At 48.3% G+C, this 72089-nt stretch overlaps 1 non-coding gene and 2 pseudogenes across 1 annotated transcript; all 3 read left to right on the top strand.

Annotated features, from left to right (window-relative positions):
- Positions 1 to 8087: 8087 nt before the first annotated feature.
- Trnak-cuu lies at positions 8088 to 8160 on the top strand. The gene has a single exon. It is a non-coding gene; the product is annotated as a tRNA-Lys (tRNA).
- Positions 8161 to 18363: 10203 nt separating this feature from the next.
- Positions 18364 to 20985, top strand: LOC122319614 (annotated as a pseudogene).
- Positions 20986 to 26176: 5191 nt separating this feature from the next.
- LOC122319613 lies at positions 26177 to 49072 on the top strand (annotated as a pseudogene).
- The last annotated feature ends 23017 nt before the right edge of the window (positions 49073 to 72089 follow it).

Below are 72089 nucleotides of genomic sequence, written 5' to 3'. Positions count from 1 at the left end.
GATATTTTTTCATTTTTGTATTAGTCTTGTAAATTTCTATTTATTCGCCAGAGTGCCGCGGCTCTCTGCATCTTTGCTAGCATTTTTATGCTGGATTTCTTTTTCAGGGCCGGCCACCATACTACGACCCCATACAGTAGTATTGGCCTGAGGATGGCCGTATATATCCAGTTTACTATATAGAGTGTCATGCCCCATTTGAAACCGATTGCTTTCTTGCACGTGAACAGTTCTATTGATGTATTTTTGTATCTGTCTGTGAGGTTCAAGTTCCAGTTTAATTTCCTGTCAACTATTACGCCTAGGTATCTTCCGCTGCTACTGAAGGAAAGTCTTTGATTGTTGAGGATAGGTGGGACTAAGTCTAGTATATTATACTTCCTAGTGAAGAGAACCAGCTCGGTTTTTGAGTTCGGTTCATACTCTCGTATAAGTAGAGCATGCGCGGTGGGGCGCTTGCAGTTGCTGATCTCGGCGGAAATTGTCACGAAACGCTAGGCCGGACGTCGTCGACGGCCTCCAGAGTACGATGGCGCTCAGTCAGGAACGCATCCATCTCATCCCAAGTTGGAATTTCGGCCTTGTGGATTGATTGCTCCCACAAGAATAGTGTGGTTTTAGAAAGTTTTGACACCATAAACACCAAAAGGCAATCCAAAGCCTCGACTGGAATGGAGAACGTCTTCAAGGCTGTCAAACAGCTTTGAATTGGGCTCTGTAAGTCTCTTAAGGCGGTCCCGGACTCTTGGTGGAAAGTTGGGAGGCTGTGTAAAATCTTCAAGTGGCGTCTATTTTCAAAGCGATCCGTAACGCCTCGCCACGCTGAACTAAACCCTTCATTCGTCACCGGTGCTTTCGACACAATCACGTGTGTATCGCCACTCGTCTTGGCAAGCAGGTGAAACAACCTTTCCACCGGTGTCAGACGGGAATTCTGGATATATATCGCGGTGAAAAGGTCTCGAAATGTGGGCCACCGAAGATAATCACCACCGAAAACTTTGGTATTCACTGGCGGTAGACGGCACCCTGTCGTCGAAGCTGTGGGAACACTGGCGGAAGCCTATGTGGACTGGACTGCCGCCTTTTCTATTATCTCTTGAACAACACCTCCTGGCAACACACCTCGAATAGACGGAATACCAGTAGCTGTATTTGGATTCCAGCGCTGTGAAGGTGTCGGGATCCTCGGCGGACACGGAAAGGAGATCGGAAAAGCTATCATAGCCCTTCCTCACATTTTCCCATAAGGCCTTGAGATGGACTCGGCACATTTGCCGCGAAAATCTCTCAGGTTCCAAGGCGCCCGGAGTGTGGAGGTTAGCTTAGAATAAGCTAACTCGGTCCGTCGTGGCAATAAACCTTTTTAGGGCGACATCTACCGCACTTTGCGCCATTTTTGCGACCGATCGAGTCAACCTTAATGAGGGACCGAGGGAGGTATTGACGATTTCGTCACTTTTTGCCCGTTGAATGGTAGTCTTTGGCTTTAGCTGAGACGGCCGCGGAGATGCGGATTGGGACCTGTTCAAGCGGATCAAAGGGATCGTATGCGGCTTCTTGTCGCCTCCCGTGGGTATTCTCAGAATCGACTTCTGCTGATCAGGGCTTGTCACCTGACTTGGGCAACGGGAGCCTTGTAAGAAGCGGCCAGACGGTCACACGAAGGCTCTTGGCGCGACAAGCTTGTCGTCGCCGAAAGAAGAGACGCGGCCGCTGAAGCCGGTTGAAATAACTGCGTTATTTAAGAACGGCGGAAAGAGACAAAAAAAAGGGTTCAGAAAACGCTTGCTTGCAAATAACTTGATTCCAACAAACCAGCGGGCAAGAAAATATACTCGCCGGCGGCGAACGACGATGGCACGGCCTGTGTGGCACACGAAGAAATGTGCGCCGCGGCTCCGGAGCGGATCCGAATCTGGCGAAAGTTGCGCGGGCGGATGGTGCCCTTTGCGGAATGGACATCAGAATTTGAAACGTGAGTGTAGGCAAGAAGATCCGAGATCTCGATGTCGTCGGACATGAATATGTGAAAACAAACATTAATATTTCGTTGCTCGGACGTTGAACTTTCTTATATTCTGTTCGGTCAGAAAACCAAATTAGGTCCACGAAGGGCTGATCTTGTCCCGTAATTCGAAAATAATTAATTAATAATTCAGAAAATAGTAATCGCAAAAATTAAACTAAATAATTGCGATGCCGGAACGGTGGAATTAAAACCTTGGCTATTATGCCGTCAGTAAGCAGTGTGTGCGTAAGGGACGGAAGATAGAGGGAGAACAAACAACAACAACATCGCGGCCTCTGCAGCGGTTAACTCGAAACTGGAAAACAATGGATTTGTAATAATTGTGAGGAGTCTTAAAACTCCCCACAAATCCGGGTGCAGGAGATCGGCGTAGCAACAGCGAAGACGGCTGAAATGCGAGAGGAGTCAAGGGCGGTCAGGTCAAACGGGAAATAATGGACCTTGGACCCCGGAAAAGCGGAGAGACCGTGAATTAACGGTACCGCGCTGGACCTTGGACTCAAACCCGCCAAGGGCATAGAGGTCATACGGTAACGGTGCGGACTTTGGACAGGCACAAAGAGGACGCACCGTGAACTAACGGGACATGTTAGGACCTTGGACCCGAGCGAGCCGTGTGCAAAAGGGGAAATAACGGGATTCCCGCAGCCGATATAAGGGACGGCGCCGGCGCAGCTCGGGACAGTCAATGAGAAGTGCGCGGAGAGCCTTACAGCCACACAGTCGATCGGGAAAAGTACGCGGAGTACACAGACATTCAATAAGAAAGTACGCGGAGTACCACACGGGCAAACAGCCGATCCGAAACAGTGCGTGGAGAGCTACACAGTGACGCTCACAAGTACAATTGCGTCGAAGCGAGCATCCAAATAGGATCCCCGCAAGGAAGGACCAGCGAAGGAGAAGCAAACACCAGGACCTGGCGTGGTCAGAAAGGGACGGTGGAGTCAGTGGTCGCAAAGGTGGTTCGGGGAGCAGCTCCAGCTGATCTTACGGACGAAACACCCTGCCCCATAACATCCTAAGCCCCGGTCAAGCCCGCAGGTTGGTCCTTTGTCAAGGGCGACGAGTGCCTGGCTTACGCAAGAAGGGACGGTGGAGTCAGTGGTCGCAAAGGTGGTTCGGGGAGAAGCTCTAGCTGATCTTTCGGACGATACATCCTACCCCATAACATCCTAAGTCCAGTCGAGCCGGCACGGATACGCCGTCGAGGGCGACGCGGGACCAGCTAAGAAGGACGACGAAGGAGAGACGACGCGCGTCCGAAGGCGAGGATCACAGGATTCTCTTTATCAAGTCACTGAATAAAGGTGGTTTAAATCTAAAACTCTGTCTTCTCTTGGTCGGGCAATCACACAAATCATAAATTTGGTGGGACGAACAAACAAACTCTCTGAGCTAGCCGTTGCATTTCGTAGCGAGCAGAAATAAGAAAATCAGTTCGTTACATAATGTTGTTGTTTTTATCTCGCTTTTAGTTTGTATTTATATTATTTCGTTATTTAATAATTTATTATATTTCTTGTAATTTATTAAATATATTAATTCGTAAATTAATAATTTATTAACAGAAAATTAGTTCCTGAAAAGGCAGATAATATACGTATACGGAATATGGGCATGTATGCAAATGTATGGGCACAGTAAAGCATCGAGAAGTGAACTGTATTTTATGTCTGTAAAAAGACAGAAAAGAGGCGAAAGAATGGCACACACCAAGATGAGAAGAAAATATCGCAAACGCGGCGGACTGTCCGGCGAACAAGGAAATTCCCGAAGACAGTGCACACAAGTTGGCCGATATTAATTATGCCTTTTTCTCACCCCACAATTTCACTTTTTACTTTGGAAATTCGCGGAGTTAGAATTGCGTTGACATATAATTGTGTACATATGTATGTACATACGGGATGTATGGGATGACTATGTATGTAACTATGTGTAATGTATGATCATATGTGGATATGTATGTATGAACATACATACTTATATGACCGTTTGCTCGTTGATGTACGGATAAAGAATGGAACAAAGCGAAAACGGATTGAAAAGGAAAATGTCGATCGATGAGGAAAACTCAGTTTCTCACCTGCCTTTGTGTCGGAAAATTCACGGATGTGGAATTGACACGGAAAATAGTCTTACAACACTGCGACCAAAATTGAATGTGCGGAGCACTGCTGAACACCGGCAGTGAGAAAATTTAAGAAGGCCCGTACTTATCTTGGTGGAACAAATAGCCGGGAACTGCTGGCAGAAAAATATCCTGGTTTGAAGGACCAATGCTTGGGGGGCTCGTCCTCCAAGATATGTTGAGCTGATTGTCGAAGTTGGGACAAATTCCCACGGCGCAAGCGAACAAGTCGAAAATGGACCACGAAGAAGAAGAATAGCAAGCGGGGGCGTCGTGGGCATGTATTGTTTATTCGGGTGCATACATGAGACTAATTATAGCTTACAAAAATAAAATTTTCATTAAGTACGTTAGCAGCTGTGATAGCACTGGAGGCGCTCCGCTTACGTAAGCGAGTTGATATAATATTTCGAATTTTTATTATTTCCAACTTCTTATAATAGAAAAATAACTTATCAGTTCGACAACCTCGTCTATCTACATTCCTAAATTCTGATCTACCTGCCTGCAGATGGTCTTTTAATGCTGGCATATATGCTAGGAAATTACAGTTCTTCAGAATCAGCATCAAAAATTACGTCGAGAGACTTTTGGCCCTCACCTGGAGCTACTGTAATTCACGTCATTCCTACAGTATCTGTTAATACGTGTAAAGTATTTACAAACAAAGTTTCTTGTCCTCCAGGATTTAGTTCTTTGGCTTCTGTATTCTGATCAGAATTACGCGCATGTCCGTAAGCCATTCTTGGAAAGCCATGCTAGGAAATGCCAGTTCTTCAGAATCAGCATCAATAATTACGTCGAAAGACTTTTGGCCCTCGCCTGGAGATACTGTAATTCACGTCATTCCTACAGTATCTGTTAAAACGTGTAAAGTATTTACAAACAAAGTTTCTTGTCCTCCAGGATTTAGTTCTTTGGCTTCTGTATTCTGATCAGAATTACGCGCATGTCCGTAAGCCATTCTTCGTTTGAGGTGGAGCTGAATTACCTCAGCTTCATTGAAAGCTCATGAAAGAGACGTCTCGATATTGCTTTCTAGAATAGGAAGGCGAGGTGAAATCAGTCGTTCTTCCAAGGGAGTAAGGCCCCTCAAAGAACTATGAATTTCTGGGAAATATAAGCCATTTGAAATAGCCCCGTTGGGCTCTCGGCTGGCTTTAATGTTACTGTGGGAAGTTTTTCAAAACTTGAAAAGATTACCAGTGAAAGCAATGTTCTTTCAAATAAGACCTTACTTATTTGCTTGAGGAATCACAATCCTTTGCAACAAAAGCAAATCTGATCTAGGCTAAGCTTAACATTCCTTATTGTAGCTATGTGAGCTTCTATTTCAATAGGTCTGATATTTTCTGAACTGTATCAGGTCAGCTATATCCTGACTTCGAAGTGCATTCCGAAGATTTTCAGATCGACGTTGAGATCGGCTGCTTGCTTAATTTCGGGAAGAGCAGGATCCAAGCGGCTTTTCCTATGGTCAGCAGTATTTTGAACCTGATCCACAGCTCGATTCTCGCTATTTTGTCGCCTTTCAGAACGAAGTCAAGTATCGGCTGCTTGCTCAGTTGCGCGTAAAGCGGGATCCAAACGTCTTTCCCTATGCTAAACAGTGCTTTGGACCTGCTCCATAGATCGATTCTCGCCGAATCGCCGTCTTACAGAACGGCGCCGAGTATCGGCTGCTTGCTCAACTGCGCGAAGAGCAGGATCCAAGCGTCGACCGCACGAACAGGGCCATTCAAGCGTCTCGACCTTCGAGACAATGTATTGACGCCCTGCTCTGCATCCCTGACTAAAGAATCTTCCCTGCGCCTACGCTGAGATTTTGTATTTGCCACTCTCTCCACCTCTGCATACTTTTCGTTTTCCCCACGTTGGGCGCCAGATGTAACGAACTGATTTTCTTGTTTCTGCTCGCTACGAATTGCAACGCTACAAATCCCAATACCGAGGGATAGTGAAGCAGCGAAAACACAAGTGCGTCAAGCGAGAATCCCGCAAGTACAGACCAGCGAAGGACGAGCGAACACCAGGATCTAGCGTGGTCAGAAAGGGACGGTGGAGTCAGTGGTCGCAATGTTGGTTCGGAGAAGAGCGCTAGCTTATCTCACGGACGATGGACGGTGGAGTCAGTGGTCGGCAAAGGTGGTTCGGGGAGGAGCACTACCTTGTCTCTCAAACGATACACCCTGTCGCCATAACATCCTAAGCCCCAGGCGAGCCGGTACGGGTCCGCCAGCGGAAGCGACGCAGGACGGCAAAGGAAGGACGGCGAAGGAGCAACGACGCGCATCCGACGGCGAGGGTCACCGAATTCTTTTCAGCAAGTGACGCTAAATAAAGGTGGTTTAAATCTGAGGCTCTGTCTTCTTCTTGGTCGGGCAATCACAGAAATCATAAATTTGGTGGGACGAACAAACAAACTCTCTGAGCTAGCCGTTGCAATTCGTAGCGAGCAGAAACAAGAAAATCAGTTCGTTACACCTATTTCTCAACATTTGCGTTCTTGCTCGTTGAGAAGCAGTGGGTCTATTAAGACGAGGCATTTCTAAAAACGATGAAGACTACTACTACTATTTAAAAGATTTTATTTATTGCGCTCAAAATAATTCTTAATGGAAATTATAATATGATAATAATAAGTAATCAGTCAAAAGTAAGTATTAGTTAAAAAATATCAATCAATATTAATAAATAAATATAAAGGTCTTTACAAAGACATGCGCTTCTAACACTATTAAAATTATATGCAGATATAAAAATTATTTTTTTAAAGTTTATAGAATAGATTAAGATTAAGGGGGGAGATACCTACGCGAACCTAGAAAAAGACTAGGTGTTTTCCATTGGAGGCTATATTTATATTTAGTGGCATCTCTTAGCGTAACGAACAGTTCTCTCATAATCGTGACACCCGTATTGTAAAACCGGACTTCACTTTTAAACATTTTATCTCCCGATTAAATGAAAAACAATTTCGACACTTTTTGATACTGCACAACAATTGCTTTGAACACAACAAGGAAATGTCGAATACTGGTAAAGATGCGCTATGACAGTAGCTTTCAGCAGAGTATTTACTTTTGTGTGTGTGACTATGAATAGTTGGCTAGCGTCATCTATCATAAAACGCTACAAATTAAATCCAACACCTTATAGAACGGCTGTTAAGACAATTGATCAGTAATAAGTCCACCCTAAATTTTGATGTGCAATTCCCTTTGGTTGCCAAGTATAGTGTGATACGCACTTGCCGGCCGCGGCTAGCTCTAGTACAGTTGGGTAAGTTTTTAGTTTTCATTTATCAATGATTCAATAAAGGGCACAAGCTCAAAAATCGAAACTATTATATTTAATTTAATTAAAATGTTTTCAGACGCCAAATACCCGGTTTTTTATGTTAACATAAATATTGAATATTCGGCCTCTCGATAACTTGTGCTTAGTGTTAATCAATTAATTTCCTTATGAGTTACCCAGGCCCATATAGGGAAACCAAATAGCAAAGTGATAGTGAAGAAAAACTCGTCTCAGGGAACCACAGACATTATCTAGCAAAAAACACATACACAATGATTGTGTCCCAAATTGAATTGTTAGTTCATTGCAGCATTCAAACAGCATTGGCTAATCAAGAACAGAGGCTTAAGACCGAGTTAGCGGATCAAATTAATCCCGTCGAACCGCCAGAGGTAGAAACTTACCAGAGAATTAGTGAACGACAAGTGAGCGTCGAAGCGGGTATCCAAGGAGGATCCCTGAAAGTGAAGGACAAGCGATCACAAGGAACTAGCATGGTCAGCAAGGGACGGTGGAGTCTTTGGTCGGCAAAGGTGGTTCGGGGGGGGAGCGCTAGCTTATCTCATTACATCCTAAGCCTTGAACGAGCCCGCAGGTGGTCTATTGGCAGAGGCGACGATTGCCCGGCTAGCTCAGTCGGTAGAGCATGAGACTCTTAATCTCAGGGTCGTGGGCTCGGGCCCCACGTTGGGCGCCAGATGTAACGAACTGATTTCTTAGGTGATGGACACCCAAAGGAAACAACTCGAGTCGGACCGCCACCAGCGGGATTTTCCAAAAGTGGAACAAAGTGTGCAGAAGGTGCCAAGAGGACACCATGGGACCGTCGAGGCATGAAACGAACGGGCGAGGGTGCACCCGGTGCGGCGGGGGTTCGTGTTAAGCTCAGCACAAGCCTGCCATAGATGCGAAAGCTAGGATCACTGGATGCGGGAGTGCCGGAACCGACCGATCAGTTTTTGTTGGACGTGCGAGAGGACCGGCCCAAAGTCCGCAGTGTGCTGCCTGAGATCGGGAAACGACACCGGGTTCAGCCTCAGAGGGGCAACCAGGGTTCGCAAGGTGCTGCCCTTCAAAATAATGGGAAAACTGACGGCGGAAGAAAGGCAAGTGTCAAGGCAGCGCTCATAGACGGAGTGGAAATTAAGGCCACGATGGACACCGGGGCCACAGCTAGTTTCATTAGCGAAGAGTTGGCGGTCAGGTTGCGGGCGGCGAGAGAGGTCGTACCCACGATGGACGGTATGACGAGATCACATCTCTGCTCGAAGTGGACATAGGACTTGGAGAGCGGACCGTACAAATGCAACTGATAATCCTCCATAACATTATCGACGCTCTAGTGCTGGGCTGGGATTTCCTAACGAAAGTTGGAGCCAGGATGGAGTGCGCGGGACTGAGCGTAACGATACCAGTTGGACAGGCGCTTCGGAGCAGTCCACGCAAGAAGCCGTCAGTGGCAATCGGGGAGAGGGCGACGGACTTCGCGGAGGAGGATGTAGACGGCTTTCTGAAGTCGGAGTTAGCTGAGTTGGGAACAGTGCCAGAGTGTATCAACAATGTTGCACAAAATCACAATGAAAGACGATCAACCAGTCAAACTGCGCTACTCCCCGAAAAACCCGAAGATGCAGGTGGAGATCAACGCCAAGGTCGACAGGAGGAGCCGGTACAGCTCACCAATGGAGTGGAGGTTGTGTGTGGATTTCCGCCAAATAAACGCAAGGTCCGTGAAGAACGCGTAGCCAATGTCAAAGATCAATTACATTCTGGATCAATTAAGGGAGGCGAAGTACAGAAGCAGCGTGGACTTGAGGGACGTGTACTGGCAGATTCCGCTGGAAGCGGCATGTCGGCAATATACAGCATTTACGGGAAAGGGCCTATTTCAATGGAAAATGATGCCATTCGGAGAGCACTCCGCGTCGGCAACGTTCCAACGGGCGTTGGACCAAGTTATAGGACCCGAGATGATGCCACACGCCTTCGCGTATCAGGACAATATCACTAGGACGGACACTGCGAGACCACATGCGCAACTTGAGAGGATTTTCCGGAGGCTAAGGCGGCAAACCTGAAAGTAAATGCGAATAAGTGCAAGTTCTTTAGGAAGAAGCTACCATACTTTGGTCACCACGTGACAAATCAAGGTATCGGAACGGATCCGGAGAAGGTAGCGGCAATAGCACAGCTGAAGCCTGCGGGAACCGTGAAGGAGCTGCGACAGTACCTGGGAGCGACGTCGTGATACAGGCGCTTTGTACCTGATTTTGCGACGCTGGTACAACCGCTGAATGTTCTCCTCAAAAAACAAGCAAGGCCATCAAAACAAGGCTGGTCGCCGACCCGATCCTGGCATGCCCCGATTTCGCAAAAACATTTCTGTTGCAGACGGACGCCAGCGACTATGGGCTGGGGGCTATCCTCACACAGCAGTCTGAGCAAGGCGAGCGGTCTATATACTACTCCACCGTGTGCCCGGATTTTGTGGAACCCTTGCCAAGGTCGAAGCACGGAAATTCGATGCTGCTGGTCCTGATGGACAGGTTCTCCAAATGGACCGAGATCGTCCCGATGCGGAGGGCGCTGCGAAAGGCTGTGCAAGAGCGAATAGTGGCCAGAAACGGGGTGCCCAAAGTCATGATCACGGACAACGGAGTCCAATTTACGAGCAGGGCATTCAAGAGGTTTTTGGAGGAGCTGGGTGTGCGACACCAGCTCACGGTTCCATATACTCCACAATAAAGCCCGACAGAAAGGGTCAACAGGACAGTAAAAACAATGATCGCGCAGTTCACAGGGGCCGATGAGGGGACAAGGGACGAGAACTATCCGGAGCTGGAGCTGGCAGTGAACACGAGTGTGGCGGAGACCACCGGGTACTCGTCGGCATTTATCACGCAGGGAAGGGAACCAAGGCTGCGGAACGTGTTGTTTGATGAACAGATGGCCGGAACTGGCAGGTGTACACAGACACCAGCGGAAATCGCGGAAAAGCTGAGGGAGATCTTCGAAATGGTGCGGAGGAATATGGAGAAGGCAGCGCAGGATCAGGCGCGCCACTATAATCTCCGAAGAAGGCCGTGGAAAACCAAGGTGGGTGACACAAGGAGCACCACCTGTCGAAGGCAGCCGAAGGCTTCGCGGTAAAATTGGCACAAAGGTTCGCGCCAACGCCAACACAACTTAGGCGAAGTACCGAATAATGCCAACAGGTTCGACATTTTGGCAGACACTTTTGAAGACCTGCCCGTTGAAGCTGATGGAAGCGACAAAAATAAGCCAAAGCCACCACCAATATTTGTACGTGAGAAAAGCTCAAGTACATTTGTATACAATGTAATAAAGCTAATAGGTGACGCAAATTTCCACATAATTTCCTTAGTTGGGGAAAAATTCATGAAACTAAAGTTCAGACTAAGTCTGAACAACGTTTTAGAGCCTAAACAAAGTATTTGGACGAAGGAGAAAAAAGCTATTACACATACCAGCTAAAAAGCTGCAAGGGTCTGCAAGTCATACTAAAGGGCATAGAGCCTGATGTAACATCAGACGAAATAAAGCTTTAACTAGACAGCCGAAACCACTCTTGCAAAGATGCCGAAAAGAAACGATGTGCATTCAATCTACAAACTCCAATTTTTACTACATCGTAGAATCACTGTAGAAGAACCTCACAAACGTAACAATCTGGTACAATGTATGAACTGCCAAGAATACGGCCATACAAAGTCTTACTGTACGCTGCGCCCAGTGTGCGTAATCTGTGGCGAGCTCCACGACAAAGCCAGCTGCAGTGCACCCAAAGAAGACTCAAGCAGAAAAAAGTGTGGCAACTGTGGAGGCAATCACACAGCCAACTACAGAGGCTGACCAGTATACAAAGATCTCAAAAGCCGCAATAACCAGCGCGTAGCCACTGTACGCTCACAAAACGCACCGATCACAAAAATACCTCCCAAAAACAATCCAGAAGTTTTCTTCTCTACCGCAGCCAGATCCTCACTTGGTACAGGATTCGTTACCAAAAACGCGTCATATGCAAGCGCTCTAAGATCAGGTCTAGAACCCTCAGCCTCCAATGCGCCATGTTCACAAGCCAAATATGTGGACTTCAATTCGGTACAAGACAAAAAGCCAATGGAACAACAACAAAGCAATTTCGAAGCAATGATACTTACCTTGTAGCAGAGCATGACGGAGTGAATGGCGTTTATGCGGACATCCATGCAAGATCTAATGCGCAATCAAAACATGTTGATACAATTGCTTGTATCACAATAATCAAAATAATCATCTTCATGGCCTCGCTAAGAATCTCTACGTGGAACGCCAATGGCGTTTCACAGCACAAACTTGAGCTAGCTCAATTCCTACTCGAAAAGCACATCGACGTAATGCTACTTTCGGAAACACACCTCACAGACAAATATAACTTCAACCAATCACCCTGATGGTAAGGCCCACGGCGGGACCGGGATTTTGATAAGAAGCCGTCTTAAGCATCACTGTCATATTGAGACTGCCAAAAACTATCTACAAGCAACATCATTAAAAATTCATTTGGATAATGGTAACCAGTGTAACGAACTGATTTTGTTTGTCTGCTCGCTACGAAATACGTGCGGCTAGCTCAGTAGAGTTTGTGCGTTCGTCCCACCAAATTTATAGAATAACGTGATCACCCGGTTACCAGTAATAACACTCGCAATTTCGTTCTCGGGTCTTTATTTGAGCTCGGTTTACAATGTACTTCAATTGTCCGGACGCCTCTGCTCTCTCGTCGTAGCGTCGGACCTTCGCCTGGTATTGCCGCTGACGCGCGATAAGGAAGGTCGAGGGCTTAGGGAAGCGTCACCGTTCCCAGACTAGGGTGAAGAATTGGTGGGCTCTCAAAGGCGTACGCCTCGCTAGACACAACCTCTTGTCCCTTGCTCTGTCCCGGCCGGTCCCGCCAGACGCTTGTTCAGTTCCTTCCGACGCACCGCGCTATCGCCCGGATACGTCGCAGTAGCAAGACGCCCAGTGAAAGACGAACGTTCCACCCTACCTTTTCTCTTCTGGCAGTGCGGTCGGACCTGGATGTCCTGCTCGGCGGCCTGGCTCCACTGTCTTACCGCTTTCGTCGTCCTGGGTGGCGCGGACCTTCGTTGTTGGGAGCTCGTCGCGTGGGCTGAGAATTATTGTCGTACGCAGACTTACGGAAGCTCACGGCTGTGATCCCCAAGGCAAATGCCTGTGGAACAGCAACGCGTCAACCCCACGTCTGGTTCGGACTGGTGGCGCCGGTACCACGCCTGCTTGGATTGCACGGACACACCAGGCTATCGCCTGGTTCAAGCACGCGATCTCCTACACAGTCCACCGGGTCTACACCACAATGCCTGCCGCTTCCTCGGGTGCCCGCTTAGGTCTGGCCTCTCCTGTTGTGTGCCTCCTGGCTACTCGTGCTTCGTCGTTTGGACCTCAGCTACCTGCGTCTCAATTCGGAGACTTCTCTCGTCCCGAACGTCTTGACGTAGCGATCTTGCTCCTTGGTGACTATCACGGTCGTAGCTCCTCTGCTGACTTCGTTCTAACGTTGTTGACTCGTACACTTGCTTTCCTTGACTGTCCATCCCGCTTCCAGCGCTCAGCCTGTTTATATACCCCTCCTCTAACGGTTTATCCCTTTGATCTCCAGTCTCCGGATCCAAAGTCCATGATTTTACCGTTGGCCCGGTCCAAAGTTCGATTTGTCCCGTTATGTGCCTTTGAGCCTGCTGACTCTCCACACTCTCTTTTCAGCAAGTCCGGAGTCTCCATCCTCTCTCTCTCCACTTCTCGAGTCTCCAAACTCTCTTCCTCTAGAGTCTCCAAACTCTCTTTCTCCAGCCCAGAGTCTCCAAACTCTCTCTCTCCGGGCTTCGCAGAGAGCCGCTGTTTACTGCCCACCTCGTTTTACTTTATCTGAAAACCAATTTATGGAATTCTTGAACTCACTTGGAGAACATTTTATAGCAGCTGGGGACTATAATGCCAAGCCCACACACTGGGGGTCCCGACTCGTGAATCCAAAAGGAAAACAGCTTTACAACGCCATTATAAAAGCGACCACGTTTCTCCACACCTACATACTGGCCTACTGACCCCAAAAAACTACCTGATCTAATTGATTTCGCAGTCACCAAAAACATTCCCCGTAATTTGATAAGCGCCGAGAGCCTCTCAGACCTATCATCTGACCACTCGCCCCTCCTAATAAATCTGCTCCGACACCCAGAACCAGCAAACCTCTCTTATAAGTTGACTTCAGAATAAACCAACTGGCTCAAATACAAAAAATACATAAGCTCACACATTGAGCTTAACCCACCTCTTGAAGCTGAAGCTGACATTGATAGTTTTGTTAACTCACTGGAGTCAATCTTCGTTGCTGCAGCTCACTGCTCAACGCCGCAAACAGTAAGCAAAATTACAAATCACAAAAAGACCAACCTGCAAATCGAAATACTTGTTCTCGAAAAACGACGCCTACGGCGAGAACGGCAGTCCTCCAGATTACCGTCGGCAAAACAAAAGTTAAAAGACGCCACACGCAAACTTACAAAAGCTTTAAAGCAAGAAGAAGAGCTTGCCCAACGTACTTATATTGAAAAATTATCAACATCCAGTACAAAAAACTCACTGTGGAAAGCTCACCCAACTCTTGGCTCACCCACAGTACCAGTGGTTCCTATTAGAAACCACGCAGGTGGTTGGGCCCGTAGCGACAAAAATAGATCCAGCACATTTGCCAATCATCTACAAAAAGTCTTCCAACCGAATTCTGCAACAAACACGTTCGAAATTCCGCCCGCAACAGACGACTCCCAGCATCATCATGCACCAGTTGTGTTTCGCTCAAACGAAATCTCAAAAATCATCAAAGAACATCTGAACCCAAAAAAATCTGCAGGGTGCGACCTAATTACCCTTAAGATGATTATCTAGCTGCCTTACTGTGCCGTATGCAGCATTACCCAGCTCTTCAACGCCATCAACAAACTTGGCTACTTTCCAGGAAGATGGAAAATGTCAACAATAATAATGATACCAAAGCCGGGAAAAGATCACACTGTTCCATCGTCGTACAGACCCATAAGCCTTCTATCCTGCTTATCGAAACTTTTCGAAAAATGCCTACTGTCTCTGACTAATACTCGATTCCTGAACACGTACAACACAATACCAGCACACCAATTTGGCTTTCGCGAAAAACACGGAACTATTGAGCAAGTTAACCGCATAGCATCAGAAATACGAAACGCATTTGAAAAACGCGAATACTGCTCTGCGATATTTCTAGATGTTTCGCAGGCATTCGACGGTCTGATGTACAAATCAAAACAACGCTTCCAAATAACAATCATAAACTGCTAGAATCGTACCTCTACAACAGGAAGTTTGTAGTGAGGTGCAACACTGCGATATCCGACGAACACAGTATTGAAGCCAGTGTCCCACAAGGCAGGGTACTAGGCCCAACACTATACGTCCTATTCACAGCAGACATCTTTACAAGCAGCAACCTGACCTTCAACATTTGCGGATGACACAGCTATTCTCAGCCGCTCCAGATGCCCAATCAAAGCATCACCTCAGCTAGCCATCTACCTAGTCGACGTGGAAAAGTGGTTATCCAACTGGCGTATAAAGGTGAACGAACAAAAATTCAAGCAATTAACTTTCACCCTTAACAGGCAAGATTGTCCACCGCTCACGTTGAACAACGTCGCACTTCCAACAGCAAACGAAGTCACGTATCTGGGAGTACACCTCGATAGAAGACTAACTTGGCGCCGACACATCGAAGCCAAGAGAACTCACTTAAAACTGAAGGCCAACAGCCTTCATTGGCTTATCAACTCCCGCTCACCACTCAGTTTGGACTTCAAGGTGCTGCTGTACAACTCAGTGCTAAAACCAATCTAGACTTACGGCTGCCAGCTATGGGGAAATGCCAGCAACATCGATATCGTTTAGAAAGCCCAGACGAAGATATTGAGAACTATCACCGGGGCACCGTGGTATGTTCGAAACGCCAGCATTCACAAAGATCTAAACGTGCCACCTGTAAAAGAAGAAATTGCGGAATAAAAGGAAAAGTACCTCAACAGGCTATCAACGCATCCTAACCAGCTCGCGAGGAGTCTAACAAGGCTAAGCAGCCGATCATGCCTACGTCGAAACGACTTGCAGTAATTTTTTTTTTTTTTGCCGCTTTTATAATACAGTTCAAGAAATGTACTGGTAATTATTATATACACTTAAGATTTGTTAACTTTTATTTGTGGTGTCTTTATTGTGTCATATTTAAAATCTGTCCAGGCAAGGGACAATTATTAAATGTTTTGACGCGTACGTAGGCAAGGAGAAGGGGTTACAGATCGTGGGATTGTTGTAGATATACATAGAAGTTTCAGGATATAAAGCTATCAGGTTAACACATCATCATTTAAGCAGAATTTCATGGGTGTTGTACAGATGGGTTTAGAGGTGGAGTAGCCGGTGTCATCTCGTTAATCCTGTCCAGGGGGTGCGTCTTTAGCAGTCTTCTGTTGCTGCGTGGCTGGCTGTCGCGTAGTAGATTGGTCGCCAGGGTGTTGGGGTGGTTGGTCAACTTGTCCTTATGCCGTCTGCATGCCTTCTCAATTTCGTCCTTCACCATGGGAATACCCAGGGCCTCGTGGATGGCCTTGTTGGTGTGATACGGATGGGCTCCCGAGGCCATCCGTAGCGCTTTATTTTGAAATTTTTGAATGCTGCTGATGTTGGAGTCGCAGGCAGTTCCCCACAGTTGGCATCCGTAGGTCCAGATTGGCTTTATTATGGAGCTGTAGACCAGTGTCTTATGTCTGGTCTTCAGCTTGGACCGTCTGCTTAGTAGCCACTGGTATTGCCTTAGTCTAGCCTCGGCTTGCCTTCTTTTGCGGTCGATGTGGGCCTTCCAAGTAAGCCGCCGGTCCAGCGTCATTCCCAGGTATTTCGGGTGCGGATCGCTTGGGATTTCTACTCCGTTGAGGGTGACCGGGGGGCAGTTTCCTCGTCGTAGGGCGAAGGTGGTTTGGGACGATTTCTCCTCGTTCACCGTGATGCACCATTTGCGCAACCAGGGCTCAATGGTATTAAGCTGTCGTTGTATTGTAGCGGCAGCTTCATCGGGTGAGCGGGCGGTTGCCAGAAATGCGGTGTCGTCCGCGTAGGTGGCCACCAGGAGGCCCTCGTCTTCGATGACTGGGAGGTCGGCCGAGAATATGGTATATAGGATCGGACCTAAGACGCTCCCCTGTGGCACTCCGGCGTTGATGGTTTTGGTGCCCGAGTAGGCTTCTCCACTTCGGACGACGAATGTCCTACCCTCTAGGTAGGATTGTAGCAGGGTGTAGTACGGGTGGGGGAGGTGCCTGCGGATCTTCAACAAAAGTCCCGGGTGCCAGACCCTGTCGAACGCCTGCTTGATGTCCAGCAGCACGGCACAGCAGTAACTTTTTCTTTCGAAGGCGTCCAGAATTTTACTGACCAGCCGGTGGCATTGAACTGGGGTGGAGTGAGAGCGCCTGAAGCCAAACTGGTGATCCGGGATCAAACCAGCCTCGTCCAGTTCTGGCAATACTCTACGCAATAATATTCTTTCGAATATTTTGGAGAGGATTGCCAGCAAGCTTATCGGACGGTAGGAGGCGAGCTTAGCTTCAGGTTTGCCTGGCTTGAGGATTAAAATTACCACAGCCTTCTTCCATGGTGTTGGGAAGTGGCCTATTTGTAGGCAGCTGTTGTAGACGTTGGCCAGTAGTTGTATGCAGGGAGTGGGAAGGTGCTTGATGGCGGCCGCCTCGAGGCCGTCAGCTCCAGGTGACTTGTTGGATTTTAGCCCACGGATCTCCGCTTCTACTTCCTCAACCGTCACCATGTCGTGGTGGTCGATTTGTACCGGCGGAACCTCCTCATGTAGGGTTTCGTTAATTTCTTCTGGAGTGCACCTTAAAATCGGGGTGAAGGCCTCTTCCAGGTGACCGGCAAACGCCTCTGCTTTATCAAGGTCGCTTCGACACCAGGTACCATCGGCTTTCTTGACGACCGCTGCCCTCCTGGTCGGTCGTCTGATGCTGCCGGTCACCCTCCACAAGTTGTGCTGTGGGTCTCCTGGCTCTACTTCGCTTAAAAAGCTGTCGAGTGCGGCTCTCCGTAGGACAAGGAGTCTGTCCTTGAGATGTTTGGTGGCTCTATTGAAGGCCCTCTTGTCCCGTGGGTTACGCGAGTGCATCCAAACCCTCCTGAGTCTCCGTTTCTCCGCTACCATATCGGCGACTTCCGTCGACCACAGGTGTATATCCCTGTGGGGGGGCCTAGGTGTGCCTGTGGCCCTTGGTGTGGCGTGCTCAGCCGCGCTGTGCATTTCGTTGGTCAGTTTGTCGATGCTGGCGTCGACTAGCTCTGCCGAGGATAGGTCCACGTTCGGGTTTATTGCTTCGACCAGCCACTCCTTGTACGCCTCCAGGTGGGTGCTTTTCCTAAACATTCTTGGTCGAGCTGCCCTTTTCTGCACCGGAAGGTTAAGGAACAACTCGACCGCGCTGTGGTCCGAAAATAGGTCGGCGTTTGGGTGGCAAGTTATCTTGGCTCGATCGATGCCCTTGGACAGCGCTATGTCGAGAATGTCCGGATGCTTTTCTAGGTCCGTGGGCCAAACTAACTTGTTGTTAGTTTTCGTTACAGATAAAAGCTCCAAACTGGAAAAAAAAGGTTCGGCTTTGGTTCAGAATCAAGAAATTCACGTCACCAGTGATTTGTATATTGGAGCACACGGCAACCAAAAAGAGGAAAACGGCTCATTTTAGAGCTTTGAAGCCGGGAAGCGCGGGCGCCGGCGGGCCTGATGACACGAAGTGTGGAAAACAATAACAAAACCCTTTGGTGAAGAAGGGGGGTAGACGATTCGGGGTATCTAAAGCTCAGAGTCACTCAAACACACACACTCACAAACACACAAACACTTTGGAGTGTGTGTTGGCTGCGCAGCGCCACCAAGATGCCTTATCTGCAGCAACGACGTGGATAAGAACCATGCGACAGGTGGTTTTGAATGCCATACCTACAAAGCCAGCTGCTATGCTCCACCTAGCGACAGCCTGGAGCAATTCGAGGACATGCTTAGAAAGCTTGTTGATCATCCAAGAGGGTGCAGACCAGCAGTCATAGGAGGTGATCTCAATGCCTGAGCCACTAATTGGGGCAGCCGGACCACCAACACAAGAGGACGTGCAGTGATTGAGACAATGAACTTGATAGAACTTGTTTTGCTAGTCGACGGCCTCAAGCCGACCTTTAATAACAACAGAGGCTCGTCTTACATCGATGTCACCTTCGTCAGCAGTGCCTTAGTGGCCAACGCAAACTGGATGGTGCAAGAGGACCTGAGTGACCATAACCTGATTTTGTTCCGGGTACGAACAAGGAGGCCGATGCCCAGACAGCGGAAATTTGCACTAGGGCCATCAAAAAACTGAATGAGGATATGTTGGTCTACCAGATTGAATCCATGGAGACCACAAATGGACAAGCGGAGACCAAGGTGACATCGCTTATGAACATGCTCAAAGCAACATGTGACGCAGTAATGCCGAGAAAAACATTTGCGAAACGCAAGCCCCCTGTTTACTGGTTGAGTGCCTCTTTACACCAGCTCCGTACAAAATGCTTAAGGGCGAGACGACAAGCGCCACGATTCAGAGGAAAACCGCACCACGCCCAATGCACGGAGGCATACAAAGCGAAGCGAGCCAGCAAAGGCAAATGCATTTAAGGACTTGCTTGCAAGCGTTGACGACGACCCATGGGGTATTGCCTACAAGAAAGTCCGGAAAAAACTTAACGTCGCTGGTGGAGGAACCCCTCGGGACCCAGCCGCACTGGCCAGCATCGTGTCGGAGCTATTGCCAAGACACGTTATGGCAACCCGCTCTGCAAGCCTCCGCCTCCGATTTTTCGTGTATCACCGCATCCGAAGCCGTCGAAGCAGCGAGGAGGATCAAGCCGAACAAAGTACCCGTCATTGATGGTATTCCTGGGGTAATCGGTGAGGCCGCTGCCACCGCAAGACCCGAGGTCTTTAGGGAGGCTTTCCAATACTGTCTTCTGGACGAAAGGTAAGGGGCCTGCAAACGCAGCAGGCAGCTACCGTCCGTAACTGAAGTAGCACTCGACGTGAAGAACGCGTTTAATTCAGCGAGATGGCCCAATATCCTCGGCGCAATGCGTAACATGAGCATACCCGGTTATCTACGAAGCGTAATTGGCAACTACTTCAGGGAACGCACGCTGTTGTATGTTACTGAAGCTGGTCCCAAATGCCACCAATTCTGTGCAGGGGTTCCACATGGGTCGGTACTGGGACCGATCTTGTGGTACATCATGTATGATGGGATCCTGAGGATTAGCAAGCCCAGAGGCGTGGAGCTACACTGCTTCGCCGACAACGTTGCGGTAACAACGGTGGCAAAGACAATACCGGAGCTCCAGGACAACAGTAATGTGGCGATCTGGGCGATTACCGATTTGCTTGAGAAAGTCGGCCTAGGAATTGCGGCACATAAGACGGAATTAGTCCTGTTGAGCAGCAGAGAATTGAAAGCATGCAGGTCGAAGTGAAGGGAGAAATAATCACTTCAGCAGGAACGTTGAAGTACTTGGGAGTCCTAATAGACCGTAGGCTCTCTTTTAAGGACCACGCAACGTATGCTAACAGAAAAGCGGCAATGACAGCTGGAGCGCTGGCAAGAATTGTGCCCAACGTGGGAGGACCCAGATTGCCGGCAAGGACTCTGCTTGCGGCGGTTAGTAAGGCAACGCTGGTTTACGATGCCCCTATCTGGAGCTGTGTTACAAGCAAAGTAACCTACTTGGCTAGTGCGTGGGCAGTATCACGGACAATGGCACTGAGACTAATCAGGGCCTTTTAACCGTTTCGGATGACTCAGCGCATGCTCTTTCAGGCATTTTACCCATTGACCTGAAGATAAAGCGGAAATATCTAGCGCGAGAAGGTGTTGACCAAACGGAGATTCTCGAGTGGATTCGTGGAGTCTGGCAGACCAGGTGGCAAGAGTTGCAACGTGCGCGAGGGACGTACCAGCTTATCCCTGACCTAACGGAATGGGCAGAGTGTGAGCACAAAGTGGTGGACTACCACATGACCCAGTTCGTAACGGACCATGGTTGTTTCCGAGGGTACCTGTTTAGTTTCCACCATGTGGATACAGCGCAATGCCTCTTTTGCATAAACGCGGTGGAAACAGCAGAGCACATCCTCCTGCACTGCTCCAGGTTCGCTGTGGAGAAGGTCCAACTGGAGTCGCTCGCTGGTGCACCTCTCAGCCCAAGAGGCCTAGTTGCCGCTATGTTGGCGAACAAAGACGTTTGGAAAGGTGCTCACGAAATCATAGTCCGCATGCTGAAGCGTGTCCGCAAGGACGAGATGGCCTACAGAAATGGCGGATGAGGAGTACTCCCGTGTGGTGGAGGGGTAAGAATTCTACCACAGTTCGCTCTGTTGGTCGTAAAAGGCGACTAAAGAGTCAAGGAAGGAGCACCATGCAACAGCTCAGCGCACAAGTAGAGGGAGTGCGATTTAGCACGATTAGGGCGATTTGAGTGGCAGACCCGGTGAGCATGTTAAGGACAGGAGAAGAAGCGGAGTTTTTTGTTTAGTATGTAGGCATAACTCTATTTGGAGGGATATGAATCGTGCTACCATCTACGGTCGGTAGACGGTATCTTTAGAAGATTTATTTTTCCTGCCGTATACATAAGAAAAAAAAAATAAAAAAAACGCGATGCCGTCATGGGACCCGGAGAAGCTGCATGAGTTCGCGGACGCGCGGAACGCCACTCTGCGACGGTTCAAGCAGATGGTGGAGGAGCGGAAGGCATTCACCGTCAAGGCCGCGTGGCAGGAGCGCCTAGCACAGGGGCAGGAGAAGGAGGAGGCGCTTTGGGCTCCACAGGTACCACCGCCGCCATCGCAGACGCAGCCACCGTTGCCACCGACACCACCGCCGCCGTCGCAGCCGCAGCCACCACCACCGCCGACGACGTTGTCGCAGCTACAGGCGCAGCCGCAGCTGAAGCCACCACCGTTGGCGCAGCCACAGACGCCGCAGCCACAGCCGCCGTTGGCGCCGCAGCCACCGCACACCGACACCACTACCCCATGGTGAAGAGGGGCCCAGGTGCGAGCTCCAGCAGTCCTGGAACGTGGACCAGGCGCACGTCGCGCAGACGCTGCGCACAATCGGCATGGGCCGCACCAGCGGAGGCGGAGGACAAACCGGAGGCCCGCGTTTGTGAGGAAATGGGCGCGGTCTGATGAAGGCCGGTTGACCAGCGAGCACGCGATCCGCGCATACGCGTCCGAAGGGTCCGTGGGTGTGGCCCGCGCAACCACCACCAAAACTTTCGCGCCAGGAGTCGTGCCCCGAGTCTCGCCAGCCGCCGCGGCGACCCTGCCTCCGTAGGCAGGAGTCGGCGAACGAGAAGCCGTGGAGGGAGCTGGAGCGAGAGGAGTGGCCACCCCGGGTGGTCGAAGAGGCCGAGCTGCAGGCGGGCAGACGGCACAAGAACCGCTGGGCGAAGTTGCTCGAGTTGGGAGGCCAGCGGTTCCGCCTAAAAGTTCGTCGCGGCAGCTATATAGTTTACATTTATAAATACCCTAGCAACTAAGTAGCTTCAGATAAAAAATGCTTATGCGCCCCAACTGAGTTCAGCGCTCCGCGCTAAGAACGGTCAGCAGCGGCAATCGGACACCCAGTATCCGGGGTACCGAACTGTGCTGCATAAATGCTGAGTCGGCTTGCCGACCATAAGCTTATTGAGTGGTGCATTGGAGCTAGGGTAAATTCATATTTTCTATATTCCTTGTATTCAGTTCTAAGCGAGCACTTTAGAAATAAAGACACAGCTACTCCGGCGACTTGCCGTAAAATACATTTTGTTTGATATAATTTATCCACGCTGAGCCCGAAGGCCAGTGTCCAGCAAAGGGGGCAGAGTCACGCCCTCCACCGTAATCTACGTTAGAAGAGATTCCGCCTGGGTAACACCCGGACCAGGGGATCAACCATCTTCGTGAAACCTATCTACCGGGACCATCCGTAAAGGAGGAATACTGGAGCACACGATCAACATAATTGGCGCTCAACTATTATTAGGAACCCCGTTGCATACCCCAAGTTATAGTTAGATATTGTTGCATACTTTTATCAGATATCATTTCCCATTGCATACCCAAAGTAAAATTGAGATATTTTACTTTACTTTACTGAACGTAATTCTACATAATAAATAAAATTAATATTTTTATTCTTTGCGCACGTAAAAAGCGCCGCCTCTAGGAAACCGAAACCGTGCTCGGAAAAAATTCATGTGCGAAGTGCCAACCATCGGTAAATGAAATCGGCGGGCGAATACAGAGAAGTGAAGGTAGAATACGATAGTGACGAAGGGTGGGATTTTGAACAACAAGTTTTTCGCTCGACAACTAACAATAATACAGACATGGACGCTGTTCAGTTGCAGGCAATCATACAATGTGCCGTTATCCAGGACCTAGCTCAGCAGGAGACTAGGCTGATGGAGTCATTTCAGACCCAACTAAATCAGGTTAGAGAACAAATGCATAACTTACGCGTGGAAGCGTTATTGGAAGAGAATTGGCTTTAAACCAAACGTTAAATGTGACTTAAAACTCGACATAGTAAAGTCCATTCCAGTCCAGTTTGAGGGGGACCACGGCAATTATGTGGCGTGGCGGAGGTGGACGTCTATGTAATTTTCAGGTCATACGATGAGAGCGAGACACACTACCAGGCAGTCACAATCATAAGAAACAAAATCAGTTGGATAGTGAGAGCGCTACTGGTGTCCCATAACACGGTACTAAATTTTTATGCCATTATTGCTCGACTGGACTGCACATACGCTGACAAAAGGTCCACGGTTCTAACAGAGTTAAACAGAAATGTTTAATGAACGTTTTCGGGAAATCAGCGGATTTTTTCCTTTTGGACAGCTTAACACTTTTTGATGGCATTATTGGTTTTGATTTTCTAGCTCAAGTTTGAGCAAAAGTAGACACAGAGAAAGGCACAATCAACTATGGTTCTGTTGTTGAAGAGCTACAGCATCATAGTTGCGACGATGTAAATTTCACTAGCGTGAATGACATTACGGTAGCAGAATCTGTAAAAACCGAATTTAGAAGCATGATCGCAAACAGATCTAAGGCATTTTCAGCCTCTAACGAGGCACTCCCGTTTAATACTTCTGTTGTTGCCACAATTCGCACAAGCGATGATAAGCCGGTATATTCCAAATTATACCCGCACCCCATTGGTGTATCTACACCCTACAACAATCCAACATGGGTTGTTGAAAAAAATGGCCATGATGAACTGGGCAACAAAAATAAGCGTTTGGCTATAGACTTTAGGAAACTTAACGAAAAAACCATCGCTGATAAGTACCGAATGCCAAACATCCCCATGATACTGGCAAACATAGAAAAAGCCAAGTACTTCACAACCTTAGATTTGAAGTCCGGCTACCATTAGACATACTTGGCCGAACATGACCGTGAAAAGACCTCCTTTTCGGTGAACGGCGGAAAGTACGAATTTCGTCGATTACCGTTTGGGTTGAAGAATGCGGGAAGCATCTTCCAAAGATTGATCGACGACGTCTTACGGGAAAAGATTGGCAAATAATGCTATGTTTACGTAGAAAACGTTATCACTCCTCATTTGCAGCACCTTTGTAGGTCAATTATTTCACCATGTCAGCATGGTTTCATAAAACGCAGATCAACAACTACTAACCTTCTGGAGCTAACCTTCTTCGTAGTACAGGGTTTCAAAAATAATCTTCAAACAGATGTCACTTATACGGATTTTAGTAAAGCATTCGACTCTGTTAATCATTCACTTTTAATAAAAAATACTTGATTTATTAGGTTTCCCTGTTGATCTCCTAAATTGGATTCTAAGTTATCTGAATGGCAGGACGCAACAGGTCCTCTTTAAAAATTCTCTTTCTTGTATTCTCCGAGTCACATCCGGCGTCCCACAAGGGAGCCACCTAGATCCGCTCCTTTTTACCTTATTTATTAACGACCTTCCCTTAATAATAAATCATTCGCGTGTACTAATGTACGCTGATGATGTAAAATTATGCTTGCAATATAAGGACATTTCTCGCCATTTGGACTTACAATCCGATCTAGATTGCTTTCAAACATGGTGCCGTGATAACGTATTAAACTTAAATGGCTCTAAGTGTAAAGTTATGACCTTTTGTCGTGCCAACTCAATGCACGCAACTTACACTTTGTGAAGAATAACACATGTTGATGATCTTAGTGTTCTTCTGGACCCTAAACTTAAATTTTCAGACCATATTTCGTCTATTGTCAATAAGGCCAGGGGTGTGCTTGGTTTTGTAAAACGGTGGTCAAAGGAATTTGATGATCCTTACATGACAAAAACTTTATTTTTTTCTCTAGTCCGTCTGATCCTCGAGTATGGATCACCTGTTTGGAGTCCACAATATGAAGTTTACTCGGACCGCATTGAATCGGTTCAAAAGAACTTCTTACTTTTTGCCTTACGGCGCCTTAATTGGGATGCAAACCGCAGATTACCTCCTTATTCAAGTAGATTAATGTTAATTAACTTACCCTCCTTAGCTAACCGTAGAACGATGCTTGGAACCGTCTTTATTTTTAACCTTATTCGTGGTGAAGTGAATAGTCCCGACTTGGTTAGTCGGCTAAACTTCACTGTTCCAAGCAGAATTACGTACCTTTAATTTTAAATCATTGTAGATCTATGAGTTGCATGATCCCTACAGAGTATTATGTTCTGACTATAATAGATTCTATCCTATTATCTCTAATTCTGACTCTGCCGTTTTAAAGCGATCAATACTAACATACTTAACGAATTCTTAGATATTACTACTAGCATACATATATTTCCTCGTCCTTTACTGTCTTCTATATCGCGTCTATCTTCCCGCGATTCGAGCCGTACGATACACGGCAGCGCCCCTCGGTCGGTTGGGCGGGAGGTGTGGCCGTGGGACTCGCGCGTAAAAAAAAAAAAAAAAAAATGACGTCATTTTTTTTTCTGAAAATGAAAAGACCATGTCAAGCACATTGGGTCTTAAAAAGCCTGTGTGATGCCAACATGAAGGTATCCAACGGGAAGACGCACTTTTATAAGCAAAGCGTTGAGTATCTTGGATATATTGTCACCAATGGAGGTGCAAAAACCGACCCAGAAAAGGTAAAGGCGATTAAGGAATACCCAGAGCCTACAAATTTGTATAAGCTAAGGTCATTTTTGGGTCTAGCCAGTTATTACCGTTGCTTCGTTAAAGACTTTGCGGCGATCGCGAGGCCGTTGACAAGCTTAATGAAAGGAGAAAATGGCTCCATCAGCAAGCACATGTCCAGGAACACTCCCATCAAGTTCGGTGATTTGCAGAGAGATGCATTCGAGAGGCTGAGAAATGTCTTGGCTTCTGAGGAAGTAAATCTCAGATACCCTGATTTCAGGAAGCCATTCGATCTAACGACGGATGCTTCCGCGAACGTTATCGGTGCAGTCCTATCGCAAGATAAAAGACCCATCACTATGATCTCTGGGACCCTTAAAGAAAATGAGTCACACTACGCCACGGGTGAAAGAGAATTGTTGGCCATAATGTGGGCCTTAGGCAAGTTACAACACTACCTGTATAGCACTCGCTATATTAACATTTATACGGACCATCAACCGTTGACATTCGCGGTATCCGATCGGAATCCAAATCCGAAAATAAAAAGATGGAACGCGTATATTGATGATCACAACGCAAAAATCCACTACAAACCGGGAAAAGACAAGCATGTAGCGGACGCTCTTTCCAGGCAGAACGTTAGTGCCTTACAAAGTGAGCCTCCGTCAGACGCTGCGACTATGCACAACGAACTGTCACTGGCCTACACGGTCGAAGCGACAGACCAACCAGTGAACTGCTTCAGAAATCAAATTGTTGTAGAAGAAGCACGTTTCCGACTAAAGCGAAGCTTGGTGTTGTTTCGTAGTAAATCTCGCCACTTAATCAATTTCGCTGACAAAAGCACCATATTGGAAATGCTGAAGGAGGTCGTGAACCCTGATGTCGTGAATGCTATACACTGCGATCTACCCACCCTGGCAAGCTTTCAACACGACTTAATTGCTCATTTCCCGGCTACGCAGTTTCGATACTGTAAAAATATTGTAATAGATGTTACCAATCGAAATGAGCAGTTGGAAATTGTCACGACAGAACACAATCGTGCACACAAGGCAGCTCAGGAGAATACCAAGCAAATCCTTCGCGATTACTATTTCCCCAAAATGAGCAGCCTAGCAAAGGAAGTGGTTGCAAATTGCAAAATATGCTCCAAAGCCAAATATGACAAGCACCCTAAGAAACAGGAGCTCGGGGAAACGCCCATACCTAGCTATACCGGCGAAATGTTGCACATTGATATCTTCTCAACCGATAAGAAGCAATTCTTAACGTGCGTTGACAAGTTCTCAAAGTTTGCAATAGTGCAACCAGTGCTGTCCAGAACAATAGTGGACGTCACAGGGCCCCTACTTCAACTCGTAAATTTGTTCCCCAAAATCAATACAATATATTGCGCCAACGAGGACGTCTTCAATTCGGAAACCATTACCTCGTTACTTAAGAACAGCTACCACACTGACATTGTCAACGCGGCCCGCTGCATAGCTTGTCAAACGGTCAGGTGGAACGATTCCACAGCACCTTGTCAGAAATCGCCAGGTGTCTTAAACTAGACAAGAAAATCAGCGATACGACAGAATTAATCTTGAGGGCAACGATAGAATATAATAAGACTCTACATTCGGTCACTCAGGAGAAACCGGTTGAGATCCTCCACTCGGGTTCCGATGATCGCTGCCTAGGCATTAAACACAAGCTGATAAAGGCCGAGAAAAACAACATCGAAAGATGCAACCAAGCTAGGCAAAACCGTGTTTTTGAGGTAGGAGATGAGGTTTTTGTCAAAAACAATAAAAGGCTAGGAAACAAGCTTACCCCATTGTGAACAGAACAAACAGTGCAGGCAGATCTGGGAATGTCTGTTCTCATTAAGGGGAGGGTGGTCCATAAGGACAACCTCAAATAAATATTCCTACTTTTATTTGCTTATACCATATTTCTAGATAGTAAGCCAGATTTAAAAAAATACGCCGTGGTCTCATTCTACGTTTGGATTGCAGGTTCGCCTTCATAACGCTCATCACCCTGGCAGTGACAAATGCACGGATTACCGACTTCTCTCACGCCAAATACATTCCCGTCATAGATGGTGATGTATTGGTGTTTGAACAACGTGACTGCTTGAGGCACTCGAGCAACATATCCGAGTTTATTAGTGTTTACTCCAGCTCCCGTGTGCCAGTTCCACGCGTCCCTAAATGGAGAAGGGAATCCACCCACTCTCTTTTGAAAAAGGGAGTATTCTTCCATAAGGGACCGCTGGCCACACCTTTTTTTTTTCTCACTTACTTTTTTTCTACAAGAACACGAAGACACGATTTTGGAGCAACCTTTTTTATACACATATAACCACTGAATAAAGACTATTTTTTGGAGAAACCCCAACCCTCGCCGCTGCGTTTTTAATTCAAGTCAGAACAATCCAGTTCTCAGCCGCAACAACCCCCAGCAGAGCCATTACTACATTTTGTGGTCCTTCGTCAGCCGGAGTACTGCACGCCATTTTGTTCAATTGTAAGCCTTGGCCGGCAGAAGTTTTTACATCGTTCCCTGCATGTGTGTACATATGTGTGATAGTTCTAATTCTACATTTGCTTCCAAAACTCCAAGTGTCATCAATTTCCTACATTCTTTTATTCTTGGCAAGTGATCGTTTTTTTTTTTTGTTTTTGCATAAACCTACATACATACATTACACATTTGGTTCCAGAATTCCAATTTTCCGATTCCGAATTCCGATTTTCTACATTCTTCTATTCTTTGCAAGTGATCGGTTTTTTTTTGTGCATAACCCTACAAACATACATACATTAGACATTTGGTTCCGAAATTCCAAGTGCATCGATTGTCTACAGTAATTTATTTCTTTTGCAACTGATCGATTTGCAATTAATAGTTCCCAATTGTCCATATTAACATATAAACATACATAAACATACATACATACATTAGACATTTGGTTTCTAAAATTCCAAGTGTCATCGATTGTCTACATTAATTTATTTTGTTCAACTGATCGTTTTTTTGCATAAACAAATATTAATTTGTGCAATTAATAGTTCCCAATTGTCCATAGAAACATAAACATACATAAACATACAACACATACACATTTACATATTCCTACATTTACTTTGGCCACAGTAACAGTGTCCTTACACTGCGTTACATTTCTACATTTCGCATTTCTGGTGGACGGTACTGCTACATTTGGTTTCTAAAATTCCAAGTGTCATAGATTGTCTACATTAATTTCTTTTGTTCAACTGATCGTTTGTTTGCATAAACAAATATTAATTTGTGCAATTAATAGTTCCCAATTGTCCATATAAACATAAACATACATAAACATACAACACATACACATTTACATATTCCTACATTTACTTCGGCCACAGTAACAGTGTCTTCACACTGCGTTACATTTCTACATTTCGCGTTTCTGGTGGACGATACTGCTACATTCTAAATTTTTTCGGACGGTACTCAAATCACCGTATGATTTCGGTTTTCCGTCAGTGCACATCAGTACCATCCCGCATTTCCTACATTCCGCATTTCTGGTGGACGGTACTACTATATTCTGAATTTTTTCGGACGGTATTCAAATCACCGTATTGTTTCGGTTTTCCGTCAGTTCACATCAGTACCATTCCGCTTTTCTCCATTCCGCATTTCTGGTGGACGGTACTCATCTGCATATTTTTTTACGTTTCCGCAAGTAACTTTGCGTCAATCAAACGACCTTTCGGATAGTTCATCTCGACGTTAGTTAACTGTATTTGGATCGTTTTAGTGGCTTGAGTACAGAGATTAACACGTGTCTACTATTCCATTCCTGCAGCAAATCCTTGCTAATAATCCTAAAATAATTACAAGCATCATTCTCCAGCCAATTTATTCGGAAGAATCAAGTCACCAGTTTACACGGTTGTCCTCTATTCCTTTTTCTGGTATTAATTTTGCGCTTATTCTCAAACAACTATAATGATGTCTGAAGCAGGCCAGAAGCGGGATCCTAGCCCAAGGTACGCAGAAGCCGGACCCGCTGGGAATTTGAGATCAAAAACTAGAACCTCCTTAGACGATGCGGTGCTTGATTTAATAACCACCAGCGACCGGCTTAGCAAATTTGAAAGCCAGATTTGTGCGGCATCCTCGTCCTCTGCCGAGCCTAATGCTTTTACACTAAAGATCCGCCTAGACCAAATCCAGTCCCTCTGGGACAAGGTTGAGCGGGAATACGAAGCAGTCTCCCGTCTAGCCCTTCACGAAGGAAGTGGCGAAAGCGGCAGCTTCAGAGCAAATATGAGAATTGCTACTTGGTTTATGAGAGGTGTGCTTCCCAATTAAACGAACATATTGCCCGTCTGTCCGCCCCTAGTTCTCAGGGGAGTTCAAATCCGTCCGTTGAGACGTTCTCGAAGGGTTGCAGGCTTCCGCCATGTGACACGGAAATCTTCACTGGAGATTGTCTGCGGTGGCCCACCTTCCGGGACCTATTCACAGCGATCTACATCGATAATTCCAGGCTGACTCCAGTGGAAAAATTATTCCACTTAAACGCCAAAACTAGCGGCGAAGCTCACGCTATTGTTAGCAAGTCCCCCCTTACAAATTCTGGGTTCCAATCCGCATGGTCTGCTTTTCAAGAGCGTTTTGAAAACAAGCGACTCTTAGTAAATAGCCAGTTGAAGGTTCTGTTCATAAGCATAAGCACCGAATCAGGAACGGCCTTGAAGGATCTTCAGAGCACGATTCAAGGGTGTTTGATTGCCATGGAACACTCCAATATCTCCACAGAAAATTGGGATTGCATTCTGATTTTCTTCTGCTCTTCCAAGTTGCCAACAGTCACTCTCTCATTATGGGAGCAGTCGTTGAAATTCCTACCTGGGACGAGATTAATTCGTTTCTCGAAGAGAGATATCGCCCGCTAGAAGCGATTGAAGAGGTTCGACTTCATACTTCCAACTCACAACATACTAAGGAGCCCAGGAACCCACAGCCGAAAAGGGTAAAGTCGGTAAAGTCGCAAGTCGGCCCACGTGTACGCTCCTGTGATCTCTGCTCCAGAGAGTCACATCAAGTTCGGCAGTGTCCTCGTTTCCTCCAGATCAAGCAGAAGCGATTATGCCTTAATTGCTTCGCCAAAGGACACAATCTTCGAGAGTGCACAAGTAGACACAATTGTTTCACGTGCAAGGGCCGCCACAACACGCTGCTTCATAAGGAAAGTCCTGCTACTTCCACCAGCGCAGCGCAGGTTCATAATCCAGATCAGCCCATTGCGAACACTTCTGTTCATTTCGCCTCCAATCGGCAGGGCATCCTTTTAGGAACGGCCATTGTCCAAGTCTGTCACCAGGGAGAAAACTTTCCGGCACGGGCTTTGATAGACTCAGGCTCAGAGGGCACCTTCATCTCCGAGAAGCTTGCAACACAAATCAAGCTTCCTTGTCAGGCCGTGAGAACTACAATCACGGGGCTGAACCAAACCAGCACAGGTGTCTCACAAAGGATGTGTCATTTCCAGATGGGCACGGCGGCGAAGCCGATGCTCAAGATAGACACGACTGCGTTGGTGTTGCCCAATCTGGCCGGGAATCTGCCGACGAGTTCGATCGATCGCAGCATTCTCGGAAGACTTCCCAATATTCCGTTGGCTGATCCACTCTTTTTCCAGCCCTCCCAGCTCGACCTTCTAATAGGGGAGGATATTCTTCCGTCTGTCCTCCTCTCAGGCTTGAAGCCAAACTTATGTGGGTCACTGCTAGGGCAAGATACCATTTTCGGGTGGATTTTAACCGGCCCAGTTTCTACAGCCACTAGTAGGGTTTCGTCCTTCACAACAAAGATATCCATAGAATCGGAACCTACCATGGAGACAATTCTCACAAAATTTTGGGAGGTGGAGGATCTTCCATGTAAAGTGGTAAAGGAGTCGGACAACTTGTGCGAAGAAAACTTCGCTCGAACGACTATCAGGTCTCGGGACGGGAAATATGTAGTATCCCTACCCTTCAAGGATGCTGAGCACATCAACTTGGGGCATTCCAGATCATTCGCTCTCGCACAATTCCTAAGGAATGAGACTCGCCTGAAAAGGGATCCTATTCTCAAAGATACCTATGACTCAGTGATCAAAGAGTATATAGATCTTGGCCACATGAAGCCTGTGCCTCCGAGTACGGACACGGTGAATTTTTATCTTCCCCACCACGCGGTTTTCAAGCCCGAAAGTACTACCACAAAGGTCCGTGTGGTATTCAACGCATCCAGTCCCTCGTCAAATGGGAACAGCCTGAATGACATCTTGCATCCAGGACCAGTACTTCAGTCCGATCTCACCCTCCAGATCCTAAAGTGGCGAACATTCCAATTTGTCTTTAATGCCGATATCACCAATATGTATAGGCAGATTCTCCTAAACCCTGCACACACCGCTTTTCAGAGAATTCTCTTTCGAGATGATCGTGGGGACATCAGAGACTATGAGCTTAAGACTGTCACGTTTGGAGTTAATTGTGCCCCGTTTCTAGCTTTACGAACGTTGCGGCAGCTGTCCGAGGATGTCCACGCCCTATATCCACGGTCGTCTCGAATAATTTCAGATTATATGTATGTGGACGATGTGCTTGCAGGAGCCCACACGAAGGTCGAGGCTACTTTAGCCATTCAGGAGTTGAGGACAGCTCTGAGCTCCGCAGGATTTCCTCTCCGCAAGTGGACAGCAAATGAGCGAACTCTCCTAAAGGCACTTCCTTCAGACCAACTGCTCTCAGGTGACTTCCTCGACATCGAAGAGGTGAGCACCACGAAAACGTTGGGAATACGGTGGAACGCCAAGGCGGATGAGTTCAATTTTGTCCCGACTGAGCTTGTTGTCAATGCGAATTATTCCAAGCGCAACGTCCTATCGCAAATCGCAAAACTGTTCGATCCCGCTGGATGGTTGTCCCCATTTGTAGTCCAGGCCAAGATCCTAATGCAGGATATATGGTTAGCCGGCATTGGATGGGACGAGTTTCTCCCTGCAGAGCTACGGCAACGCTGGCATGATTTCCTTCGCAGCCATAGTTCCCTCCACAAGGTTCGCGTCCCGCGTTGGGTACAATTCCGACCGGGAGCACAGGTTCAGATCCACGGCTTCTGTGATGCATTTCAGAAGGCCTATGGGGCAGTGATTTATGTTCGCATCCAATACGACGGAGGCATTTCGTTGAGTCTGCTCACGTCAAAGACTAAAGTCGCCCCTGTCAAAACCGTTTCACTCCCGCGCTTAGAATTGTGTGGTGCAGATCTTCTTGCTGACCTGTGGGCTGCAATTCTTCCTCACATCCCGTTTGGTCGAATAGAGACGTTTTTCTGGACTGATTCCACCATTGTGTTGGCATGGTTGAACAAGCCACCATGTCAATGGACCACCTTCGTAGCGAATCGAGTGACTAAGATTGCTCTAAATACAGATGCCAGCCAATGGTCACATGTGCATTCCGAGCACAATCCAGCAGATCTAGCCAGTCGTGGTGTCCCGGCTGAAGAGCTGGCAAGTAGTGACCTCTGGTGGCATGGCCCGTCGTGGCTGATTCAGCCGCAAGTTTCCTGGCCCACGTCGCACGAAGCGGTATCGGACCTTGAACTCGAAAGACGATCCGTCCGGTGCCATTTAGCGTGTCCAGGATGGGATCTCCTAGTGCGTTTTTCAAACTTCAATCGCATGCTGCGAGTCATGGCTTTTGTGCAGCGGTTCATCAACCGCTGCAGACGCATTCCTACGCCTTCTTCTACAGACTTAAGCAGTAAAGAACTCGCCCATATACAACTCATGCTTATTAGGCAAACTCAACGGGCCGACTATCCAGAGGAATACAACATCCTGCAATCCAAAGGACAGCTTCCCTCGTCCAGTTGTATCCTCAACCTTAATCCGTTCCTGGATGCTGACGGCATCATGAGGTCATGCGGTCGGTTGACTGCCTCTGACTCGTTATCCTACGAGGAACGTCATCCTATCCTTTTGGCGTACCATTCCAAACTAGCAGAGCTTCTGGTCACATTTACTCACCCTATCTCCATACACGGGGGAAACCAGCTTATGGTTCGTCTCATCCGGACGAGATACTGGATTCCGAAGCTGCGGAACCTGATCAAACGTGTGACCACGACCTGCAAGGTGTGTGTCATTCACCGGAAGAAGGTGCAGTCCCAGCTAATGGGTAAACTACCTCAGTCCAGAGCGACCTATTCGCGACCCTTTACACACACAGGACTCGACTTCGCGGGACCGTTTGATGTCAAAAGCTATTCAGGTCGTGCCTGTCGAATCACGAAGGGCTATGTCTGCGTCTTCGTGTGCTTCAATACGAAGGCCATCCATTTGGAAGCCACTTCGGACTTGACCACGGAGAAATTAGGGGGTTAAGGGGTGTTCAAAGGGTTTATCCTGGCTCTGATGACAAAGTTCGCGTCGTAGACGTCCGCACGGCCCGTGGTATCCTCGAAGGGCCAATTTCCAAATTAGTTTTCCTTCCCGTAGACAAACATGTCCAATGTCTATGCGTTCATTGTCCATAACTGTGAGAGTAAAGCGTATCCACTAATTATTATTTTTTTTGTTCTATCCTCCAGTCGTTCTTTTTCTCTCTGCTTCCCTCATCTCTTTGCGCCAGCCATGCCGTCCCATCGTAACCAACGTCGCCAGCTCATCGACAGATGTTCTCGGGGAACTCGATCGTTCCGATACCGAGTCTGTCAGGGGATTCATCCGCTTCGGACGTGTTCGCGGTTTCTCCGGCTAGATGCAGAGCGGCGGCTCCGTGCGGTCCTATCAATAAATATTGCCCGAACTGCTTGGCGCGCCAGCATTCCGGAGGCTCGTGCCGGAGTGAGTGTCGCTGTCGAGTATGTGGGGACGCTCATCACACCTTGCTACATCTCCATCGGCGGGAAAAGCGAGAGCGGTCTGCTAGCGCGGACAGGCCCATCGAGACGCCAGAGCCGAAGGCCAACATCGAGCAACCCCGCCTCTCGGCAGTGCTCTCCCACACTGCAACGGCTATCCTGCCCACCGTCAATCTGCGGTTCGACATCGGGGACAAGCGCTTCGATGTGCGGGCCATGGTAGATGCGTGCTCTACTTCGAGCCGCATTGACGGATCACTGGCCGAGGCCATGGCCCTCCCTATCCTGGGAGTCGGTGATGAGAGGGTGTGCAGAGCCACTCTCATCCCGATTCATACAGAGACGCCACGGATTGAGGTGGTGTTCCACGTCGAGGAGCAGCTGCGAATGCGAACTTCTGCCCGAGAGCTGCCTGACGCCGCCAAAACAGTGTTCACCAACCTCATCCTGTCGGACCCCAGTTTCCACAGGCCGGCTGGTACCTCCGTCGTGCTAGGTGCGGATGTGTATCCCACGCTCATCCAACCTGGTGTCATGCACAGCCAGAACGGGCGCATCGTAGCACAGAGCACGGTTCTGGGATGGATGCTCTCCGGAACATACACCCACTGATGCATCGCGGATTCTTTTGCAATCTGTGGCATTGCAAGGCGGGCGGGATGTTTACTCCAGCTCCCGTGTGCCAGTTCCACGCGTCCCTAAATGGAGAAGGGAATCCACACACTCTCTTTTGAAAAAGGGAGTATTCTTCCATTAGGGACCGCTGGCCACACCTTTTTTTTTCTCATTTACTTTTTTTCTACAAAAACACGAAGACACAATTTTGGAGCAACCTTTTTTATACACATATTTAACCACTGAATAAAGACTATCTTTTGGAGAAACCCAAACCCTCGCCTCTTGGTTTTTAATTCAAGTCAGAACAATCCAGTTCTCAGCCGCAACAACCCCCAGCAGAGCCATTACTACAATTAGCTGGTAGATGAGACAGAGAAATTGTCCGAGTCTCTTCCACAGTCGCATATGCGCAAATTGTTAGATGTTGATATAGATCATCTAAGAAACTTGTTGTCCGTTCTAAAAATAGACCACCAAATAGCGAGAAGTTTAGACTTCTTGGGTACAGCTCTAAAGGTAGTCGCAGGAACCCCGGACGCCTCAGATTTCCTAAAAATCAGAATGACAGAAGCCCAGCTAGTGGACTCAAACTCCAGGCAGATTAACATAAACTCCGAAACTCAGAAGCAGATAAACATACTGACTGACACCATTAACAAAATTATTATTATTATTTTTTTTTTTTTAAATGCTTTGCTTTTATTTATTGAATGTTCTCATTTACGAGACTAACAATAAGTGTATCAAATCTTATACTATAACCTAACTAGGAGTCATGTAGACTGAGACAGTGGCCCTGACAAGTTATGGCTGGGTTGGAAGGTCTGTACGTTGCAAGCGGGTTCGGCTGGAGAGCCGAGTCAAGACCCTTGCTAGAGGATTTGGGTGGACAGATAGTTTTTCATTGTACGACGCTTTTTGCTTGTCTATTTCATCTTTTACTGCGAGAATGCCGAGGTCCCTGTGGATGTTTTGGTTACGAATATACCATGGTGCCCCAGTGATAGTTCGCAGGATCTTTGATTGGGCTCGCTGAATGATGTCTATGTTGGTTCTGCTCGCGTTCCCCCACAGCTGGGAGCCATACGTCCAGATTGGCTTAAGAGTGGAGTTGTAGAGCAGGACCTTGTAGTCCAGGCACAAGGGCGATCGTGAGTTTATAATCCAGTGCAGGCTGCTGGCTTTCAGTTTTAGGTGCAGTTTCTTGCATTTGATATGTCTATGCCATGTTAGACGTCTGTCGAGGTGGATGCCGAGATACGTTACTTCATTAACTTGGGGGATCTGCGTGCTATTCATACAGAGCGGAGGGCAAGTTTGTCTGTTAAGGGTAAACGTTATGTGTTTACACTTTTGTTCGTTTATTTTAATACGCCAGTCAGATAGCCACTTCTCGACTACCACGAGATGGTTGGCGAGTTGGGTTGTTGCACGGACTGGGCATCTGGAGCGGCTAAGGATCGCAGTGTCGTCGGCGAAGGTGGATGTTGTTAGTCGGTCACTTGTTGGAATATCTGCTGTGTAAAGGACGAATAGAGTTGGCCCAAGTGCGCTACCTTGAGGGACCCCAGCTTCGATAGTGTAGCTATCGGAAATTGTTGTATTACATCTTACTGCGAAGGCTCTATTGTAGAGGTAGGATTCAAGGAGTTTATGGGTGTACCCGGGCAAGTGTGTTTTGATTTTATGCATGAGACCTTTGAGCCAGACACGGTCGAATGCTTGAGATACGTCGAGAAATATCGCGCTGCAATATTCCCTACGTTCGAAGGCTGTGCGAATTTCTGATGTTATTCTGTTTACTTGCTCTATAGTTCCGTGTTTTTCTCTGAAGCCAAATTGATGGGCTGGAATAATGTTGTGGGCCCCCATATATGGTATTATGCGCGTTAGAAGGCATTTTTCGAATAATTTGGACAGGCATGATAGTAAACTTATTGGTCTGTAAGATGACGGAATCGTGTGATCTTTTCCGGGCTTCGGTATCATTATAATAATTGATTTTTTCCATTTCCTTGGATAGTAGCCGAGACTTATGATTCCATTGAAGAGTTTACAGATGACCTTAATAGCACAGTACGGAAGTTCCATTATCATTTTTGTAGTTATTAGGTCACCGCCTGGGGCCTTTTTTGGTTTTAGCTCCCTGATGACTTTTTTGATCTCGTTCGGCTGAAATGTAGTTGGCGTGGATTCAGTTTCGAGGTGGATTTGCGGAGGAACATAATCATTTGCTGCAGGGTTCGGCTGGAATACGCCTCTGAGATGTAAGGCAAATGATTCGGCTCTATCTTTGTCGCTGCGGGCCCAGCACCCTGAAGAATTCCTTATAGGGGTGACGGTTTGAATTGGAGAGCTTAGATTTGGGTGAGCCCTCCACAAGGGATGCTTTGTGCTAGTTGGCGAGAGTTTTCCAATATATTTAAGTTGTTCATTTTCAGTTTCTTGCTTCAGGGCCCGGTTAAGATTGCGGGTGGCTTCAGTAAGACGTTGCTTTGAACATGGCGATCTGCTGGTTTGCCACGCTCGTCGCAGACGCCTCTTTTCCAGAACCAGCTGTTCAATTTGCCGGTTGGTTTTGAACTTCCTAAATTCCCCATCCTTCCGTTTTGGGGTTGAGATCCTAGCTGCTGTGACGAGTACCTCTTCCAGTGCGGCGGTGGAGCAGTCGATGTCCGATTCGATATTTAGTTGGGGAGTTAGTTCAATGTGGGAACTCACATACTTTCTGTATTTCATCCAGTTAGTGTTGTGCGACGTCAGCATGTGGGGGTGGTCCGCAATTTCTGGGCTTTGAAGAAGGCTTATCAACAAAGGCAAGTGGTCAGATGAGAGATCCGGTAGTGCTATGGCGCTTATTAAATTGCGTGGGATGTTTTTTGTCACCGCGAAATCAATTAGATCTGGGATCTTTTTTGGGTCTGCAGGCCAATATGTGGGGCTACCAGGGGAAACGTAGTCCAGTTTATTGCTCACCTTTATAAGTGCATTATACAGTTGCCTTCCCTTGGGAGTCACGAGGCGTGATCCCCAGTGCGTGTGTTTGGCGTTGTAGTCTCCTGCGGCTATGAAGCGATCCCCCAGAGTGTTGTAGAAGTCCATGAATTGACCTTCAGAGATGTTAAATCGAGGTGGGCAGTAGACAGCGGCAATGCAAAGGTTGCCGTTTCCTGAGATCACTTTTATGGACGTGGCTTGCAGGTAATTTGTTGCAAACCTTTGATGAAAGTGGTGTTTGATGCGTTCTCTGATTAAAATGCCCGTTCCGCCGTGGGCCTTGCCATCCGGATGATCTGTGCGGTAAAAGGTATAGCCTCTTATATAGAAGTTATATCTCCCTGTGAGGTGCGTTTCAACCAGCAGCATGGCGTCGATGTGATTTACGTTTAGGAATTGAGTTATTTCAAGTTTATGCCGTGAAATACCGTTGGCATTCCACATGGATATACGTAGGTTAGTCATTTATTATTTGGACTGTTGTGCTACAAGCAACTGAATTACCATGTTCTGGTTCTGAACAAGGGTTTGCATGGTTGTTTTCATGAATGACATAAGTTCCATCATACTTTGTTGCATGGTGAACATCATAGATTCCAATTTGCTTTGCGGCTGCACTGGAACCTGCTGAACATTTTCTGAGTGAGGCTGGGGCGGATTTTCCATGCCTGTTCTTAGTGCTTCGGCGTAGGAGATTCCCTTGGTTGTATCTAGCTGCCCAAAGGATGATCTGGCTGCCTTGGCGAAGTGTTGTTGGTGCGTAGCTGTCGCTCGTCGCATGCGACTCTTCAGCTCCTTGTAGACCGCACAGCCTCTGTAGTTTGCCGTATGGTTTCCTCCACAGTTGCCACATTTTTTCATTTGGGGGTCTTCTTTGTTTGCGGGGCAGTTTACGGAGTTGTGGAAGTCTCCGCAGACTACGCAGACCGTCCGAAGTGTGCAGTATGTCTTGGTGTGTCCATACTCTTGGCAGTTTGTGCATTGAACAGGGCCGTTGCGTTTGTGGGGTTCTTCCACGGTGATTCTTCGATGCAGTAAGAGCTGCAGCTTGTAGATCGGGTGCACTTCGTTTTTCTTTAAGGCTTTGCTATCTGGTTCGAGCTCTACCTTGAAAAGTGGTTGCGGTTTTTTGTTTCTGTTAACAATATTGCTAACATTTTTGGCACAGAAGCCCCTGGCCTTAAGGGCTTCCTGAATTTCGGAGGGGGTGACGTCAGGTTCTATACCTTTTAGCCCAACTTGCAGTCCCTTGCTGCTTTTTAGTTGATAGGTGTAAAAGTTCTTTTTTGTGCCTTCCAGGTACTTAGACACAGCTCGGAAGTGTTCTTCGGACTTCGTTTGAACCTTTGTTTCGTGTATGTTCCCTTTAATAAGCGGAACAACATGGAAATTCTCGTCCCCGACCAGCGCAACAATTTTGTTGACCAGGGCGCTTGAACTTTTTTCCCTTATGTAAATAGGTGGGGGCTTAGGTTTCCTTTGGGTCTCCTGCCCCAACTCTGGTTGGTTGTTGTCCGCCTCTGCTAAGATGGAGAATCGGTTTTCATTGGAGCTCCTCGTTTGATCGGTGCTTTTGTTGGTTCGATTGATCTTTGGTTTATTGCCAACCGTGTTGGGTGACTAAGCTTGCGCTTAATCTGGATGTAGCGGTCCATACCGGTCTGTATAGCTGGGCCCGCTTGTTGCTTATCGTGGCTAACTGTTTTTGTTGCCATTTTATTTTGTTGTGCGGCCTTTGGGACCGAACTCGCAGTATTGGTAGTTGGTTTAATTATTGGTGGTGAGTTTACTGCAGAAATTTTAGCACTGCTTGTTGTTGGAGCTTCATTCAGCGAAGCCGGAGGTGATGGGGTTTGGCATTGGTAACTCCATGATGCGGGAGTTGGGGTGAGCAGAGAGGGTGAGCAAGAGCTGGCTCTCTTGCTGTCGACGGTCAGTAGAGTCGAGTTGCTCTTTGTCGACTTCTGATTTTGATCTATATCTCTAGTTGAGAAATAGGAGTAGCAAGCATTTCTTGGGTTGACGGAGCTTCTACGCTCATTCTTTTGATCGCTGCTCATTTTTTCGAGCTTGTTAAGCGTGGCACTTATTTGTTTAAATTAAATTAAATCAAATTTTGAATTTAATTTTGAAATTACGCGCCCAACGTTCGCACCTCAGCACTGGTCTTACGGTTGATGTGGCAACGCCACTCGCTCATGATCGCCCACCGAGATAAGTTGGCAGTGCTGTCAGCTGTTTTATCAGCTGCAAGAATTGCAAACTTATATATTTTGCTAACCACCTGCAACACGCGGTCATTCAGCACGCCTAGGTTACGCGCAGAACTATGGCACAAGTCCACCGTTTGTTTTTGCAGATTTGCCGCTAACACTGTTCAGCACAACCACGTTAACACGAGATTTTCGCGCAGCGCTATCGAAAGACGTCCGCTTCCACGAATGTGTAGACTTTTCTTTTTGATTAAAATTATTAAAGCCCGAAATAACGATTTGGTTTACACCCCGCACCTGTACGAGGCACTACTAGCGAGAAATAGAATGCTGACAACAGAGATACAAAATTTAATTCTTACTGTAACATTGGCTAAGGCTAACATAATTGAAAAATCGGGAGAGTTTTCCCGAAGAAAATTTGTTAGAAAATTAAGACTGGCGGCTAACAGCCTAGCTGGGAAATTTCCACCGATAGACAAACCAAAGAGGTTCGATCCAAAAATCGACTTCAATTTTACGAGTGCGCTTCCTAACATAGCAGAGCTTTCATGAGAAAGATAACATAATTGGTCGAACATAACATAACATAGGAATTTCATAATAGTTCTCTTATACTTTAAACTTAAACTACTGCTCCAACATTCCGGCCCCGTTAAAGACCTCCGGCTCTTTGACCTCCTCAACAGGAGCAGTATGCACTGGCAGTAATGCCAGCTTGTGGACGCCTCCTTAATGCTTGTGGACGCGCTTAATGACGCCTCCTGACGTCCGCACTTCCGCCACACGCACTCTACCGTCCTCGCCTGCTGTTGTTGCCACCACGCGGCCTGTTAGCCAACTCTGCGGGGGCACGTTGTCCTCGTGGACGAGCACTAGGCAACCGACCTCCAGATCGCGGCATCCGACGCTCCATTTGTTGCGCTGCTGCAGGCTGGCGATGTAGTCCTTGGACCAGCCGTCCCAAAACTGGTGCTTGAGAGCTGACGGCATTTGTCACCGCTTCAAATACGCGCAACTGGCCTTGCTGCAAACTCCTCCCGTGCCGGATTCTTGCGGCAGCTTGATCAGAGGCTGCCTGATTTGTAGGTGTCCTGGTGTTAGGGCCTCTTCATCGTTGGGATCGTTGCCCGGCGACGCGATTGGACGCGAATTGAGAAGCGCCTCTACCTCGACCAGGTGGGTGCTCAACTCGTCCGTTGTGAGCCTGGCGTTGCCGACTCCTCGCAGCAACCGGGTTTTTGGCGGACTTGACGGCTGCTTCCCAAAGTCCTCCGAAGTGTGGTGACCTTGGCGGTATGAAACACCACTCGACGCCTCTCTGAGCTGCGTATCCGCTCAGCTCGTCCCGACTGCGGTGAAACGCTTCGCTCAGCTCCTTCAGCACGCTGCACGCTCCTACGAAGTTCGTGGCGTTGTCGCTGTACACCTTGTCCGGCAGCCCTCTCCTCCCGACGAACCTTTTAAAGACGGATAAGAAGCTGTCAGTGGATAGGTCGACAACAAGTTCAAGGTGAACAGCCTTTGACGAAAAGCACACACGCGGACCTTTAAGGACACATAATATGGACCACAAAAATCTACTCCGCAAACTCGAAAGGGGCGCTCCATTCGGACTCTATCGGCTGGCAAATTGCCCATTATCTGGCTCATCAGCACTGGTTTATACCGGAAACAGTGAACGCAGCTACGGACAATTTTTGTACATGATTCTCGTGCTTTGATCAGCCATATCTGTTGCCTCAAAAGTGAAACCATCACCTTGACCCCGGCATGATAATGAGTCCGATGCAGGTTGTGAAGAAATAGCGATACAAATTCTGACTTTGAGGACAGTAATAGTGGAAACTTGGCATCATACGGAATTGGTGCATTTAGCAATCTCCCTCAAATCGGATTAAATTGAACGTCACACCTTCTAAATCGCTGTTATGTATAAAAGGATTTAAACGTTGTAGATGTGGGCTTAATCATTCAGACTTCTCCAACTTGACGTATTCTAAACTGAACTCCGCCTTTTGAAATATTTGGACCATCCTAACGACAACTTCAGTTCGTGAGCCGAAATGACGACCTCGCGTTGACACTTCTTCCCTTGAATAAATCGATTTACGTAGGCCATGATCCGTAAGAGTTTACTAAATAATGAACATCTTCCAACAAGCTCAATAAAGACATTCGGTTTGTTTTTGTGACGGAATACACTGCCACGCTTTTTTTGTTTTCAGAAAACTGTAACTCCGTTGAAACTTCAATCTGATGGGACCGAGGCCACTTGCTTGGATTTCGGAGTAAGAACTCCGGTCCATTTTCCCATAGAGTACACCTCAAACCTTCTAAGTCTGTTCCACGTGAGACTAAATCAGCCGGATATTCTTCCGTGGGCACATGACGCCAAACTACATTCTCTGTTAGTTCTTGAATTTCAGATACTCTATTTGCGACAAATGTTGCTAGAGTGGATGGATCCCTCCTTAACCAGTATAATGTGACTTGTGAGTCCGACCAAAAATTAATGCTTTCAATCTCCAATTTGTTAAGCAAAGGAGATACTTGAGAACATAATTTGGCCAGCAGATGCGCTGCACACAGCTCGAGCCTTGGAATTGACTTTGTTTTCAGTGGGGACAATCTAGACTTTGCGGTTAGAAGTCTTGATAACCTATTTGTCCCAGCCACGGTACGAATATGAATGCAACAGGCGTGGCTCGATGCATCAGCAAATCCGTGAACAGTGTCATAGCCAGACAGACAGATATATCGAGGAAAGCAGGATTTTTGCTCGTGTAATCAATGGACATAATAATCCCAAAGGGTCGAACAAACGAGCTGTGACGGACAAAATGTTGCGTTTAGTTGGTGGTATGGACTGAAACGAATCCTCCAAGCAATAATGGAACGCATCATTTTGAGGGTTCCATCTCATCCCAAGCGTTTTAACGGATTCAAAAGTGTTAAATATAAGAGATTTTTCTGATCCCTGGTTGATCATCAAACTTGGGTGATTTGTTGCCCATTTGGCTAGATGAAAACCCCCTAACTCCAAAACCTTCGTCACTTCTTTGCGAATTACCTCCAACTCTTCAATACTGTTCGCTCCTGTGAGCATATCGTCGACATAGAAGTCGCTTGAAATTACCTCTGATGCAACAGGATGTGACAGCGTACATTTTTGATAGCTCAAAGAGGCAGCGGATGGCCAGAAACGGAACAGAGGCTGTCCCATAAGTGACAGTGTTGAGGCGATAGGATTGGAGAGCTTGCGTTGATTTTTCCCTCCACACGATAAGTTGGAAATCTCTATCTTCATTTGCAATGTTAACTTGCCTATACATCTTTGAGATATCCGCCGTCAAGGCATATTTGTGCAAACGAAATCTTGCCAGAATGGCGTAAAGCTCCCTCTGAATAGTTGCACCCACCATTAGAGTCTCATTTAATGAGATCGCGGTTGACGTTTTACTTGAAGCGTCAAAAACAACTCGCAACTTTGTGGTGCTACTATCAGGTCTCAGGACACATTGATGTGGAATGTAATAGTGTTTCTCTGGAGGAGGTGTTGGAAGCAGTGACATGTGTCCAAGGTTAAGATACTCTCTCATAAATTCCTGATACATGTCATGTAACTCGCGATTATTTGCAAGCTTGCGTTCCAATGCAAGAAATCTGCGCTTTGTCGATTCGAAGGATAAGCCTAAGACACTCGGATCTTTTTTAAATGGCAAGTTCACCTCAAAACGACCAGACGAAAGCCTATGTACGGTTTGCTCAAAGTGCTTCTCGCAAGAAAGTTGTTCAGCTGTATAAACAGCCTTCGATCTCTCAGGAACGTGTTCCAATTCCCAAAATCGTTCCACCAGAGAGTCGAGAGAACTTACATTTTCATTGCCAAAGACGCTGCATACCTGAGCGTTCTTCGATGCGCGTTGAGTGAACTTTCCCGAAACAATCCATCCTAGTAAAGTTTTCTGAAGTGAAGAATGTTCAGAACCCAATTTTATTTGGCCTACGCTCAAAAGATCGAAAAAGGATTCTGCGCCAATCAGTAAGTCCACTTTTGCGGGCTTGTGAAAGCGGGGGTCTGCCAGTTCAATGTTTGCCGGAATTCTCCATTGGGCATAATTGACTTCGTGATCGGGTTGATAAGATGAAATTGATCTTAACACCCAAAAATTGGTAGCGAAACTATGAGCATTGACGCGAGAATGAATTGACGTGTGGACTTTGTGCCGTACTACCGAGTCGTTTTTCCCTACAGTAGTGATATTTAGATATGATTCTTCCCTGTGTAACCGCAAACGCTGAGCTAAATCCTCTGCCATAAAATTGATTCGAGATCCTAAATCTAACAGCGCTCGCGCTAATTGAAACTGTCCAAATCTAAATCGTACTTTAACGACAGCAGTAGCAAGAATAACTTGGTCAGTACTAGAAACATGACAAGAATGGGCTTGATTATTATGATCAACTGCTACTGAAGGTGCCTGGACATGCACTTGAGGAACTGATCTCGACGAAAATGGTTGCTGCTCTACCCCGTATCTGTGAAGAAGTGTGTTGTGAGGCTTAGAGCAAACACGACACTTTGTTGCTTTGCACTTCTTCACTGGATGACCTGGATTTAAACAATTTATGCACAATCGATTGTGTTTTGTAAAATCAAACCGCTGAATCACCGATAAAGCCATGAAAGGTTGACAACTGCCTAAACTGTGTTTTGTGGCTGAGCAATATCGACACTTTGAATCCGGTCTGCGGTCTGTCTGTGTGCATGAGAAGGAGGATTTGGAATATCCCTTAGTGGTTGGCTTGGCTAGGAGAGCCCTTTACTTTTGGTTGACTCCTTAGCAGCTAGATGTTGATATCTTCGATTCAATTGAATCGCACAATCGGACCATGTCGGTAGCGTGTTATAATCAAGCTGTTCTTCAAATCGGGATTTTGTAGTGTGATCTACCTTGGACATTGCAATGTAAATAAAAATTGCGTTATTTATGTCCTTTTCACTACCCAACGACTGTAATGACGAATAAAGGGCCGATATTTCGTCAATTAGGGACCTCAAGCCTGATGCAGATGGTTTCGATACTTGAGGGAGGTCAAACAATTGAGAAATGGTGTCAAAAAAAATCAAGCATTTATTGTCGTAAACGTTTTTCAGACTAGCCAATGCCTTCTCATAATTTAAATCCGAAATTTGAAACGCCTTGACAGTTCCTAGTGCATCGTCTATTAGACGTCAGCAAATGGTTGAATTTTTCGATATTTGTTAGAGACGGGTCATTATGCACTAAGCTCTCGAAAAGACTTATAAAGTTTTTAAAGTCAGAATGTTTTCCACTGAATTTGGGCAAATTAATTTTTGGTAAATAGGACGAATGACGAAACCCACGTTATCACCGTGACTAAGTCTCGGAGCCTCGACTCGACTCATTGCGGACCGATATAAAGCCTTTGTGATTATGCACATATCCTCGACAGACGCTCTTAAATCATTTCCTGGGTTTAGCACATCAATGTCTGACTGAATATCCATTAATTTTTCACAATATGTTCCGAGAAGTTGCATTCGGTATTCCAGTTGAAAACCATCGAACGAAATAGTTATACCCGATACTCGTAGAGTAAAAGGGTATACTAGATTCGTTGAAAAGTATGTAACAGGCAGAAGGAAGCGTTTCCGACCATATAAAGTATATATATTCTTGATCAGGATCAGTTGCCGAGTCGATCTGGCCATGTCCGTCTGTCCGTCCGTCTGTCCGTATGAACGTCGAGATCTAAGGAACTACAGAAGCTAGAAAGTTGAGATTAAGTATACAGACTCCAGGGACATAGACGCAGCGCAAGTTTGTCGACTCAGGTTGCCACGCCCACTCTAACGCCCACAAACCGCCCAAAGCTGCCACGCCCACATTTTTGAAAAATGTTTTAATATATTTTCATTTTTGTATTGGCCTTGTAAATTTCTATCGATTTGCAAAAAAAATTTTTGCCACGCCCACTCTAACGCCCACAAACCGCCCAAAGCTGCCACGCCCACACTTTTGAAAAATGTTTCGATATTGTTTCATTTTTGTATTAGTCTTATAAATTTCTATCTATTTGCCAAAAAACTTTTGGCCACGCCCACTCTAACGCCCACAAACCGCCAAAAACTGTCCTTCGCACTTACACTAGCTGAGTAACGGGTATCAGATAGTCGGGGAACTCGACTATAGCGTTCTCTCTTGTTTTTTCCTCAAATGCAGTTTTCATACGTCCAATATCACTCATAACCCTATCGTGTTTTTGCATAGCCACTATTAATTTAGAATTAAGCTTTGCCGATACTTCCTTTTCTTTTTCCATTTTTTTAAATGAATTGGAATAAATAAAAATAATCCAAATACTAGTAAATTTCCGAAACAAGGGTTAAATCATACACGTAAATGAGCACGAAACCAATTTTTTAATCGATGCCCAAATATAAAAACTTGATTTCCAAATTCAATTGAACAATTCATTTTATTGGGTTATATGAGGTTTAACTGTGCCGAAGAACCACCGAAATTCACAAAATGTGTAGTTTGTATGTGTATGTATGTACCGATGATGGGCAAAACCAAAGCCAAAAATGTACAAAATTTGAATTTTATGATACATAAACTGTCCGAAATATTTAAGTGGATCCTATTCGGGTTAAATATGCCCACAAAATTTTCTAAGGCCAAATATCTCACTATAAATCGAATTAATGTTCACGCAAATGCATAGATGTACATACAAATGTGAGCAGGGCTTAAATTCACTGCCGAGTTTTGCAGGAACTTTCCACTATGTATGGTTTGAGAGCCACTGCCACAGTATGTACTGCTGAAAAAAAAAAAACAATGGGCGAGGTATATATGGTCGGCCACTGACACCGTGTATATAACAGACAAATAACTGTTCTGCAACTGCACAAAAGGGAAACGAAATTGGCGGCCAACTGGCGTTATGTATATGTATGTATGTAGGTTTACTAAACTTTTGCAGTTTGACCGTATGTATTTAACACACAAAAATTTCTCCAAATTTTCACAGAAACTAAAACCATAAGTTTTGTCAAAGGCAGTTCACTTTTATATATTTTTATTTTGGGGTGGTGTTTGTTTGGGATTTAAATTGGTTTTCCAATTTATCATATTTGACAAGAATTATTAACGCACACCATACACATAAAAAGTGGAGTGCTTATTATTTTTAATTTTTGGCACTGAATACCTGGTTATTATTTGGCATAATTTCCAATGACTTTCCTTTCCAATCCAAATGTCCAAATGTCTGCCAAATCCAGAATAATCGCCGAGTTTCACCAGCTAGGTTATTTCGCCAACAATAGAGAAAAAACGAAAAATTCACTATTTTGTTCGTTTTTTCGCACGCAAAAATTAAACAAATGCTAGCCGTAGTCCCTGTTCGGGCGCCATGAAAAATCGGGAGAGTTTTCCCGAAGAAAATTTGTTAGAAAATTAAGACTGGCGGCTAACAGCCTAGCTGGGAAATTTCCACCGATAGAAAAAACGAGAGGTTCGATCCAAAAATGTTTTAATGCACTGGCGCAGCCAGCAGCTTCGAATTCAATTTTACGAGTGCGCTTCTTAACATAGCAGAGCTTTCATGAGAAAGATAACATAATTGGTCAAACATAACATAACATAACATAACATAGGAATTTCATAATAGTTCTCTTATACTTTAAACTTAAACTACTGCTCCAACAATAATAAATCCCACTTTCCTTGATCATGCCGATCTGAAATCACTAATTGAACAAGAAACCCCAATAGTTAGTTTATTAGAAGCCTCTAAGATAAGGGTTCTTCAGTCCGATAACATTATCCATATACTAATAGCCTATCCTAGAGTCACATCATCAAGTAATCCTATGACTCGAAGAAGACACCTTGGCAGAATGTAAAGAAGACACCTTTTTGGTCACCGAGTGCAGGGAGACCACGCACTTCACCTTCTGTGAACGATCTCGACGCGAAACTTGCGCTCGCTCGCTCAATGAGGGAAACACAGCCCAGTGCCACACTCAACCCAGCCACCTGAGGGCAGTAATGCCTATAGATGACGGCATTGTTATTATAAACGAGGCAACAGCCCGCATCAGCACAGACGGCGGCCCAGAGGTGCTCGTCAAAGGAACTCAGCTGATGATGAACAATACACAAGCAGACTGGTGTAGTAAGATCACCACTACTTAACATCGTCGGCCACGACCCGGTACTGAGCATGCCCTTGCTACACCGCATGAACAACGACAATCTGCGCTTTATCAAAGGGTTCAAGGACGAGGTTGACGCCGCCGGCTCCCCTAAACTTTGGTTCGTGGCTGGAGTAATCCTAAACGTTGGTCTGATTGGTTCACTCATCCTTTGTTTTGCATTAATGAAAAGGCGAGCCTCTGTTGATATACAACAAACCATCGATAAGCTTCATATCACCGAGGACGGTCATAATTTGAGGGGGGGAGTAGTTAACAACTGATAGAGCTATCAAATATTTATGTCAGCAGCTATATAGTTTACATTTATAAATACCCTACCAACTAAGTAGCTTCAGATAAGAAATGCTGATGCGCCCCAACTGAGTTCAGCGCTCCGCGCTAAGAACGGTCAGCAGCGGCAATCGGACACCCAGTATCCGGGGTACCGAACTGTGCTGCATAAATGCTGAGTCGGCTTGCCGACCATAGGCGTGATGCATTGGAGCTAGGGTAAATTCATATTTTCCATATTCCTTGTATTCAGTTTTAAGCGAGCACTTTAGAAATAAAGACACAGCTACTCCGGCGACTTGCCGTAAAATACATGTTGTTTAATATAATTTATCCACGCTGATCCCGAAGGCCAGTGTCCAGCAAAGGGGGCAAAGTCACGCCCTCCACCGTAATCTACGTAAGAAGACATTCCGCCTGGATAACACCAGTACCAGGGGATCAACCATCTTCGTGAAACCTATCTACCGGGACCATCCGTAAAAGAGGAATACTGGAGCATAGGATCAACATAATTTATACACCCCAAAAAACGTATACAAAGAGAGAATCAACTTGTTGATTGGGACAGGGGAGGATGGTGGGCACAACACAGCTCACATCAAAAGAAAGGGGGGAAATAACCCGCAACAGCCAAGTTCGTTGCGGGGGCAGGCACGCGGGCCAGCAGAACGGACGCTGGGCCAGGCACGCGGGCCAGCAGAACGGACGCGGGGCCAGGCACGCGGGCCGGCAATTTGACGAGAGGCTGCCACAGGCGCGGAAACGAGGAGGGCACCTGCTGCCACAAGCTGGCCTCCAGGGCGCTTGGGGTCCAAGGGCAGCAACCTCTGAGCAGACACAAAAAGCCGCAAACTTACCTCCATTGAGCTGCAACACCAGAACCACGTGTGGAGGAAATCGTGCAGATAAGTGCAAGTTCTTTCGGAAAGAGCTACAATACCTGGGCCACCGAGTGACGGATCAGGGCATCGGAACGGATCCGGAGAAAGTGGCGGCAATAGCTCAGGTGGCTGAACAGCTACCTTCCCGTCCGGAAGGATCGCGAGGTGGGCATTGGAGCTCCAACAATTCGACTTCGAAATTGCATACAGAAAGGGCCAGCTGAACATCGTCGCGGACGCCCTGTCGAGACAGCCGCTGCAGGAAACTAGCCGAATGATAACGGCGAAGGAAGAAGGGCAACCGGACGAGCAGCAGGAGTGCAGGTGGGTAGATGAGATGCGGAGGAAAATGAAGCAGGATCCCCAAAAATACCCAAACTACCTAGAGGAGGCCGGCCAACTGTATAGGCACATTCCGCACCGGGCAGGAAACGAGGATGTGGTGTCATGGAAGCTGTGTGTACCAACCAGGGAGAGGCAGCGCGTCATGGCCGAGAACCACGACATGCCGACGGCAGGACACCTGGGAATTCGGAAGACAATGGCGAGGGTGGCAGCCAGGTACCACTGGCCAGGAATGCACCGAGACGTCAGAACGTACGTGCGGAACTGCGAGAGCTGCATGAAATACAAGCCCAACCAGCTGCATGCAGCCGGAAAAATGCTGACACAGGTGCCGGAAGAACAATGGGCCACCGTATGCGCGGACTTTGTGGGCCCCTTGCCGAGGTCAATGCACGGTAATTCGATGCTCCTGGTCCTGGTGGACAGATTCTCCAAGTGGACCGAGATCGGTCCAATGCGTAGGGCAACCACCGAGACGCTACGAAAGGCCGTGCGAGAGCGAATAGTGGCCAGGTACGGAGTGCCAAAAATCATGATCACGGGCAACGGAGTCCAATTCACGAGCAGAGCGTTCAAGAGGTTTTTGGAGGAGCTGGGTGTAAAACACCAGCTCACGGCTCCATATACTCCGCAAGAAAACCCGACGGAAAGGGCCAACAAGACCGTGAAAATAATGATCGCGCAGTTCACAGGGGCCGATCAGAGGACATGGGACGAGAACTGGGCAGAGCTGCAACTGGCTATAAATACGAGCGTGGCGGAAACCACCGGATACTCACTCAAAACAAAAACGGCCCATATTAGCGACTTGAAGCCGGGAAGCGCGGGCGCCGGCGGGCCAGAGGACAACGAGAGCGACAAACAACAATAAAACCCTTTCGCGAAGAAAGGGGGAAGACGATACAGGGTATCGAAAAGTCGAAAGTAGCAGATAAACACACACACACACACAAAAGGCCCGTTGGAGCGTGAGAGCGAAACAGGAGGGTACACAGCCGGAAAACCGTTAACGGCTAACGCACACAGTTGCGAATTCCGTGGGAGGCAGGTACACGGAGGAGAATCCCGTTACCGGTACAGGCCCCGCGAAATAACGGCGGAAAGGAGCAAATCAAAAACCGAGGTTTCGTCGCGGCGGAAGAAGCGAAAGTCGGTCTTTTAAAATCAAGTCGGCAGGATGACCACACGCAGCGAACAGAACAACCGGGAGGTGAGGGAGACCGCGCTGGGAAACAGCACGGAGCGACATGGAGGGCGGACGTTGAGTCCTATCTCCACCTTCTGGCGTCACCCCTGTTGTCGCGATCCCCATCCCCGGTTCCGGAGGACACGGAGGAGGTGCCCGACACGGAGCTGTCGGATGAGGAGGCGATGGCCGAAGGGCCAGTGGCGTATTTGTCCCTCTCTTCGGAGAGTGAGGAGGACGACGGGGGTGAGACCGTCACCCCGGTGGTGTCCTCGGAAGAGGACGAAGGAGGCCGGAGCGCGAGGATGGCCTACCGCAGCGTGCGGCGGGCGACGCAGGGCCACGGGCGGATCCGCCTAGGAGACGCGATGCCGTCGGGAGATCTGCGGGAGATGCGCGGAACGCCACGCTGCGACAATACGAGCGGATGGTGGTGGAGCGGAAGGCAGCCGCTGCCAAGGCCGCGTGGCAGGAACGCCTGTTGGAGTGGCAGAAGGAGGAGGAAGCGCTGTGGGTACCACAATCACCGTCATCGTTGCCACAGTCGCCATCGCGGCAGCAACCGTTGCCACCGACACCCCCGCCGCCGTCGTAGCCGCCCCCACCACCGACGCAGCAGCGACAGCGAGAGCTGCCGCAGCCACCGACACCGCAGCCGCCGTTGCCACCGACGCCGCCGCAGCCACCACCACCACCGACGCAGCAGCGACAGCGACAGCCTTCCGCTCCACCACCATCCGCTCGTATTGTCGCAGCGTGGCGTTCCGCGCGTCCGCGAACTCGCGCATCTCCCGCAGATCTCCCGACGGCATCGCGTCTCCTAGGCGGATCCGCCCGTGGCCCTGCGTCGCCCGCCGCAGGCCATCCTCGCGCTCCGGCCTCCTTCGTCCTCTTCCGAGGACACCACCGGGGTGACGGTCTCACCCCCGTCGTCCTCCTCGCTCTCCGAAGAGAGGGACAAATACGCCACTGGCCCTTCGGCCATCGCCTCCTCATCCGACAGCTCCGTGTCGGGCACCTCCTCCGTGTCCTCCGGAACCGGGGATGGGGATCGCGACACAGGGGTGACGCCAGAAGGTGGAGATAGGACTCAACGTCCGCCCTCCATGTCGCTCCGTGCTGTTCCCCAGCCCGGTCTCCCTCACCTCACGGTTGTTCTGTTCGCTGCGTGTGTACATCTTGCCGACTTGATTTTAAAAGACCGACTTTCGCTTCTTCCGCCGCGACGAAACCTCGGTTTTTGATTTGCTCCTTTCCGCCGTTATTTCACGGGGCCTGTACCGGTAACGGGATTCTCCTCCGTGTACCTGCCTCCCACGGAATTCGCAACTGTGTGCGTTTGCCGTTAACGGTTTTCCGGCTGTGTACCCTCCCTGTCCCGCTCTCACGCTCCAACGGGCCGTTTGTGTGTGTGTGTGTGTGTGTTTATCTGCTACTTTCGACTTTTCGATACCCTGTATCGTCTTCCCCCCTTCTTCGCGAAAGGGTTTTATTGTTGTTTGTCGCTTTCGTTGTCCTCTGGCCCGCCGGCGCCCGCGCTTCCCGGCTTCAAGTCGCTAATATGGGCCGTTTTTGTTTTGAGTGAGTATCCGGTGGTTTCCGCCACGCTCGTATTTATAGCCAGTTGCAGCTCTGCCCAGTTCTCGTCCCATGTCCTCTGATCGGCCCCTGTGAACTGCGCGATCATTATTTTCACGGTCTTGTTGGCCCTTTCCGTCGGGTTTTCTTGCGGAGTATATGGAGCCGTGAGCTGGTGTTTTACACCCAGCTCCTCCAAAAACCTCTTGAACGCCCTGCTCGTGAATTGGACTCCGTTGCCCGTGATCATGATTTTTGGCACTCCGTACCTGGCCACTATTCGCTCTCGCACGGCCTTTCGTAGCGTCTCGGTGGTTGCCCTACGCATTGGACCGATCTCGGTCCACTTGGAGAATCTGTCCACCAGGACCAGGAGCATCGAATTACCGTGCATTGACCTCGGCAAGGGGCCCACAAAGTCCGCGCATACGCTGGCCCTTTGTTCTTCCGGCACCTGTGTCAGCATTTTTCCGGCTGCATGCAGCTGGTTGGGCTTGTATTTCATGCAGCTCTCGCAGTTCCGCACGTACGTTCTGACGTCTCGGTGCATTCCTGGCCTGTGGTACCTGGCTGCCACCCTCGCCATTGACTTCCGAATTCCCAGGTGTCCTGCCGTCGGCATGTCGTGGTTCTCGGCCATGACGCGCTGCCTCTCCCTGGTTGGTACACACAGCTTCCATGACACCACATCCTCGTTTCCTGCCCGGTGCGGAATGTGCCTATACAGTTGGCCGGCCTCCTCTAGGTAGTTTGGGTATTTTTGGGGATCCTGCTTCATTTTCCTCCGCATCTCATCTACCCACCTGCACTCCTGCTGCTCGTCCGGTTGCCCTTCTTCCTTCGCCGTTATCATTCGGCTAGTTTCCTGCAGCGGCTGTCTCGACAGGGCGTCCGCGACGATGTTCAGCTGGCCCTTTCTGTATGCAATTTCGAAGTCGAATTGTTGGAGCTCCAATGCCCACCTCGCGATCCTTCCGGACGGGCTCTCGATGCTGTTCAGCCACTTCAGGGCCATGTGATCCCTTATCACTTTGAAGTGGTAGCCTTCCAGGTACAGCCTTAATTTCCTGACAGCTAAACACTACTTCTCTGTTGCAGAATAATTATTTTCCGCTCCGTTCAGAGCTCTGCTAAAGTAGGATATGACCCGCTCGCCTTACTCGGAGTGCTGTGTGAGGATAGCGCCCAGCCCGTACTCGCTGGCGTCCGTCTGTAGCACGAACGTCCTTGTGAAATCGGGGCATGCCAGGATCGGGTCGGCGACCAACCTGGTTTTGACGGCCTCGAATGCTTCTTGGTGGGCGTCTGTCCATTCCCATTTTGCCTGTTTAGCAAAATCTGGTACAAAACGTCTGTACCACGGCGCCACTCCTAGGTACTGTCGCAGCTCCTTCACGTTTCCCGGGGGCTTTACCAGAGCTATTGCCGCCACTTTCTCCGGATCCGTTCCGATGCCCTGATCCGTCACTCGGTGGACCAGGTATTGTAGCTCCTTCCGAAAGAACTTGCACTTATCTGCGTTAACTTTCAGGTTTGCCGCCCTTAGCCTCCGGAAAACCTCTTTCAGGTTGCGCTTGTGTTCTTGTAGTGTCCGTCCGATCACAATTATGTCGTCCTGGTACGCAAATGCGTGTGGCATCATCTCGGGTCCTATCACTTGGTCCAACGCCCTCTGGAACGTTGCCGATGCGGAGTGCAGTCCGAATGGCATTACTTTCCACTGGAATAGGCCCTTTCCCGGCTTCACGGACTTTGCGTTTATCTGGCGGAAATCTACACACAAACGCCATTGACCCGTCTTCTTCTTCACCATCACTATGGGAGAGCTGTACGGGCTCCTAGACGGTTCGATGCACCCCTTTTGTAGCAACTCGTCGACCTTGGCGTTGATTTCCACCTGCATCTTCGGGTTCTTCGGGTAGTAGCGCTGTTTGACCGGTTGATCGTCCTTCATCGTGATTCTGTGCACCGCCACCGTCCCTTGGACTCTTCCCAACTCTGCTAGATCTGCCTTCAGGAAGCCGTCAATATCTTCCTCTGCAAAGTCGGTCGTCCTCTCCACGATTGCCACTGGCAGCTTCTCGCGTGCACCGCTTCGAACCACCTGTCCCGCTGGTATCGTTGCGCTTAGACCCGCGCATGCTATCCTGCCTCCGACTTTCGTTAGGAAATCCCATCCCAGTACTAGAGCGTAGATGATGTTGTGGAGGATTAGCAGTTGCATTCTTACGGTCCTCTCTCCAAGTCCTATGTCCACTTCGAGCAGCGATGTGACCTGTAACATATCTACCCTATAAATATACTAAATTAATGGGTACAACTTATCTTCAAAACATTGTGACACTTTGTCATAATAAACATAACGTTCAAGTACCCAAAAGACCACCAACATTTACACAAGTGTTCCAGCGCTCAAGTAATATGATCTAACGCTTATACATAAGCCGATCGCGGAGCGTGGGAATGCTGAGCATGCACTTTGCAGCTCAAGTGGTCAGACCATGCATTACATATGCATGCCTTCTGCATACATATGTATATGTATATGGAACTATATGTTTATAATAATAAGTACTATATATACGGGTCAGCTCAGCCCAAGTTGAGCGCATAAGAAACATTCGAATAAAGTAACTCTAACTGAGCAGACGCTCTGACTCTAAAAATACTAAACCTTCTTTGGGATCCTTGCGAACATTATAGACCTCCTCAAACCGTCCATCAGCCATCCGCACAACCTGTCCGCCAACTCTTCGCTAATAAAGCTTGCTGTGGCTCCGGTGTCCATCGTGGCTTTAACATCCATTCCGTCTATGAGCACTGTGGCGGACAGTTGCCCTTCTTCCGCCTTCAGCTTGCCCATTAATTTTGAGGGGCAGCACCTTGCGAACCCTGGTTGCCCCTCTGAGGCTGGGGTCGCGTGGCGTTTCCCGATCTTGGACAGCACTCTGCGGTCTTCGGGCCAATTCTCCCGCACGTCCAGCAAAAGGTGATCGGTCGGTTCCGACATTCCCGCATCCAGTGATCCTGGCTTCCGCACCTATGCCAGGCTTGTGCTGGGTTTAATACAAACCCCCACCGCACCGGGTCTGGCCCTCGCCCGTTCGTTTCGTGCCTCGATGGTCCTGTGGACTCCTCTTGGCACCATCTGCACACCGCGTGCTGTTCCCCTCTTTGGAAATCCCGCTGGTGGCGGGCTCTGTGGGTCCGCTCTGACTCGAAACGCTCCCTTTGGGAGTCCAGTTCCTCGAATTCGTCGGCCAGGGCCATCAAAGCATCCAGGTGTCGGCACTCGTACGGGCGGACAAACATTCGTAGAGCTTGAGTGCTGTTCTCCCTTATCCTCTCCAAGGTCTCTTCCTGGGACATCCCAAAAGGCCGCTTTAGGGTCTGCATGTCCACCATATAATCTTTGAAGCACTCGCCATGCCGCTGCTTCCTCTGCCTGACCTGGTCTGCCAGCTTCGTCATGAATCCTCTGGGCAGAAAAAATTCTTGGAAGCTTTGGATGAACTCTGCCCATGTCTCCCAGAATCTGTTGTTGGCGATGAAACACTTTAGGCCCCTGCCCTTCAGCAGCTCCGGCATCGCTCGCGGGATTTGGTTGATCTCTAGGCCGTACGTCATTGCTGACCACTCTACCTGCTCCAGGAACTCCAATGGCTTGTCGTGACCGTCGTACCGGAAGCTCTACCCCCGCACCTGTTTCGCCACCTTCGCGTAATCCGGAGGGGCTACTCTTGCGATGTCTCGCCGATCGCGGCTGGACTCCCGCCTCTCCCTTCTCTCGCGGCTGCTTTCCCGCCGTTTACTCCCGGTTTCCTGCCTTTCGGCTCTGCTCTCGCTGGCCTCCATCATGCTGTGGACATCGAGGCCGGTGACATTGACTTCCGGGGTCGGTCTCCTTGTGTACTCCCTTTCAAACGCCTCTAGTATGGCGACCGTTTCGGGCTCGTCTGTGGTCTGTTGGATAAATTCGGACAGCGTCTTCCTCATATCCTCGACCAACCCTTTGAGCTTAATGCGTAGGGCGCTCGCTATTGCGGGAAAGTCATCCCTCTTCAGGCTGTATAGCCACGATTTCCCATCTTCTTCTCTGTTCTTTTGGCCAGGACAATCACGGTTGGGCGCCAGATATAACGAACTGATTTTCTTGTTTCTGCTCACTACGAATTGCAACGGCTAGCTCAGAGAGTTTGTTTGTTCGTCCCACCAAATTTATGATTTGTATGATTGCCCGACCAAGAAGAAGACAGAGTCTCAGATTTAAACCAACTTTATTTAGCGTCACTTGCTAAACAGAATTCGGTGACCCTCGCCGTCGGATGCGCGTCGTTGCTCCTTCGTATGCCTCCGTCGCTTCAGGTGGGGAATCCGCACCGGCTCGCCTGGGGCTTAGGATGTTATGGCGATAGGTTGTATCGTACGAGAGACCAGATAGTGCTCCTCTCCGAACCACTTTTGCCGACCACTGACTCCACCGTCCCTTCCTGCGTATGCCAGGCACTTGTCGCCCTTGCCGACGGATACCCTGCGGGCTCGAACAGGGCTTAGGATGTTATGGGGCAGGGTGTATCGTCCGTGAGTTAAGCTAGCGCTCCTCTCCGAACCACCGTTGCGACCACTGACTCCACCGTCCCTTTTCTGACCACGCTAGGTCCTGGTGTTCGCTCGTCCCTCGCTGATCTTTACTTGCGGTGATCCACTTGGGATGCTCTCTTGACGCACTTGTGTTTCCGCTGCTTCACCGTCACTCGGTATTGACTGACCGCCCGTGTGGCGTACTTTCGCTAACTTCCGTGTACTTCGCGTACCTTTCCGACTGACTGTGTGGCTGTATGGCCCTTCGCGTACTTCTTCTTGACTGTCCCGAGCTGCGCCGGCGCCGTCCGTTATATCGGCCGAGGGAATCCCGTTATTTCCTCTTTTGCACACGGCTCGCTCGGGTACAAGCTCCAAACATGTCCCGTTAGTTCACGGTGCGTCCTCTTTGTGCCTGTCCAAATCCGCACCGTTACCGTATGACCTCTACGCCCTTGGCGGGTTTGAGTCCAAGGTCCAGCGCGGTACCGTTATTTCACGGTCTCTTTGTGGGGAGTTTTAAGACTCCTCACAGGTTTCACACCAATTTTACCTTTAGCACAGATTTCACATGCGATTCTGTCTATTTTTGATTGACTTTAAGCCATTGACCTTGGTCCTTGGTCACTAGCCATCTTTTTTAGGTTTGCCATATTCAAATGACCATGACGATAACTTCCACAATTCATCATTTGCACACATGTACATGCACCGATGGTTCGAGGTATCAATAACAAAACGATTTTCAGTCTTTCTTCCCTGTAGCACATCTTCATTTTGACCGTTCCTTATATAAGCACTTTGCTTTTGAAAAATAACTTTATACCCTTTCTCAACGGCATTCAATGCCGTTCTGAAATTACTTTGCAAGTCTTTTACATAACGCACATTTTAAAATTTTTTTCTTTATTTTTAATTCCTTCTTATTTCTCTCGGAAACTCAGGGCTTTTACGAGAGCCTTCCACCTATCTCTGTTTTGTGCTGTCTGCTTAGCATTTTCCCCTGTGATGTTTATTTGGGCAAGTTCTTGTTGAGCGGTTCTTCTCCATGTTGCTCTTGGCCTTTCTTCCCTTCTGCTTCCTTGGGGGTTCCAGTCCAGTTCCATCCTTACTATGCTACTAGGGTTTCTCCTGGGAGCGTGCCCTATCCACATCCTTTTCTTCTTCCTTATTTGGGTGTGTATCGGGGGCTCGCTCGTAACGCCCCACAGCTCTGGGTTGGCTATTCTGTTTGGCCAGAATATCCCACATATCATTCTCAGGCATTTATTGCTGAAAACCTGCAGTTTCTGCGTTACTTTCTTCGTTGCGAGCTATGTCTCACTTGCGTATAGCAGTATGGATTTCACACACGCATTGTAGATCCGGAGCTTTGTTCGCCGGCTTATTTCTCTGTTTTTACAAATGCGGTATAGTCTCCCAAAGGCTGAGCGGGTTTTGCCAAGGCGACTCGAGACATCATCATCCACTCTACCATTGTTGGATATTATTGTTCCAAGGTATAGGACGAACTCTATTGGGTTCCCATGTATGATGATGTTTCCTTGGTTGGAGTGGTTGAATCACATAGCTTGTGTTTTTGCTACGTTTATCTCGAGTCCGACGCTGCTGGCTATCCTGACGAGGTCATTACTTTACCTCTGTATATCGCCGAGTCTATGAGTGATAAGACAGAAGTCGTCTGCATAGTCACGTAATTTCGCGCTTGGACGAGCATACTTCGCTCATTAACTCGTCGACCACGATGTTGAAGAGTAGAGGTGATACCGGGCATCCTTGCCGAATTCCGATGTTCGTCTGGAAAGGTTCACTTGTTTTCCCGTTGTGCAGTACCGCCAAGTTGGCATCGTCATACATCGACTTGATAATAGCGATGAGGTTCGCCGGTACTCGTTTCCTTGCAAGTGATCGCCATATTGCTGCCCTTTCAACTGAATCGAACGCCTTCTGGAAGTCGATGAACAGGAGATAAAGCGGAGCTCTCCATTCAACAGCTTGCTGGGTAATTATGCGTAGCGTGTTTGCCTGGTCTACGAAACTCCTGTATGGTCTGCAGTCTGCCTGTTAGTCTCGGATTGTTGGCTCAATTTTTTCCTGGAGGCGTTCGTTCAGTAGCTAGGATTTTATAGCTAGTGTTGAGCAGTGTTATTCCTCTCCAGTTGTTGCAGTCGCTAAGGTCGCCTTTCTTGGGGAGCTTCACGGTGATTCCGCTTTTCCAGGAGTCAGATACAGTCTCGCCTTCCCATATTAGTGCGAAATGTGGATGCAGCGTATCAGCCATCAGCTGAGTGTCAATGTCTAGCTATTAAGCTTTTTCAATAGCTGTTGCGACTAATAAATAGCCGAATATTTCCGATACTGTTTGTTTTGTTTATTATACTGGCAGCTTATTATACCAAGAGCTATATCAAATTCAAAAGTTGAGTCTTTGCCGAAAAACGAAGAAGTGACAAATGGCGGGACAGACAGCCGAAATGCAGCGCCCGAGCTTAGTGTAGGTAGATAACAAAGAGAGAGTAGATAACAAAAAGAGAGAGAGTGCGCACTATGGGCATCGGAACTGCTATTAATGACTATTTCGGCTTACAATATTAAGATTATAAAATGAGTCTACTGCACAGTTTTGGCTGCATGACCCAACATCCTCCCCCCGTTGGAAGCTTGGTTTCCAACAGAGTCCTCAAGGGGAAGCAGACATAGTTTGTTCACTGCCCGCCTTATTACTCCAGACGCGGTCCTCAATTCTGCAACTCGAGCGACGCCGTCTCTGCCAGGAATCAACTGCATAACTCTCGCCAAAGGCCATCTCATTGGGGGTAGATTCTCGTTCGTAACAAGAACGACGCTGTCCACGGCTACGCCAGGCTTTGGGGTGCGCCATTTGCAGCGCTGCTGGAGCAACGTCAAGTATTCTTCCTTGAGAAGGTCAGAACCGCCCTATTTGCTCATCTCGTATCCAGGAAAGTGCCACCGTCGAGTCGCACCAACAATAGTAGCGTCCTTTAAGTACTTTCAAGCCAACTATTTCCCTCAAGCTCCAGCTTTGATACTTTTATGGTCTTCAACGGAGCTATGCGCGACTTCGAACAAAGCAAATGGCTAAAACATCGATTCCCTTTAGAAACCACATAAACGCAGGCTCCATAGGCATCAATGCTTGCATCACAAAAACCATGCACCTCAAGACCAGACTCTGCGCTAAACACGAACCGAGGGAAACTAACATGACCTATTGTTTAAAAACTGCGACACATTTCCTTAGCTTGAGCTTGCCCTTCGCAAGAATGCCAACCGTCTGCTGCTGATAGCATCCTTTACAGTGCCGGAGCCGGAGATAAGATCATCCACGTAAAAATCGCGCCGAAGGATTTCTGATCCAATGGGAAACGCTGCCTGCTCATCGATTGATAACTGGTGCATAGCCCTTACGGATAAGAATGAGGCTGGTTTGGTGCCGTAAGTAACTGTGTCGAGTTTGTATACTTGAAGGTCATCGAGCGGGGAGTCCCTCCAGACAATGCACTGCAAATAGCTATCTTCCTGCGAGACCCTTACACATCGGTACATTTTACATATGTCTCCTGTAACGGAACGCGTGAAGCTATTAAGGCGCTACCGCATGGGCGCGCGCAGCCTCCAGACACAACCCAGCCCTAACGAGCGAGCTGCAGGTTTTCTGGAATCTTCCAGTCCCCAATGTCCACATTAAAGCTTGGCTGGCGATCCGTGATATTGGGAGCGATAAATGCTGTTATGCTCGTTGAGAAACTCGAAGTGACAGACCGAATCGCAATTCATACCGAGAATTCATCAGTCGCGAAATTGGAATCCCCGATTCCAGTGATGGAGCCATTCGACCTCGACCTCTTAAGCTGCAGTTGATTTGCAAGCCGAGAGGTGACCAAGTGCAGTTGAGAGCCAGAATCTAACAAGACCCTGCAGGGAACGAACAGTCCCGACCGATTCTGCACTGGAACGGTTACAGTGGCTAGCAGCACAAGGTCACTACCGAGATCCTAGGCAATTAGAGTAGAAGAAGTCGAAAGCGAGTAGAAGAAGTGGGAGCTTGAAGACACCAGAACATGTGGCTGCGAGGAAGGTGGACCATCTAGATGGAGCAGCGTATGATGCCAGATTCCACAGGTGCGCCAGCGGCTCGAGCTGCATTGCCGTAGCTGATGACCTGCCTTTAGGCAATTTAGGCAAAGTGCTAGTCTCTTTGCCTCCCGCAGACGATCTACTGGCACTATGTCTCTAAATTGCGGGCAATTATATATGGCAAGCTCTGCTCTATGGCACAGCATGCAACCAAGAGAGTTTTGGATGGTAGCAACTAGCGTCGAACGATTTCTGCCCACCTGGACGCCTGGCGCACAGGTTGCAATGGCGCAATTCACTGCCCCCAAACTCCTACATCGCTGCTCCAGTAATGCAGCCATCGATTCCCACAACGGAATAAGGTTGACAAAGACCGGATCCACCAAGAGCTCCTCCCACTTAGCGCCGCACCCAGCTTTTGCAGCAGCACTTGCACTATGATGCAGCCAGCGATTTGCTTAGTGGTGCCCAAACCCTTCCACGCACGAATGTGAGCGTCGAACTTGTCCGACAATGCCCGAAGCGATGCCACTGAACCATTCGGTACTGCCTTTAGACCCAGAATCTCGGTGATGTGTGCCTGAAAAACGAGACGCCGATTATCAAACCTTTTTTTGAAGCAACTCTAAAGCCGCTTCGCAATTGCCGTTTGAGATCTCCAATGATCGGATAGTTTCCAGCGCCGAATCCCTCAAACATGCCCGCAGATGCTGAAATTTCTCAATGTTGGAGAGGTCCAGATGGCTGTCGATTATGCTCGTGAACACGGAGTAAAAATCCGCCCAGTTTGCATAGCCTCCGCCAAACGATGGCAGCTGCACAGGCGGCAACGGCATCGGCTCCTCCTGCAGAATGAATAAAGAAGCTATCCAAGCCCACAGAGGTCAAAAAGCGACCTCCACCTAATAGGGAGCGCTCCCAGGACGTTCCCTCCGCTTTGCGCTCTGCGCAGCTATACAAAGCCGCAGTAAAGGGGCTGGGGAGGTGTATGAGGGCGTCGGACTTGTTGCGTTGAGCTGGTCCGACGTACCTTGCCGACCCCGTGCAAGGACCTGGATTCCGGCATCCATCAAGGCGCCAGACCAGATCGGACTGGCGAGTAGTGAAGGTCGACGAGATGGAAGGGCCAACAAATCGGGCCATCCTCATCCTCAACAAGAAGTCCCTCGCTCCCATAGAGGCAGCTCATGGGGAGCTACACATTGGGTTTAGTTCAGTGACCGTAAAGGTTTACAAATCGGACTCCGTCAAGGAGGACCAGGAAGGCGGTGGCGGAGAATGCCTCTGAGATCGAGGCATCGAGGATGGCTACTCGACCGATGCCTAAATTCTCCGCAGCCTAGCAAACATGGGTTCTAGGTTCCAAGACACATCGGACGGGGAGGGAGCCCACAGGAGATGTCCGAGAGGCTTCTCCTACTTGGATAGTAGGAGGAAAGGTTTCAGGATTAGGGACTAAGGAATATAAGCTTCTAACAGCTCCCAGCGAAGGTAAAGTAAAGGCCTGAATTTTGGCCAAAAAGCACCTTAGCATTTTTCTGCTCCATAATTAAAGCAATGCAGATAACGCGGTAGCCACCGTGGAGAGTTAGCCATCTCCGTTTAGAGTGCTGTCATCGTACGTGAGCTCGTATAAAATCCACTTCCCGAAGCAACTAAAAATGTGTCTTTATCACGAAAACATAAACAATGTCGAGATTTTCTATTTTGCAATAATGCAGATGACATGGTTAGCCATTTAAGTTTCTTTCTCAGAAACATGTGAGCCTCAGTTACGAGGACTACATATATGCTATCAGGTCTAGTTTGAAGAAACCACAAATTTTTCTGAAGAGAACATTTGGAGTAATTTAAGTTAATAGTTAAAATAAACACGTTCTTTCTATGCAAATATGGATATCCAGTTAATTAATAAGTGCTTTCATATAAACACCTCCCCCAAACACCACACTTCAGAACAACAAGTTTGTATGCCTAGACCTACACTTATACCTTCAAATTATTCCTCAGAATTCAACTGACATATTTTTAAAAGGATTGCTGGATAGATACGAACAAAGACCAGATTTGCATGAAGGCAGGTGTTTACCCGATTTTTCAGCAAATTATGAGTTTTCGAAAAGCCGTAGAAGTACTCGTCAGAGGGCAAATAGTGACGATGACACTGAAGAAGGCCATGACGTTTTAGGAGATGTATATTTTCCGATCCGAGATGGCAGCGGATTTATACGGGAAAGAAATAAGGCTTGTATTATTAGGTATAGGCGTTTTAATATTAATACGGATAGGATAAACTACTTTAGATCATTAGTAATGCTTTTTTCTCTTTGGCGAAACGAACAGGTAAATTTAATTCAAAGAAATTGCGAGGAATTTTATAAGGAGAATGAGGGGGCTATTAAAGCCAACTTTGAAAAGTATAATGCCATAAATAGTTTAGAAGACGCGTTTAGAAGGGCCATGAAAGCAGATAATAGAGAAGAACATGACGAAGAGGAGGTATTACCTAATGAGGAGTTTAGGGCATTAGCTATTCCTGAAATATCTTCTCAAATTAATGTTTTAAACTTGAACAACAATTTGTTAGAGGTTGATCCGGATAGCAATATCTGGCTTCCGCCACTTATATCCCCTTTAAACCTAGCCAATTTAGTTAGATATCTAAATTTGGAGCAAAAAACTTTCCTTACTCATGTCTTGGATAATGCAAGGACAAATCGAACCTTTTATGAGTTCGTAGGTGGCGGAGCAGGTGTCGGCAAAAGTAGATGAATATCAACCTTATTTTAGTCCCTATCCAAGGAGTATAATGGTAGAGTAGGTTGCGACCCAACTTCGGTAAAAATTTTACTGTGTGCTCCCACAGGCAAAGCTGCTTTCGGAATCGGAGGATCCACTCTTCATTCCATGTTCTCTCTCCCTGTAAATCAGGCTGGGTCCGCATTTAGAAGTTTAAGCCCTGATTTGTTGAATACCCTTCGTTCAAGATTTATTGATCTTAAAATTCTTATAATAGACGAAATTTCTATGGTCGGTGCAACAATGTTTTCTCATTTAGACTCTCGCCTAAAGCAAATATTTTCTAACGTTGAAACTCCTTTCGGTGGTATTTCGGTTATCGTGTTCGGCGATCTTAGACAATTGCGGCCTGTATGTGATCGCTGGATTTTTCAGGCCCCGGCGCATGATCCATACAGTGCTATATTTGGATCATATCTGTGGAGTCCTTTTAGGTTTTTTGAACTCACAAAGATAATGCGACAGCGAGATGACCAACCGTTTGCAATTGCACTTAATAACATTGCATCCGGCCAAATGACGTCTGATGATGTTAGCTTGCTAAGATCTAGAATTTCCGATAAAAGTCAAATTCCAAATGACTCAATTCACCTTTTTACAAGTAATCAGGACACAGATCTGTACAATAAGGAGAATCTTAACTCGATTCCCACTGAACAATTTCTCTTGGATGCCATAGACTCAGTTAAGTCCGCTCAAATAAGCTTAGAGCAGAGGAACAGATGCCTGGAACAAGCAAGGTCCCTAAAAACATTTGAGACACAAGGATTGTGTACCTCGCTCACTTTAAAAACCACTGCCAAATATATGATGACGGTCAATGTAGATACATCAGATGGTCTCGTATACGGAGCCACTGGTGTCCTTAGAGAGAGAGGCTTCAGTACGTCCAACACTCCAGATCTTCTTTGGATACAAGTTTTAAATGAAAGCATAGGAGTAAGTGCGCGTTCCAAGCGCAGACATTGTGAGGAGGCTTAATGGACGCCAATTTCGAAAATTATAAAACGTTTTCAAATTAATTCTAATCAGGCAACTACAATTGACCGAAAGCAGTTTCCAGTGGTTCCTGCAGAAGCAACTACTATTTATAAAAGTCAAGGAGCTACGTACAGTAAAGTGGTCGTTTACACTAACTCCAGCATGCAGAGAGCTGCGCTGTATGTAGCCTGTAGTAGAGCCAGGTCTTTTCATTATTGGACCTTTTGTCCCCCCAAGATCCGCTCAGGATTCAGCTTCAGAAGCAGAGCTCCGAGAATTGCGTTCCACTAAGCTACTGAATACCCATTTCGATTGCTTAATCAATAGTCCGAACCTTCATATTTTTTCCATAATACGGAAAGTTTACACTGCCACATAAGGGATTTTTGTTCCGATCGTCTAATGCTTAGGTCTTCTATTTTGTGCTTTGTTGAGGCATCAACATACTCAAATGAGGTTTCTGAAATTCCTGGCTTTACCCCAGCAGTGAGATTAGATTGCCAGTCAGTAGCTAGCGGAGCCCGACCAAAAAGAGGCATTCTCGTTTTCATTCGAAACGAACTATTTGAGAATGTTAGTCCTTGCTCAAGTGGTCGATTTTTTTCAAATCTTTCAAATTTAGCCTCTCCAGTGTTTGAGTTTGCTATCTTTAAGTGACGATCTTTAGGATTTCTTGTTTTATATAAAAGTCCGACCTATCCCTTAAAGAAGTTTGAAACTGAGTTTATGTAGTTATTTCAGCAGCACACATTTTTAAATAGTAATTGTTTAGTGTTAGGAGATTTAAACTTGCGCCTCCACTCCATCTATGGTTGCTCCAAACAAATTTTCGATTTTTTAGTAGATGTAAAAGGTTTTAGCTCCTTGCGAGATTTGGATTCGTCTACAACCAATAGCAATACGCATATTGATTGGGTGTTTTCAAATATTTTCGATAATCGGGCCAATGCGCGCACATTAGAGACCACGTATAGTTAGCACGGTGAATGTGAAGTGATTGATGACGGACGCGTCGCGTTAGCGCTCCCGGAAAAACCCCAAAATTTCCGCGTCGAGCCAGCGTGGACGCGCCAATGGGTGACAGCGTGCATTGGCGTCACGGCCCCGGTCACTTACCCGCGGAAGACTGCTCTCCAGAGGTCCATGGACTGCCAGCCGGACCCAATCTCCAGGCCCATGGGACAGGTCAGGGTGAGAAAATACGAAGCTTTCTCTTCCGGTTTTTCTCTTCCGTCCGCTTTTCCATGTGTGCAATTAGAGATGCACTGTCACACCAGCTGATCTCACTCTCAGCTGCTAAACCAGTGTTGGAAAACGGCTCATGCTACCGGTCTGGCAGCGCTGCACAGCCGAAGGCGACCCCAACCACAGGTGGCGCTTCTAGGGAAATGCTACTGATCAGAAGCAAATTGCTACATAACTAGCCAAACGATCTCGTCTCTAAACGTAGCATACTTTCCTGGGCTGCTGACGAGAATCCTTGCCAGCAACGCATGGAATCCTTGCGAAAATAGCACCAACAAGATGGGGCTAGGAATAAGAGGTGTCAAAGGTCAAGGAGCGGACCAACAGCCAACCCCGCCGCTAACGCGGTACACCGAAAAACGGGGCTCTGGCGACCGAGCAGGAGCGGTATAACTCCCACCGAATAAAAACCCTTTCCCCTTCACACCCCTCTCACCAAAAATCCACGGAGCGTCTGACCCAGAGTGGGCGGCTACGTGGTCTGCGTCTGCGCCATAGTGGCCGGCAGTAAATCCAACCCTGGCAGAAGGGTTAAATCTGCAACCTAAACCTGGCAGTAGGGATAAAATGCATCCAAGTGAGGAATGTCGGTAAATAACATTACTACTCCAGGTGGCAACCACTTAGTTGGAAATCCACCCGTGGTTAATCCCACGGCAGGGGCACGGATTCTGGAGGCCCCAAACCACGTTCTAAACCAACCTGGCGAGGTGGTGGCAAGCTTGGCCGCCTCGACAGTGATCGCAACAAGCAAACACTATAGCGAAATGGACAACGCGGGAGCTTTTCAAAGCAGTAAAAAGATCTTGCGTTCGCCGATCCTACCAAGGTCACCTGGGCCACCACAGACTGGTGGGTCAGTCCTGGCCGAGATGGGAGATGGTCAGGACACGCCGAAGCGGGCAAGGACCCCGAGCAGCCCCTCCGGCTCGAGCCGCAGTACACCTCTAAAGAGGACGAAGGCGGATGGGCAAATCCGCTGCGCCGACAAGCTATCGGAAATCGGACGGGTCCTGGATCAGCTGATAAACCTGACCAACGTGAAGCAGAGGAGGCACATAAACGTGCAGATGAAGGCGATGTTCGCCAGGATGAAGGCCCTCCAAGAAGACGCCAGCCGGGGGCTGGACATGGAGGACGAACAGCGCCACGCCCTCCCAGGGTGCCCCAAGTGTGGGGACAAACGAATGAAGACCGAGCATAAGTCGCAGCAGACCACCCCCAGGCGAAAAAGGGACAGTTTCGTGCAAACGGACCAAACGGCAAAGGGAAAGAAGCCGGTGGATAAGAGAGCGAGCCCCCCAAGACAGCAGGCGAAAGCAGCGGAGCAAATCCCGGCTCAGCCAGCGGGAGCCCCAAACCGTGGGAAGCCGGACACGTGGACGAAGGCGGAGACTAGGAAGAAGGCACGCCTAGCGCGGAGACCCGACGCTGTCATAGTCGAAGCGAAGGGAAAAACTTACAGCGAGGTCTTGGCTTTGGTCACCAGGCGAAGCGACGGACAACTGCAGGAGTTGGGAAGGAACGTGCACAAGGTTCGCTGCACAGCTAGTGGTAACCTCCTGCTCGAGCTAAACAGGGATGGAGAGAGAAGCGCATCGCTAATGAAGAGCGATCTGGAGGCGGTGCTCGATGGAGTCGCATCTGTGCGAGCTCTGACGCAAGACTCGAGGTTGCAATTCCTCTCGATCTGCGACTTGGACCCATTAGTCGCTAAAGAGGACCTGTCAAAGGCGTTGGTGGACCAATTCCAAGTCGAGGCAAGCTCGATTAAGCTGAAAAGCCTCCGACCTTCCTTCAGGGACACCCAAACGGCAGTAGTGGGCCTGCCGTGCAGCGAGGCACAGGCGGTCCTTGCCAAGGGTAAGCTGAAGGTGGGATGGACAGTCTGTAGAGTCAAGGAGAGCGACTCCAGACCCAGGTGCTTCAAGTGCCTTGAGCTCGGCCATATTGCAGCGCGTTGCAAGAGCACTGCAAATCGCAGCGACTGCTGTCTCAAGTGCGGACAAACCGGGCACAAGATTGCTAGCTGCACTCAAGAGGCCAAGTGCTTCCTATGCACCAGTGCCAGAAGAGCCGACGCTAGGCATATTGCGGGTAGCAGGAGATGTCCTATGAGCACCAAGCCACCGAGGAAATGAAGATCGTCCAGATTAACCTAAATCACTGCGAAGCGGCGCACCATCTGTTGAGCCAAACCATGCGCGAAGTCCAAGCCGACGTAGCGCTAATAAGCGAGCCGTATAGAAAAACCCCCGGGTCTGACTACATATTGGACGGTACAGGAAGCGCCGCGATCCTAATCATCGGGACAAGCCGGCCAAGAAACCTGCGCATTGGCTCATTCTTTGTAAGGGGGCTGGTTGGCGACCTGTGCCTGTACAGCTGCTATCTACCGCCACGCCTTTCCCTTCCGGAATTTTCGGCAGTTATTGATGAGCTGGCTAACGACGCAAGAGGAGAGCGAAACGTGGTCATCGCTGGGGACTTCAACGCCTGGGCAGAGGAGTGGGGCTCAGTCCACACGAACGCAAGAGGGCGTACCCTTCAGGAAGCCTTCGCGTCTATGGACGTAGCTCTTCTGAACACGGGGACGGAGCACACCTTCAGCCGAGCTGGAGCAGGATCGGTAGTAGACCTTACCTACTGCAGTGGCTCGCTTTTCCAGCGCGCACAATGGTCCATCAGCGATGCCTATACGGCAAGTGACCACAAGGCGATTATCTGCGACATCACCAGCAGAGGATCCTCCACAGCCCCATCAGCGAAGAGGCACTTCAACCCAAAGACGCTCCAGCGGGACGCGTTCCTGAGGGAATTTGGGAGCCCCGACATCGGCGAGAACGCAGCGGCAAGCGCAATCAGCCTGACTAGAGCAGTCGAGAGGGCATGCACAGCAAGCATGAGGGTGTCAAGGAGCCACCACCGCCACCGGGAACCAGTCTATTGGTGGACCGACGAGATCGCGGAGGCTCGCAGAACCTGCCTTCGGGAAAGACGGCGGCAGCAAAGGGAGCACGGACGCCACCCCAACAACGAGTCTCTGAGGCAAGAATACGCCGACAATCGAAGGGCCTTAAAAAAACTCATCAAGCAGTCGAAGAGGAGATGCTTCTTGGAGCTATGCGACTCAGCCGAGCAGGACCCTTGGGGCTCAGCATATAAAATAGTGGTTAAAAAGCTAAGCCAGGCGAAACCTCTAAAAGCAGGCGACGCGGCCACGATGACAGCGATCGTGGAACACCTGTTTCCAATGGTGCCCTCGGATCCGCAACCTCCTCACGCGGCTCCAGGCGACTTGTCGCAGATAGCGCTCCGACCGGAGGAAATACGCGAGGTCGCAAAGGATATGCCTTCGGGGAAGGCGCCAGGGCCGGACGGTATTCCAGATATCGCCGTCAAGCTTGGAATGTACGAGCACCCGGAAGCATTCGCAGCCGTCTTCAACCAGTGTCTCACGGAAGGCTTCTTTCCAGAGCGCTGGAAGAGACAGAAGCTGGTACTGCTCCCCAAGCCCAACAAGCCGCCCGAGGACCCATCCTCATACAGACCGATATGCCTGATCGACCACATCGGCAAGGCTTTCGAACGCTGTATAAGCCTCAGACTGCACGAGGCCATCTCCGCTGCAGGGGACCTCTCAGAAATGCAGTTCGGCTTTAGGAAGGCGAGATCGACAGTGGACGCCATAGCAACGGTCAAGGAGATCGCCTCGAAGGCAATTGAAGGCACAAGATGGCACGGAGGCAGCAAGGAGTACTGCTTGGTGGTAACATTGGATATAAAAAATGCGTTCAACACAGCGAGATGGGGCGTAACCATAAGAGCATTACAGCACCTAGGGGTACCGGACGCTCTGGTGGGCATAGTCAAGGCCTACTTCAGCGACAGAGTGCTACTGTACGACACAGACGGAGGCACACTTGAGCACAGGGTGACCTGCGGGGTCCCCCAAGGTTCTGTTCTCGGACCGCTGCTGTGGAACGCAATGTACGATGGTGTGCTACGGCTGCCACTACCAGGGAGAACCAAAGTGATTGGCTTCGCTGACGATATTGCCGTGGTAATCGTGGCAAAACCCGTTAATGAAGCCGAGAGCCTCGCGAATGCAGCAATCAGCATCATAGTGGAGTGGCTCCAAGCTGTCGGCCTGGACATTGCTCACCACAAAACGGAGGCAGTGCTTATATCCAGCCGCAAGCAGGTAGAGACAGCCACCATCCGAGTCGGAGACACCACGGTCACGTCGGCGCGAGCGATTCGATACCTAGGGGTCTTGTTAGACACTAGGCTAACGTTCAAGGAGCATCTGGCGGAAGCGAACAGGAAGGCGTCGAGCGTCGCTAGGGCTCTAGCGCGAATAATGCTCAACTGCAGGGGCCCAAGACAGGGACGCAGAATACTCCTACAGTCCGTCTGCAGGGCAACAGCCCTGTACGCAGCCCCAATATGGGCGGAAGCTGCGGAGAAGAGGTCCTACATAAGGGGCCTGGAATCGACGCACAGGCTGTGCGCCCTAAGGGTGTGCTCCGGCTTTCGGACAATCTCAGACGACGCAGCCCAAGTCATAGCGGGAACTCTGCCCATAGACTTGCTGGCCTTGGAGGCGAAGGAGATACACCACGAGGTGAAGAAGACTGTGGGACAGTGCAGCTCGGCCCAGAAGCGAGCCATAAAAGCCAACGCCAGAGCCAACAGCTTGGAAAGGTGGCAAAGACGGTGGCAGCAGTCGACGAAGGGAAGATGGACCTTCAGGATCATCCCGGATGTGGTCGCATGGACGCGAAGACGGCATGGCGAGGTGAACTTTTGGCTCACCCAAATGCTTAGCGGGCATGGATGCTTCAGGAGCTACCTGGCTAGGTTTGGCCACGATGACGGCAGCCACTGCTCAGAATGCGGTGTCGACGAGACGGCTGAGCACATCATTTTTAATTGCCAGCGATTCGACCGCGACAGGGAAGGCTTCATGGAGGACGGACCCTTCTACCCTAGGGGAGCGCATGATCTCGGATCCGACGTTCTGGGATCAGATCAGCAACTTCGCTGCAGTGGCGATGAAGAGGCTGCGGGCAGCGGAAAGAGAGAGAGCCGCTAGGAGTCAACATGATCCTAGGTAGGGAAAAATGAGCGCATCCTGGCCCTGCGAAGCATAGCCTAGCGGTAGTACCGCAGGGACTCCAGGATTTCTCGCACCTCACAACACCTTACAACCCCCCCCCCCCCCCCCCTACACACAACACCCTCCAACCCCCCAACACCATTACTACTTGTAAATATTAATACCCACCCACAACAATAAACATAATA

The sequence above is a fragment of the Drosophila yakuba genome, chromosome 3R (assembly GCF_016746365.2).
Source record: "Drosophila yakuba strain Tai18E2 chromosome 3R, Prin_Dyak_Tai18E2_2.1, whole genome shotgun sequence".
NCBI classification, from domain to species: Eukaryota; Metazoa; Arthropoda; class Insecta; order Diptera; family Drosophilidae; genus Drosophila; species Drosophila yakuba.
This window is presented reverse-complemented; position numbering and strand designations above follow the sequence as displayed.